We start from the raw sequence: 71,235 nt of genomic DNA on the forward strand, positions 1-71,235 counted from the left end.
CCTCCATCCTAAATAATCCTGGTCATTTGAATCAAATGAATCCTCAAATCACTCTAACATTGAGGTCTTTCCGTATTCTTAGTTATCTTTGTTGCTCTTCTCTGGATATTTCCTATTTCTGTTACCCATGGGCCAGATGTGCTAGAGGCAGGCATATTACAGACTTCTCCATGCTCTCCATTGCACTCCATCCTGACATGTCCTGCCAGCTTTGAGATAAGTTTCTGAGCATGAAACCAATCCTTCCATGGAGTTATCATGACTTTCTTGCTTTCAACCACTTTACTGCTCTCTAATCACACCTGGCATAGTAACTGCCTCCATCCAGGTCAAAGAGTCATTAATATAATCACAGAATCATAGAATGGTTTTAATTGGAAGAGACCTTTCAGGCCACCAAGTGCAACCATTAACCTACTACTATTACTGTTGGGTCACCACTAAACCTCAAGCACATCTATACATCTTTTAAGTGTCTTCAGGGATGGTGACTCCACAGCTTCCCTGGGCAGCCTGTTTCAATGTTTGACAACCCTTTCAGTGAAGAAATTTTTCATGACACCCAGCCTAAACCTCCTCTGGCACAACTTCAGACCATGTCTTCTTGTCCCATCTTAATAATACTGTTATGTCCTAAAACATTACACCTAATTAGACCTCAAGTCTATTAAAAATTTGCTTTATTTGTGGGAGGTTGATGATTTGAATCCTTTTTTGGCTCCTTTCCCTCCAGCCACAGCCTAGTCTAACCCTCCTATACAACTTGCATTGTCACTAATGTGTCCTGCTAATTATGTCCTCTCCCCACACTTCTGTTCAGTCCACTCAAAGCCAAAGATCCCAGGTTATGGAATCATAGAATGGCTTTAATTGGAAGGGACCTTAAAGATCATCTAGTTCCACCCCTCTGGCATGGGCAGGAATACCTTATCTTCTGCTGGACCAGATTGCTCAAAGCCTCATCCTTATTCCATTGTGGCTTCGTGGAAATCAGTCCCTCTGGTCTCTTCTCTTCTGGAAGTATCTGCCATGTGAATATGACCCTTTCTCACTGTTCCTTCACAGCTGCTCTGCAGACCTGTGTCTCTCCCCATCAGTGTGGACTTGCTGTGAGTGTCGCTGGAGAAGTTTTGGAGAAGATGCTTGATTTCACTATCCTGCTTGGCACCCCACATCTTGCTTCCAAAACCTCTCCCTTGACCTTTCTTACTTCACTGGTGCACAGGTGGTGCACAGGTAGACCACAGTCACCTGCTAAGACCCCAATGGTTTTGGGAGTGTCTTTTGTATTCCTGATATCAATGGATCCCTTCCAACCTAAATTATTCTGTGTTTGTATTCTCTTCAGTGCGAGGAAATAATTTTCTAAAACAGAAGGACTCGTCACGCACAAAGGCAAACTCCCCATCCTGTTGCTAGCTTGGTGTCCTCTCCATGTCCAGGGCTGTAACTGCAGAGGGTCCTCAGCACCCAGCACCTGGGGAATACCTCCCTCTCCATATGCCATCCAGCTGGAGAGCAGACCACCACTTAACCGTCTTCCTGTGCCACCCTCTGCACAACACCTTGTGTCCTGACATTCCTCCCACTGCTGATGGCTGTGCATCATGTGTCTGCATACATAGCTATACCACTTGCCTACCTGAATATATGTACCTACATATAGCACACATATGGATGTGTGTGCATGTGACAGATGTGCACTCCGTCACCCCTTATACAACTTTTTATAGTGACTACATTTCATACCACCCTCATTGCCCCTGTGCTTCGGGCCTTTCCTTTATAATCTCTGGGTAAGGCTAGGAATGAGGCAATGCAGCCTCTCCTCAGTCAATGTTACGTACTGCAGTTTGCACTTGGATTAACTGCGTTCTGCAGAATACCCTTGGTCTCTAACCAAACTCCATGACCAATGGCAATTTGCAAAATCTTATGACATCCAAGAGCTCTCTCTTGAAGTAATCCAGCTGCTTGAGAGCTGCAGAGTTCAAAGGACCGGGTCTGAAGCTGTGCTCGTTGTAGGACTGTGACATAGTCCTTCCGAAAAGGCAACGAACAGTCCCAGCAGGGGCATTACGCCAGACCAAGACCACGACTCCCAGCGCAGCAGAAAGGAAAGAGATGCAGGGCTGGTACTGGTGGAGCCGAGCTGCGAGAATTCCCACCAGGTCTCTGGGAAAGCCTGCCCTGAATATGGGCTTGTGCATCCCGAGATACAATCTTCTCACCCTTTGCTGCTCGGAGCCGTCCCGCCTTATTTGGGGTTGTGCGTGGGAGTTGTTTCAGTCGCAAGTCACGCCAGAAATAAAATGTCAGATTTCCGCATGCAAGTCAAACCTTGAATTAAAACCATGTAAAGATGCTGTAGGAGCCGACGGTCCTGTAACAGCTCCCGACAGGACCCTTAGCACCAAAATCAACCTTCACCGAAACGAACTACCCAGTTCCCCGGGAGGAACGGGGAGAGGGGTTCGGGGGAGGAAGGGGCTGACCACGTTACGCGGCTGCCGGTGTCGGGGAGAGAGCTAGCGGCGGGGACAGCGCTGTGCAGCGCCGCGCCGTACCCTGCCGCGCCGTGCCCTGCCGTACCGCGGCGATGACGGGCGCAGCACGCTTCCGCGCCCGCCGCTGCAGCCCTGCCCCCGCCGCCTGCGCGGCCGGCCCGGCCCGGCGGAGAGGCGGGGGGATTTCCAAGCGCCGGCGGCCTCGCCGCTTCCTCTCCTTGTTTTGCTTTCGATCTGGACCTTTCTTCGCCCGGGCGGAGGCAGTGAACTTTTAGTTTTGCTCCCGCGATTATTCAGCGCCTGTTTTAATTTCCATTTCGCGTCCCCTGGCAACAGCGGTAACCTTGAGGAATTGTGTAAGGGCCGCGAAAACGGCCGGCGAGGTAAACATTTATAGATTTTTAATTTTTTTTTTTTTTTTTTTTAATTTTGCTGTTTGATTTTAAATTTTCCTCATCGCCGCCGTTTTTGAGTGCGGGGCGGCAGGGCTGCCGGAAAGATGCGCATCGGCTTAAAAACAAAAGGTCGGGCTGCAACGGCCGGGGCCGAGCCCGGTTCCGCCGCTGCATTTGAGAAGTGGCGGGGGGAGGGGGGGAGAGGCGGGCAGGGGGTGCTGGAGAGAGGGCGGCGGGTTGCGGCGGTGATGCAGTGGGTGCGGGGGTACCGTGGCCTTCTGGGTGGGGAGCTCCGGCACGCAGACAAAGGCGGGGGCGTCGGATCTGGAGGGCCAGGGCGCGGCGCGGGCCGGGCCGGGGGGTCCTCCGCACTTGTTGCGGGCCTGGCGGTTGCCGGTAGCCTCGGTAAGGAAAGGGGGCAGCAGCAGTGGCGCAGCGCGGGCAGCCGCAGAGACTGCGGGCGAGGGTCGCACCGGGTGGGGGTGGGGGGGGCACTGCCCCCGCGAGTGCCCAGGGCAGCGCGAGGCGGGGGAGGGGCGGGCGCGCGGACCCGGAGCCCCGGAGAGGTGGGGCCTGTGCGCCCGCCCCGCGGCCGGTCTGTTACACAAGCGGCGGGGCGGGGCCTTCGCGCCTTGCCCGGCGCGGCCGCCGCCTTACTCTGCCTTCAGCGGGTTAGAGATGTGGGGGTTCCAGTCCTTGCGAGGGGACGGCGCCAGCCGTGCTGAGAGAGGAGCGGTTGGCGCGACAGGATGGAGCGGGGCCTCAGGGGCTGCGAGGCCGCCGCGGGTGGGTTGTGCGGAAGCGGCGGAAGGAGGAAGTCTCGTGAAGTGCTGCACAGGGCAGGCGGTTGATGGGCGGCGGTGTTTGCTCGCTGCTGTTCGCTCGCTGCTGTTCAGCAGGCCCTTCCGCCTCATCCAGATCTTCAGCATGCTTCCAGAGAGCTAGCATTTCTGCTGGTTTCCCCCCTTGATCTATGCTCTCAGTGAATCCAGCGTTAGCAAGTGAGTCATTTGAACACCTAGCAGCCTTGAGCAGCGCTCTGCTTTCCGTTGTTTTCAGGAATAGCTTCGTTTCTAGTGGGGGCAGGCAGCGCTGCCATGTCACGACTCGTTGCGTGGCGCTTTGTAGAGTGCTGTCCTGCTCCACTCCAGCAAGTGGAGGACCAAGTCCTGGACATCTTCCCCTAGACGAAATTTATGAACAGAGGTTTTGTTTGTGTAGCACAGTGGGTCAAACTCCAAGCATCTTGTAGTGTCTGGGGTCAAAGTTGCAAATGCTTGAAGAACTGGATCCTTCAACACCGATTCATAGTAGTACTTAGGTCTTTAATTGCGCTTTGATTACTACAAGTACCTAAACAGCAGAGTGTTTGAGGCTTATTCGGGAGTTTCAGAGTGCAGAACTTTGCTCCTGGGTTAATGTAAAATTGTCATTTGTTGCCCAACTTCCCGTGCTAAGATCTTGCAGACGTCAATCTCTTTAACGTAGGAGCAGTTGTAAACACAGCCTCAGTTCCTGGAGATGAAATACATGTTTTCATTTATAGTTATTTTAATCTTAATGGGTTTGTATATAATAACCTTTGCAGAATGCTTGTGTTAGTATCATGATCGGTGCCACTTGCCCTTTCAGAGGCATAAGCCTGTTTATCGGCCCCTGTTTGTAATGTCTCAGAGGGGAATTACTTCATGTGCCCCTTGTGTGTGGTTCTGTTTCACTGGTAAATAGTGGTAGAAGGTGTGAGAGCACCAACTCCTTTGACATGGTACCTCTTCATTGTGTTCACATGCCACACTGTAGATGTTCAGCTAGGTACAGACAAGATGTGTCGGTCTGCTGACCCCAGTGTTATCTCTGGAAGTCCCAGCTGGTTCACAGAGGTAGATAGAGTGGTTAGCCAATATATTTGACAATTGTCTTTGTAGTGCCACCTGATTACTTGGTGACTACAAAAGTGACATTTCAGAACATGTCAAGTCAATTGCTTGAGAAAAGCTGTTCATCACAGGCCATGGAAAGCAGTAGTAAGAAGTATGAGAAGTAGCATAGAGGTTGTTAGGAAGGGATGGTAAAAAACCCAGCCTCTATTGCTTGGCGGTCTTTGATGTGTGGGACCAGGTGGAGTTAGAGGCAGAATCTTAATAAACAGTTGAAAAAATGATGCAGTAAAGGAGGAGCTTAGATTCAAGAGGAAATGGAAATATCCTTGTAATAGAAAGAGCCTGCATTAGAAGAATGGACTTTATGTAAATACATTTGCAGCCAAGCTATGCCTCAAATGAAACACGTTTTTATATATTTATATACAGGTACTTTTAATATATATTGACACAAGTTTAAAAAGTAAGATGTGGGAAAGAGCTGACAGGTGAAGAATGTAAATTTGCCATGACACATCCGCTCTTGAAGAGGAGCATCATGCCCTTGGTATTAAAACATCTTCGTGATACAATATTTGAGAAGTATCAGAAAGTTGGTGGAAACTCATGTCATAGAGACAGACTACAGATGGCATAGGAAGGACAGAGTCTGCTGTGCATATATGCAGTGGGATACTTTTTGTTAAACTAGGATCCCATGAACTGATGTTCTAGGCCTGTGTAGGACGAGTAGTGACTGGGGGTAGATGACTGATAAAAATGTTGAAGACTGCCCTATATTAAGGGAGAGTAGAAGAGCAACGAAAGTAGGAAACAGGATGATAATGGGAGGTTTCAGTTCCCTTCCTCCTAGATTATGTCATGCTCCAACATGAAATTTGCTCAGGTACTAAGTTTTTTAGATACCAAAAAACCTTTGCTTCCTAAATGTATCTTGTAAGAGTACTTTGTGGGTAGCAACTCTGAGCAAGGGGCTGACTAGCAAGGATTAAGTTAAGAATTTTCTGTTAAGAATGCCAGCCAGCAATGATTGTAACCTACTTGGACTTCAGGAGCAGTAAAGCCAAGGGTTGTTGTGGCAGGGTTTAATGTCCCCACGTAAATCTTCATAAAGCAAGGGGAAAAAAAATGGTAAGAGGCAGCCAAAAGTGTAAAATGCTTGCAAGAGGCATGTAATTCTTTAAAGATATCCTAGTGAAGGCTTGGAGCAGTTGTGTGGCATCTATCAGAAATACCAAAAAAAGGCTGAGCGGGCTGACGAGCAAAGATTCTCAGTAGAAATAAAAAGACATCTTTTAATAGTTGAAACTTTGTCTCTTAATAGGAAAGGTGGAAAAGAACATGAAATCTGTGTTGAGTACAGTAAGGTTAGACCCAAAAGAGTCATGGAACAAGTTGCTAAAGGCATGAAAACAATTAGTAAATCCTCTTTGAAATGCATCAAAAGCAGGAAGCCTGCTGATAAGTTATCCATGCATAGAACGAGTGTGTAAGGAAGATAAAGTCATAGTAGAAGAGTGAAACAAATTCTTTGAGCCTTGCTTTACTGAGGAAGAGTTTTAAGTTGCTCCCTTTGGAGGAGGCTTTATCTTTTTTTTACGGGTGAGTATGTTGGAGAATTTCTTCCAAACTGAAGTGTCTGTTAGCGAAAGTGTTGGAATAAACCATTGAGAAGGGTGAAATAGATGGTAGGAGGTAATACTTATTGAAGAATTTTGAAAGAACTTGAAGTGTGAAATTCTTTATACATTGCCCATGGTGTGTAACTTGTTGTCTAGGCCTGCCTTGGTGCTCCAGCAATAAAAGGTGACAAAGGAGCTGCCAGGTTTTCAAGGTCTCTTGTGAGTCAGAGAACTCCAGGATGGGAATTTTTGTTTACTTGGGCTTTGTTTTCACCAGGGATTAGTGAACACAGGTTAAAATGTGATACATAGCAAAGACTAGGCCTGATTTCTGTGGAGGAGGAGTTGTGCCTCATGAGTCTTCTGAAGTTCTGTAAAGGCAGTGCTGTGATGTGGCTGGAGTCTGGTTGATATATGCCGTCCTTAAAGCGGGACCAATTCTGAAGTGAGATCACATTGCTCTGGGCTGTATACTCATGGTCAGTTTGCTTAATGAAAGGAAATTGCTAGTTGTCAGCCTGAAGAATCTGCCTAGGGTCTATATGGTTCAGTGATTGGAGGAAAGGGTAGGTGGTGATGTGACAAGTTTACTGGTTGTGATAACTCATTTGGCACATGAAAATCCCAAAGGCTGAACCGCAAGGCCTGTAGAAGGATCTTATTATATGGAGCATCCAGATGAAAGCTTTTAACCTTAACTTCATGTACACAAGGATGAGGTTTGAACTGACTTGAAAATATCACACAATGCAAATAATCCTATGAAAAAAATAAGCTCTGTGCCCAGAAATGACTAATGAGAGGGCAGGTTAGGAATTATTAGCAAGGAGTAAAAAATGAAAACACTTTTGCTGTCACTATAAATCCACATTGCCTCCCTCTCTAGAATAGCATTAACAATTTTTGTTCCTTCATCTCAAAAAGGATGTAGTGGAAGTTGATGAACTGCAGAGAAGGGCATCAAAGACAGTCAAAGGTATGAAAGAGCTTTTGTGAATGAAATAGCTTGGAAAAGAAGTGATGGAAGAGAATGTGGGGTTGTTCTTTAAAATCATTTGTGTCATGAAGAAAGCAAGTAGGTGATAGTACAGATAAGATAAACATAACTCAAATAAAAGAATTTGGAGGCAGCTTCACTACAATGGGAGTGTTTGTCCTGTGTCATATAAATTCTGGTGCTTATGGCCGCTGCATGTATGTCAGGAATTTATGTGGGTTCACAAGTGATTAGGCGGTCTGTGGGAGAGAAACTTCATGTGCAACTTAGCAGTCAGAACAGTTCAGTATCAAATTTTGGGCACTGACTGCCCACAAAGAATTACTGCAGATGCTGATCAAGAATTATTGCTGCAATAGAAAGCTGCAAATAGAAACCTCCACTGAGAAGCATAAACTACGGTCCATTTGCAGATAATAGAGAAGCAAGATCATGTGTTGTCCTTTGTTATGTGAGCCCGGTGACATAAGATCTTATGAAACTCCCAGCAAAATAGTATCTCTCTGGTGATCCTGTTTAATCTGTGCTTGTTACCCCTGGACTTGTAAACCTGACACAAGTTACAGTCAGGTTAACTGCATCCTGAATGCATTTAACACTGAATAGGAGTGGTACTCCCAACAAAATTCCTCTGATGTTTGCAGATTTAGAACCTCAACTTTTATTGTGTGGATCTTATATTGAAAGTCACAGTCCATTTGTAGATAAAGAAGTAAAACCAATCACGTGTTACTTACCTCTGTGACTGCTTTGTAAAGAATTCCCTTTTGAAACTCTGTTCTTCAAAGGCCTACAGTGATTGTGATACTGAGGGCATAAACCAAAAGGTAGTGTTTACAGAAGTTTTATTATACCTTATGGTGCCATAAACTGTGATTAGTGTAAAACATTTTCTGGTTTGTCCTTTGAGATCACAAGTGCAAAAGGAAAACGGCAAATAAGCAAGCCAGAAAGATTCTAGGTACAGTGAATGGGAGGAACAGATTTATTGTGTTGCATATGCCTATGTGTAAATAACATTATGGGGGGAAAAAAAAAATCTGTGTAATTAAATAATTTCCCTTTCAAAAATTTATTCTTATGTATTTATTTCCAGAAGTTTTGGTGGAGCTATCTAAAGCTTCTTCCTTATACTGACTATGTGTGAACTCTTGTGTTAAGATTAAAGTTGACTAAAATAGCCAGCAAGAAAAACTATTATCAGCATCTGGCAGTAATGAATGGTTAGTGGAAATGGATGCATGTTAACAGTTAAGAGTTTAATATGTGCATATATATACATACATATCTACATGTGTATAAAGATGTTTTGCATATCACAGAAATAATATGCAGCACACATTTCTTACTGATAGACTGCAGAACAGCTCTAAAACTTGCTCTTCCAGTTAATTATGGATATGTTTCCAATTTCTCAAAGATTGATGAAAAATTACTGGGGTTTTTTTGTATGAGCTTGGGAGAAAAGAAAAAGTGGTAAGCAGTAATGTTTGGCTTTTTAGTATGTAATACACTGCAAGCCAAGCTTTGGGTATTTTAGAATTCTTCTGACCCCTTTGTTTGCTTGGGGGCAGATTGCAACAAATGTGCAGTGGTTGTTAGTACAAGGCAGATGTTTTATCTTGTTGCAGCTTGGACACAGGCATCCAGGGGCAAATCTACCCTCATGTGGCGTGTTGTTTCACCCAAGGTGCAGAACTAAATTCTAGCTCAATTATTCCAACACTCAGCTGTTGCTGTACAGGTTGCTAGCTTTCAAGATGAGCTTGGAAATTAGAATTTCCATATTCTTGGCCTTTTAAAGAGTAAAACAGGTTATGGTTGGATAGTTTTCCAGCTATTCTTTACAGGATTGTTTTGTAGCTCTCAGCATATCTGGGGTTAGGAATGGAGTTAAGGTGTGGCAAAGCAAATGTATTTAAATTTGCCCCTTAGTTTGAACTGCATACAACAGTGGATGTTGTGTAACCTTTTGCTGTAAAATTATTGTAATTACTTTTAAAAGACTTAGATGCTTGACATTGATACAGCACAAAAGAAGGAAGGGTTGCTTACAGGTTTTGTGTTTAAAAATCTGAAGTCAGGTTAAGCCAAAGTCTGTATTGTATTTCTTGGTGCCGTGGGTTAGTTGTTTGGGTGGTGTTGGATTGGTTGATGGGTTGGACGTGATGATCTTGAAGGTCTCTTCCAACCTGGTTTATTCTATGTATTCTATGTAATATTCCTATTGATATTGGACATTGCTTGAGAGCGTTACAGGCAAACCTCTTACAGCTTTATCTAGGCAAGGCAATGCCTTAATTCTTTAATCAATTAAGGTAGTACTAACTTTATGTCCATTTCATGCATATATATAATCTGCATTTGGTGCATGATAATGGACTTTTATGCATTTGGTGCACTGGCTACTCTTTCGAGGGTTTTTAGTTGAATTGCGTAAATGTATTTTATATGCAACTGAGAAATGAATCCAGTGGAAAATACTGAACTACTGAATTGAATTTGATGTGGCATGTAAATTTTGTAAAATCAAAATCAAACACCCTTCACCCCCATAAGCATTCAAAAATTGTGACAGCATCTTAAAAAGTTTATCTGAAATAAAAATAATTCCACAGTAGGGCAAAAGGTAGCATAGAAGGCTAATGCTTTTAAATTATTGGAACCTTTCCAGCAGGATTTGAAATCCCAACAGTGTTACATGAAGAAGATGAAAGCAAAACTTGAGGATAAAATTGAAACCAAATATAAACAAAAGTGAAACCGACTCCATTGGTTTTCATTTCCCAATTGGCAAAAATGAAAGAATAGACACAGAGCAAAGAAGTAGGAGAGCCGAACTTGAAAAATCATTTCAATTTTACTATTTATTTTATTTATCAGTAAATTTGGCTTCTGCATGGCAGCTTTCCTTTAGTAGATGACACAGTAGGGAGCAAGACTTGCTGCTCTCCATGGTTTATCTAGGTACCACTTTTCCCACCTAATGGACAGGGAAATGCCCCTACAATGTGGGAAGTGACATCTTCTTCAGCCACAGAAGTACTGCTTTCAAATGCTGTGACAAGCATGTACAGAAGGCACAATGGAGATGTTGACAGGGAGTCAGCTGGTAGGTGCACTTACATTTTATTCATGTTGAGATTTAAGTTGTTAATATGATCAAGTCTAAAAATACTTGGTGGGCTTTTTTTTGTTCCCCACCTTTGCGATTGTCCATTCAGATCTGAGTCAGATCAACAGTAACCAGATGTTATCAAGTATCAACTTTGCTGATGACATGAAATGACGAAATGATTTCACCCCATTTCCACAGATCAGTCAACAGTTAGAAGGTCCTTTTTGACTTTGAGATCTAGTTGGTGAATTAAGTCAGAAGATGGCCAGACATTGGGGTAGCTGTGGAATCTTGAATGAATATCCTTCTCTTACGTAGAGAGCTCCTAGGCTGTGTTGACCAAAAGGTTACATGTTGAGGAGGAGCTTATACAATTGCTGCTCTGCTGAAGCTGTACTAGGGTGAAATGAAAGATTAATTCCAAAGGGCTAGTTCTCATACACTGCATTCAAGCATTATAAAAACTAAACTAAAATGTGGAGATTTAAGAATGATGAGGGAAACTCATGGAGACTAGCTTTGTTCAATTTAATATTTATCTGGCCTAGATGAGGAATGAAGATGAGTTCAGTGGTCTCACTCTAGCTCAGTAATATTTTAGGAAACTTCCAAGATAGAAATAGCTGCTGCGGATCAGAAATTGAGGCTGTTTCATTGCTGTTGGTCTGTAGTCAATACAAAAACTTCAGAGTGCATTTTGTAGCTGATCTATTAACTATTCATATCTCAATGTGAAAATGACTTAAGGTGTTCCTCTATGTCCTGTGGCAGTGGAAAGGGTAGCATTTGTCATCAATGTCATACATTTCAACAAGCATTAGTCTTAAGCATTTAATACTCCTCACTCTTTAAGTGCAAGCCTCATAAGTATATGTATAAAAGAAAAAATATTTCCCTCTTTCATGCTCCAGTGTCAAGCATATCTCTGTAATAACTAATTCAATTTATTTTTTGTGTTCAACACATCTGCTTCTTTCACCGTGCTATTTTTGTAACTGTAAATAAGTGCATGTGACAGACATGTTTCCAGCTCACAGTGTGGATGATTCAGAGGATCCCAGCCCCCAAGTCTGTGCCGACTGTGGTCTCTCTGTAAAGACATTATCTGAGCAAGCAGGAGAGAGTTTTTAATTAATCTGAAATAATGTATACTTTTCTTTAATATCTTCTCTTGGAAGTAAAGGAGAGCCAGCTTTCTTGAAAGTGCTGGGTTTGGTGCTTGCTGTGAGGTTAAGCAGGGGCCGTTTTTATCTTTTGCTCTCAGTTCTGTGTGCTGCACTAGAGATTAGAAGTTCGGGTAGCAAAAGTGTAGGTGTGGATTAGCTATTAACTTCTGTGGTGGAAACTGCCCTTGCCCAGACAATAAAATGAAAGCTTTGAGCAAATATTAAATCGCACTTTAGTGTAGTGTGCAAATAGTTTTTGCTGTGTGTTGCAGAACAGTATGTTATACAAACAAAGGTAGTTGTGAGAAACAAGCCCAGGTGGATTACATCAGGTGCAGGTCATGGCCAGTGAATATGATAAGTCTTCCTTGAACACATTTCTCAGTGTTAGCTAGCTGGAATAATTCTTCTGCCTTTCTGAATGCCTCTAAAATGTCATTGTCTTCTCTGCAGTCCTGCCTGAGCCTCAGAAGCTGTGAGTGTGGGAACACTAAGATTAAGGACTTTGGTTTTATGGTGGCTGCTTTTCATGTACATAGTATCCTATGAAGCACTGACACTATACTTAGAAGAATGCTAGGCAGGACATGGAGATGGAAGTCTGCTTCAGGCTTAAAAACAGTATGTTTACAATTTAAGATCCTGATCTTGAAGATGCTCACATGTGATTTTTCCACTGCTTTCAGAGGGACACATGTGCTTATTAAAATTTTTGGGGTATCTCCTGTAAACCTAGTCACAGAGCATGTAAGAGTGCTTTGGTCTAACAGGGCCATGGAGAGACTTAGAAATTCTGTTGAGTTGTATCAGTATGATAAAAGAAGTGATTCTTGATAACTGTGCAAGCCTTAATAGCCTTCTAGTTTTTGCCAGGCTGGAAAATCCTTTATGAATCAGGTGTCAAATGCTGAGTTTTCCTGGCAGCTTTCAGGATTTGGCTTGTGTGGATACTGGCTGAAACAGCTAAGCAGCAGCAGCTACTACATGTGGGTATTTGGGAGTGGATTTGTGTGTGAGCACTTAATTCCGGAATAACATTGGTTTATTGGGGGAAAACTGCTCCCCAATGCAGGGAATTAATTATGCCCTGACAACCATGCCAGCAATTTTCTTGCTGTAAACAAGCCCTTCCCAAACTTGTCTTAGTGAAATCTGGCTCTACTATTGAAACTTACCACCTCTCTTCTAGGCAGCTTTCTGAGGAAAAATAGTTAGACATCCCAGATACTGAAGATGAATATTGATCGATCATCAGATGCAAAACAAAGGAAATAAAGAAGGTAAAAGTTATGGCTCCTTTTGAGACTCCTGGAGGAGGTAGAGAGTTTTCTCTTGTCATGCGCTGTTGAGTGTCGCTTGCATAGACGCATTGTCATCCTGATGCCACCAGAATGTGGCATCGTTGTCTTCACTATAGAATCTGGCATCTCTGGCTTCACTCCAGACAACACCTGGGAAACAAATAAAAGAAACCCCGAGGAAACAAAGTCTTCCTTTGAAGCTGAACCTAAAGCAATCATTTTTTATTGCCCCTAGACTGGCAGACATTGATGTGTGTGCTGATCGTTGTGGCAAGGATACTGCTGAGATGATCTTTAACAATGCATTTGTTAGAAGGCTGGGCTAAGCTCGGACGATGTAAGTCACTGAGATGCCAGAGAAGTGAATGAGCTCAACCACAGACATCGTGTTCAAGTGTCATGATAAAATTCAACGTAGGAACCAGCACAAAGGAAATTTTATTGTAGGCATTGAGAGGTTGAAGCATTATTTCATTAAGGCTAAGTCCAGAAGCAAACCCCCCTCCTTCTAGTTCTGTTACATTAGAATAAGATGACTTCAGTGCCTTTCTAGTTTGCAAATCCAAGGACTACCCTTAATGATGCCTGAGATCACTGAAAAATAATAGCTTCTGTCTTTGCTGCTGAGGGAGAATAAGCTTTGCATAGAAACCAAAGGAAAGAGTCTGTTTTGATGTGTAATGTCTGAATCCCAGCCAGGACGTGTTAACACCCTTTGGGTGGAACAGAAATGCTATAGGGCTGATGAAACATGCTCTATATACAGTATGAGCTTCCATTGTACGTTTTCCTGGGCATGTTTATCATGCAGTCTGCAATGCTGATTTCAGTATGTTTGAGGTATTTGCTGCCTTTGTTTTCTTTGGTTTTTGGGGGAGGGTTGTAGGGTTTTTTTGCAGGGAATGTGGGATTGGTTGGTGTTTTTCACTCTCTGTCCCTTGAGGACACAAGGGTTTTTCTTCCTTCTACCTTCATATATCTTTCTTGGGTACAGCAGCGTGACAGGAGGGCATGCAGAATGCTTCCTGCTACTTTACACCTTCCTACAAGGTCAAGGTGAGCACAGCCAGGCCCCTATGAAGCGGGGGCCTGTTCAGTTGCATAGCTGCTGGTGGCTTGACTCATCAGTGCAGCAGCCTGCGTTCCCAGGTGTTTCACCACCCCACACAGCTTTCCCCTTACCAGCCTTGGTTCTGTTGTAGCCCTGACTTTTTTGGTTTGGGGACCTAGGAAAGAAGTTGAAGTGCTGCCTGTACAGGTTCTGCCTTGTGTCTTACACCAGCCTGTCCAGGATCTGCACCCTCCCAATCTGCCTGCTATCCAGTTCTTGGCTTTCTGGCCTGTGTTGACAGAGTTTTCTCCTTGCAGGCACTTGAGGAAATAAGATAACACCTTTCATGCCTGCAGTGAATTATTTTTCCTGGTGATGGACAGGAAAGATATAGTATACTCATGACATCTTTGCTGCTGTCATCAAAGTGTTAAGAAAGAACAGGAAAAATGTTGCCATTACTACAGCATAGATCAAGCATTCCAGTAAACTCAAGAGCTGATCTGTGGAGCAGTGGCCATCAGGTGTGCTTTAAGAGAATGTAAGGCAAGAGATGGTTGGTGATAAGCCTATCTGCCAACAAAGTTGTGCTCTCTCCCCCATCCCCCAGTTGGCCATCACTGACAGAGTATTCTTAGGGAACAAAAGAGGCACCATTACATGCAATTAAGACACCAAGGAGGGTAGCTTTTGCTGCTTGATTATCCATGAATCCAGAACATCTCTTAAAAGGTTTTGTGTGTTTGCTTGCTCTGTATTCGTTTTCGGTGCCAAGAGCTTCAGGATTTTGTTTTGAACCCTTGTACCTCTGAGAACAGCAGTGCCCACTTTTCCTTGTTTACTCATCCTACTTTAATGACATGCTTTACTGTTGGTTCAAGAAAGAAAGGATACTTGTGTAGTTTGGGGTTAGCAGGAAGAAGGCATGTTAATTCTACTTCTGCAGCATTAATGTTGAGATTGTCCTTCTCGTGGCAAATGGGCAATGTACTGGGCAAAGGTCTATCTCCCTGTGGGCTACAAGCAGGGAGATTTCAGTGTCTGAAATTGGAGCAGCTGTATAAAGTGCAGTTCAGTTGTCTGTGTTGCAGTGTCAATCTCACATTTCAGAAGTATTTCTGAGCTGGTTAGGCCAACAGGTTTTCTTACCCAGAAGAAGTCTCTGCCCCTGACAAGTTTGACTTCCAAACAGGGCTTTGCTTAGAGGACATAGGGTTAAACGTGTTTACATTTGATAGGGGGATCCACAGTGGAATTGCTGAAAAAGGTGGTCTGGTATGCAAAATCCTATATGAAGACAGGGTCTGAGCTGTGACCAAGGAACAGAATTTTGCTCCAAATACTATTCCTTAAAATAAGATCATGTTTCCTTGTATCCTGGAACAGTCCTGGCACAGGGACAAACACAGAACCCAGTTCTCTGAATCCTAAAATTAGCGTATGGTCTCATTTCAGTGTATCTGTTTGGTCACACAGGGTGATGGATGCTCTTCTGAACTGCTGCAGCAGTAGCAAACAAAGGGAATGCTTTGAAAGTTTATCAGCAAAGCACAACATAACTTTTTTTTTTTTTTAAATAAAAAAATGCTGTCAGCTCTGTATTTACAGAGAAAAAAGAAATGGATACCATGGAATATTCTGCACATGTCCTCTGGGGAGCAGATGTTTTTTTCACAGCTCTGGGGAAAGGCTGTAACCTCTTCACAAATGCACCTCCAAGTATCTTACCCCATCTGCTCACAACCATTAATAATAGTTCCATAAACTGACATAAGTCTTTTAACCTGGGTACTTTGTGAAGTGAGGAGAAGAATTACTTTTCCAGACTTTTATCCTTCCAGAGAAATACCCACAGGCATAGAGTAGGGTGTCTTTTGGGGATGACCTTTGTGCCTTTTCAGTTACGGAGATGCTGTTAGAGGGAGCAAAACTGAAGGGATGAGAACATCTTGTACTGCTCGGATTTAATGCCTGCCATGCCAGTGCTTTCACTTTCTGTCTACTGCTCTAATTCTAGTGAAGAGCTTCTCATTCTCAAAGGTTACACTTTCTGTATGGCAGGAGTGTTATCTCCAGCAGGGTGACAAGCTAAAGCCAGATTGACTAGAAGGCTTTAGCAGAGAGTAGGGAGTGCTACAAGCTCTTCATTGATCATTATGGAGTGAAAGTATTTATATGTATATGGAGACTGCAACTATCCTGTCTTTTCTAATGTATATTTAAAGACAATTAGCTCATGAAAATAACAGATTTTTTTCTGGTATATCTTGAAAAATGGATGAGTGCTGTGATTTCCTTTCTTAAGAGCTGTCCACAAAGAACCTTAGAAGAATGCATCTTGCAAAGAAGTATGGAACTGAAACCCAGTGTGATTTGTTGTGTCTTAAGGAGGCTGTGGTGACAGCTAACTGCTCAGTGCTCTTTGTGCGATTGCTCATAAAAATGTTGTTGCACCTGTGCTTCCCTTTCATACACTGTTATGACTTGTCTTTCAGCTGTGTCTGTCTTGGAAAACTGGCTTGCATTGTTCACTCCAGGCTGTTGGTGTAATTTCCTTGTAGAAAGCTGCTTTTCAGGTGTAATATGTAATAGTAGGAACAGTGTTCTTGGCTGGCTTCTTCCTGGTCTGTGTATTCCTAACTTTAGGGTTATGCTGGCCCTGGCTGTGTTCTACAGCATTCTTCCTCCAAGTCATCTCTTGGAATAGAACAGTTTATATCTTGTCAGGAGTAGCCTCCACCATGGTTTTTTCAGTATCTAGTTGGAAAAAAAAAAAAAGGTTGAACTGACTGTATGACTAGAATGAAACATCAACATAATCCCTCTGTCAGCTGGCATCAGCTCATCAATGGGCCATGCTCCCAGTGGCCTCCCCCTCAAGAGAAGTGCTGTTGAATCAAAGTTAGTGTCTCACAAGCTCAGCACTTATTTGGGAGTAATTTTATTGATGCCTTAATGTTGTTGATCCCCACCATCAAAAACAGAATGACCTCTGACTACAGACCCCTTTAAGAAGGTGGCAGATGATAAAAAAGGAGTGAGAAAAGGGAAATGATATTCACAGTGCTATCAACCTTAATACACTTGTAGGAGGCATGGTTAAAATTTGTGGTTCTTGAAGATTGATTGTTTTGTTAAGAATGGCAACTGTTCATAAAGTGAATTCCCAGCAGGCAGTCCTACTTCAATGTCTAAATGAGCTCCTCTTTTCGTGTAGGGGAGAAAAATGCTTTCTTACGTCCCATCTGCATTAGCAGTTGACTATGTTTCTTAGTCATTATTCTTCCCTTCCCCCACCCTGTCACAGTGATAAACCACAAGAAAAAAATGAACAGAAGTTATTATAGACGTTATGCCAGAAAGTTTGACTCCAACGCGAGTCTCCAGGAGTGCTAAGCATTTCCCTGAGCTTACCCCATAGAGATGCAGAGGGTCAGTACTGTCCCAAGTTTGAAGCTGTGGTCTAAAAGCACAGAACCTTCATTAGTGGGTTTGGATTAAGGGAGTCCTCTCTGTCCTCCCCTGCTGCTCCTTCCCACTCCCATGATGGAGTGCTTCTCCTCTTGGTTGTGCTGTCCCAAGTGTCTTTGAGCAGGATCAGAGCTGTGACCTGGGTTCAAACAGACAGGAAAAAAAAAAAAGCCTTACAGAAAGAGTCATTGCTTGTGAGCCTGCTGAGTTCCATGGTTGGTCTTCACAAAGCTGCCTAAGCTGCTTATGGATGGGACTAAAGGGTGAAATTGATGGAGTGCCAGGTGCTCCTTTGCCACTGGTGGAGCTGCAGCTTTCCCCTGCAGCCCAAGCAGGTTCTGCTCCTCTCGCCTGGCCACCTCCACCCACCAAGTCTCCAGTATGGAGGAAGGTAGTGCAGGGTGACCCACAGAGGGCATTAGGCCATTTTTCTCCGGGTTAACTCAAGTGTAAATGTTCAGGCTGACAAAGGTAAACAGGCATTTTAAGAGGTTTGGTTAGGCTGGCAGATGGGAACCTATGGCTCAGGAGTTCATAGTCATGGTGAAGTTGATGGTAACTGGATGTCTTGGCAGCTCTGAAAATAACTGTTAGAGGTCCACATGTCCTGATACAAAAAGTATAGACAACTGCACATAGCTTCTTCTATGTGTAAGTGTGCAGAAGACGTGTAATGTTAACATTAACCAGGAAGGGGAGATAGGTGCATAGGTGCTCCTAGTTTTACAGCCTGCTTCAGATTCTGGATGTTGATGCTTTGTTCTCTTTGAAAGGATTGACTGTTTTCTGCATTTTCATTTCTGCTGTGTAAACACTGGAGAGAGGTTGGAATGAAGGAACTTGGCATACCTGGTGTTTTGTGTGGCTCACCTTAGTTTGTGGCTTTGTAGGTTTGTTTCATAATTTATGTATTCTTATGGAAGGTGAAGGTGATGATAGATGGTGGCCCCTGAAACTTTGCTGGCCATTTTGGAGAATTTTAAAAGTCTTTACAAACTTGAATGACTCTTAGCAGAGTCATTCAACAATCACCTGGCAGAAGGTGATTGTCCTGCTGCTCACTGATCGATGGACTGCAAATTCTCCCACCTGAAGCCATCTGAATAAAACTCCGAAGTGCTCCCATTAGCCCCACTTGGGAAGCAACAGAAGCTACTGCAGAAGGTGATGTTTCTTTCTGTTTAAATAAATCATGTATTTGACCTCTCTGGAGGGGACATGTGGCACCTCCATTTCTTGTAAGCAATTGTTCAGTAGAGTTGACTTGGTATTTTCATGACAAGGATGTTGTTGGCATGCAATTGCCAAAAAACCCACTCCATTTTAGAACCATTGTGGTTAGTGCTGTCCTGAGGCAGATATGTCTTTTTCTGAAGACATCAGGCTTTATTTTTGGCAGCATGTGCTCTCAGAAGAGCAAGGTTGTGTTCTGATGAGCAGAAGCATGGTGTGCTTGCCCCTCTGTGAAAGACATTCCCCAGAAGATGCCCATCATTGACTCCAGCTGGACATCATGGCAGGTTATTTTTAGCTGGGTTTGGTTTTACTTTCAGATGAACACATCCTGGGAGGCACTTCTCCCTTCTTGCAAGCCAAAGCTCTTTTCTGATTACCTTGGATTCATTTGCCATAGTGTTGATGATGGATATGAAGGTGTGTGCTGGCAGCTGCAGGTGCTGATCCTGAAGGAATCCCAGGGTGCTGAAAAGGAGATGAGCACTGCAACATCTGTGGAGGGGCAGCTGGAGAAGTCCCTGGGGACATGGGAGGGAAGAGAAGACTGGCTCAACTGTACTGTTTTGCCCAAGCCCAGCTTCTTTGTTGTAGCAATGTTGACAGCTTTATTGGTCTCCTGAAACACGTTGCTTCTGCACAAAGTCAGCTTCTGTTTGCTTGTTCCATGTGGGATTCATTGCTGCTGCCTTCAAGATGACTTTTCTGCCTTCTGTCTGATTTGTTCATTCAGATGGGCTTGAAATTTGTCTTAGGGGCTCATTACCCAGAGGATGAGTCTCACTGCTGAATGGGAGCACTCATATATAGAATTCTGAAGATGATGCACAGAGTTTCCAGGACTTGTCTCGAACTGCATGCATACTTAAAGATATCTTACAAGGAAATGCATCTTAGATGATCATTACATCTACTTGTTTCCTCCTTGGTAGACAGCTGAAAATCTGCTCATGTTTTCGGTACATTGCCATGTGCATTTTTCAGCTTCAACCCAAAATATATTAGGGGAAGATCTCCTGTACCCACACTGTGACCTCATGAGGGTACTTGGTGCCAAGTGGAGGGGGCTGCAGCAGCATGGCCAGCTACTCACCGCCGTTCCCAGGGCTGAAGACACTACACTTACATCAGTCTTTCCCAGAAAAGAGCTGCTCTCTTGCACAGAGAGGGGATTTACACGAGGGCTCAACTGCTGTCAGATTCTGAGGTCGGCTGTTTCTTTGTGTCTAACGTGAACATGAAGGGGAGAAGAGGAGTTGCAACTGTTTTCTGAGCTCTTGTAGACATTTGTCCTCAGTAGGAAAGGCTCTGGCTGAAGCTGGAGTGACCAGCTCGACACGGTATTAGAGAAAACGCCAGTGTGTTTGCTAAGAGATTAGTGTGAGCATGGCTGCTGGTAAATTCTCTGAACACATCAAAGAGCCTTATTGTTGTACTCAGGTTTTAATTCCTTATTAGTTTCAGGAAATACATGTCCTCAGAGCAATGAGAGGAAACTTTGAACATTTTTCTTCCTCTTGTGCTGGGTGTGGGCTTGGTACTGCCTAATTGTTAGTCTGTCTGATGCCTGTACTCCCATAGGAAGCAAGAACAAACCCATTTACATTTGTGTCATTGCTGTGTGCTTTCAAATCTGTGGCCCACTCATTTTGTTTCTCTTTTTTTTTTCTTAAGATCAAAGGTGACAAGAATAGCAGAGAAGTTAAGAATGATGCAGAGAACACAGATGTGAAGAACAAAGACGAGAGGAAGGAGTTGAGCCCAGTGCAGAGGGGAAGAGAAGCAGCAGCCTAAATGCAAGTACTTGAACATGGAAATAAAGGGTTGCAGGAGTTTAATGTGGTGCTTTCATCTTCATCTAGTGCCAGTTGGCATTTTCAGAGCAGTGCCTGAGATAGGTTAATGTTTTAAAAATTATCTGCCTTAAGTTCAAGACTTTGGACTCTTATGTCAATGATTTACAGCTCTAAACAGGGAAGTGGCATCAGGGTCATGTGTGTGAGAGACAAAGAGAGAGAGGGTTAAAAAAAAGAAGTCAGTTTGACTCTTAAGTGAATAATGTGGTGGTGTAGTTGAGGAGACTTTAAAGCTCTCACTTCCTAGCTAGTCAGTATTGAACTGTAAATTAGCAGGTAAAAATCAGTGACCGAGTTGATCAGACAAAGCTGGAGCAGGGGGATCAAACTGCTCAGCCAGAACCAAAGTGGTCTGATAAACTGCTCTCATGTAAAATGTTTTGTTTTCATAAATTTTAGTAAAGTTTATGGGACAGAAGCAGCTGTTCCAAAGTGCTGTCATTGGCATTTTAGCTAGTACAGTGATGCCTCTTGAATGTGAATTCTTCTCGTTGCATCTTTTTTCTTGGAAAAAAAAGGTCTTGTGCAAATGCAGGTATGTAGGCCAAAAAGAGGTCTCTTCAGGAGAGTAACTATTTTAATTTGTGGCCACCTGTGTCAGCAGACAAGCTTTTGCCAACATAATGTGTCTTCTTCAGGTGAAAGTTCTCCTAATCCAGGTGTACCAGAGAGTCTGCCATAGAAAAGGCTTTATCATCTCAATTGCTCTTAGGTGGGGCTTCTGCACAGATCCAAAGTCACTATTGTATTTATAATTAATCAATGCTTGCAGAGCTTTAGTATGTCTGTAGTGTGCTGAGATGGGGGAGCTGCCTGGGAGTTCTGCCTGGAAAATCAGTAATCTTGTCCCTTGTTCCCCGCAGCTTCTTCCCAGGTGGGTGACAATGCCTGTCGAAAGGATGCGGATGCGCCCCTGGCTGGAAGAGCAAATCAACTCTAACAGGATACCAGGGCTGAAATGGCTAAATAAGGTAAGGGGGGGTGTGTGTGTGCATGCACATGTGTGTATGTGTGCTGAAGAGGGACTTCACAGTAGTGCCTGAGGTTTGGATAGGTAAATCAGCTCATTCCTGGTTTTCAAAGGGGTGGCATGAGGAGGAGGGGCAAAGCTGAATGCTTCCTGCTCAACCTGTTCCTCCAGACTTGCCTGCCAGATCTGAGGCACCCTGTTTTAACCTGGTAGATTTGTGACTCCTTTGAAAGCATTTTCCAACTCTTTGTTGTTGGAGCAAGCATTTCTGAAGACTCAGCTAGTACTTTTTTTTAAGCTGGGATCAGGTAGCTCACCAAGTAGCGTCAGAGGGATGTGAACAGAATGCTTTCCTGAGGTGGAAGGCTATATTCTGTGTCAAACTCTGGGTTGAATCAATGATCTCCAGTTTCAGACTTGGTGAATTCTCTGAAACTTCTCAACCTGGGAGAAAACATGGTAATTTTCCTTGTCAGACCCAAACTTAATATTCCTGGAGCTGAGCTCTCACTGGAAGCTCTAGACATCAGTGTGGCCTCCAAAATGTCTGTGCCCAATTGGAAAGATTTTTGATTGGCTCAATAAAACCAAGGAGTGTATTTGAGACTTTGAACAGCAATAAACCCTGGAAATACTATATGCATTCTGCAGTGTGCAGGAAAGTAATTCACCACACTGAAAAGATTGAAGCAGTTTTGGCTACAGAGATTTCTTTATTATCAAAATGGGTAGATAGGCAGCAAATCAGGTGCAGAAACATAGGAGCTGCCACTCTGATTAAGACAGTAACCCAATTAGTCAGGTGTTCTTAGAGTAGTTGCTGTGGTGCTTAGATGTTATTTTCTAGAGCTGAAGAGTGGCATTCAGATTACTACTTTTTCTTTTTCTTTTCTTTAGTTTTCAAAGCTATAAATGCTCATGAGTGTAAAATTATCAGGAGCCCTTTAAATTTCAGCTACAAATTTTGTTTCTCAGGAACTTCCTGCATCAGTGAGTCTCACATGCTGTGGCAGGGTAAATAAATATTACTTTATCCATTCCCTAGTTAGCTGCCTTGTGAATTTGAGTAGATCTTTGTTCTTGCATAATGGGGTCACAGCTGAAGAGGAGAAGGAGACCAGGTTTTTACTGTTGTCTTTGTAATACGAGTCCCATGTTCAGATTCTTCTCATTGAGTATCTCTACTTCGGTGTCAGCTCTTTCCTGCTGACAGTCTATCTCTGCTGCCCTTTGCTAGGAATTCTTGCCCAATCCTGAAACAATTTCCCTGCATTTAGTAGGGCACACTTTCAGATTTAAGCATCAATACAGCGTTGTCATCTGTAGGTTATGTTCATGTAGCATTCTTCGGTACACCTCAGGAATGTGCCTGCCGCCTTTGCTCTGCAGTGTGAGAATGCTGTCACTGTGCTAACAGCTTCATTCTTCCAAGTTCAGCCCACCAGCCCATAAAGGCAGTTTGCAAGGCGTGTCGTGCTGTTTAATGTTTGCAGCCCTCTGATGGTGCCATTAACAGCAGTTTCTGCCTTGTGCATCTGGCGTAAATTGTGTGTAAGAGCTGGTGGGAGACTTTATGCTTAGTTAGCATGTTCTATATTGACCAAGGCTTGTCTCATAAATATTTTGATCTTTCCCCCCCCCCCCCCCCCCAGCCCTGAAACAAAGCTGTGGCTCCTGCCAGAAAGGGGATACCAGGCTATGTGGCCTGCCTTAAAGTTTATTAAACTCTGATTTGGCATCATTCTGTGTTGCCTCTGTTGTGCGCAACAAACTAATTGTACTTTGGAGCATTTTTGTTTAAAAATGTTTAAACATTTATTCCAACAGTGAATCATTGAACCAAAAATATTTCTATTTTTACTGTAAAGCCTGACCATAAACAAAAGCCATGCATGGATGGAATCAATGATACAGTATCATGTGTATCCCAGCCCTTTCTGTACCCACAGACTCAACTCTGGAGGATGGAGGATTTGGGGATTTGTGTATTTTAGTCAGAGTTTGACAAAGAAAAGGCAGTTCACAGGACAGAAAAGAAAGTGGGTTAAAGCAGCAAGAGAAGGTCACTTGTGTACACAGTTTTTAAGGAAGTAAGATTTAAATACTGAAGAAACTATTGCCATTCTGGGTTTGCCATTTACTTTCTCTTCTTAGGGAATTTTTCCTTTCTGAGGAAAGAATAAAACCTCTCTCATGTAAAAATGACAAATCGGGTACAGCTGGCTTATCTAATTCCTTCCCCTACTGTCAGTTGATTGCATTATACCTCCTGCTTTGTGTTCTCTAGAAGAGACTCCTCTCAATAGGGCTTAAAAAATAAATTCCTGTGTACCTCCCTTGTGAAAATGGTTGAATGCTGTGAGGGAGGAAGGGAATTTCTTTATCTTCCCAGAGAGACAAAACTGGGAGGTGTGAAGGCAGTGATGTAGTTCATTAGAGGGCAGAGGTGGTGTGAGGAGGGGAGTAATATGAGGTTAGTGTCCCTCATAGATCTGGAAAAGGAAATCACAATGGAAACATTCAGAGTAGCTGTAACAGGAGTCGAGAGGCACCCTGCTACTTTGATGGGTGCTTGGAGTATTAACCTCCAGATGGATACTGCTATTTAAAATTTGTCCTGTGACTTTCTCGGTAGAATGTGATCTTGTGCTTGTTCACCTGCTTGGAGCATTCTGCAATGCTGTGGCTGCAAGCATCTGATGCTATTTTCCTCTTCCCACCTATTTCTGAGAATGTGTGACACCTTTTCCCTTTTGCTATCCCCATTGGAATTGGCAGCAATTCCTGTTGCATTTTGTGGGTTGTGCTTTTCACTTGAGGTGAGGCTAATTTGTTAATAGAAACACGAGACTGCCCCACAAGCATCCTGTGGTGGAGTGCTGTACCAGACAACACATGTTTCTTCAAGTCTAAGAGAAAGCACTGATGAGCCTTTTCCTGTTAAGGTCATTGTTAGGAGGCATCAGGTGAAGAAGGTAAATGTTTGGTAATGTGTGAAATAAAAAAATCAGTATTTAGATAAAAAGCATCTATGTAAACGAGGGCAGAACACACAACCACATGGTGTTACTGCAATCAGCAGTCTGCAGGATTTCAGAGATTAGGTATTGAATAGAATAGAATAGACCAGGTTAGAAGAGACCTTCAAGATCATCGTGTCCAACCCATCAACCAATCCAACCCACCTAAACAACTAACCCATGGCACCAAGCACCCTATCAAGTCTCCTCCTGAACACCTCCAATGATGGTGACTCCACCACCTCCCCAGGCAGCCCATTCCAATGTCTCTCTCTGTATAGAACTTCTTCCTAACATCCAGCCTAAACCTCCCCTGGTGCAGCCTGAGACTGTGTCCTCTTGTTCTGGTGCTGGCTGCCTGGGAGAAGAGACCAACATCCGCCTGTCTACAACCTCCCTTCAGGTAGTTGTATGGAGCCCTAAGGTCACCCCTGAGTCTCCTCTTCTCCAGGCTAAGCAGCCCCAGCTCCCTCAGCCTTTCCTCGTAGGGCTTGTGTTCCAAACCCCTCACCAACTTCGTTGCCCTTCTCTGGACTCGTTCCAGCAAGTCAACATCCTTCCTAAACTAAGGGGCCCAGAACTGGACACAGTACTCGAGGTGCGGCCTAACCAGTGCAGTGTACAGGGGCAGAATGACCTCTCTGCTCCTGCTGGCCACTTGGATAGTTGCTGAAAGACTCTGTAGTTTCTATATAGTTATGTAAAATGATATATCTATTGTAATATATGTGGATTCTATGATTTTTTTCATGTACATTAAAATTTTCTGTAAGTCTGTGCTTTGAGACATATGGGGTTGGGAAGAGCTTCCTGTAATGGACAGAAAGACTGTAATGAACACTTAGACTGCTTTTGAGTGTCCTGACCTTCCTCTGAAGCAATGAATTGATGATGGCAGGATGCTATATTTTGAGTCTTGTTTGATCTAGTTCCTGTAGAACTAGAATTATCATATGGACTATGAAGTCCACGGTATAACCTCTGTAGCTTTGTGTAGCATTGTTCAAACCTCTCCCCATCACCAAGCATAAGAGGACTTTTAAATCTGATCAGTCATTAGTGTTCTTGTTGATAGAAATTGCCTTCTGTGGAAATATGATTTTTTCTGTATGGCCATTGTAGTCTATGGGAGAGTAAAGGCAAAGAGGCTTTTTCTAACTCTGATGAATACAGTAGCGCTGAGGATCACAAGGTAGCGGAGTAGAAGCTCTCTTTAGACAGCCTCTGCTTTGGGAAAGAGGAGAGCAACTCTGTAGGATGATTTAACTATATAGAGGGGAGAAAAGTAAGGCAAAAGGCATGTGAGAGAAGTAATGGGAATAGATTAAGAGGAAGAATGAGAGTGTGAGGGCTTGAAAGGGGGTGAGGAATGTATTAAATCTGTTCTTTCACCAAATTAAAGAGAAAATTAAGCCAAGCGAGAAGGGAAGAATACAGTTCTGAACAAGTGAATGCAAATGAGAGAAAGGATTGAAGACAAGAGTTAAAGGACAATACAAAAGACAGGCTCAAAAAAGAAAAGATCACGTGGAAAGGAAGGGAAATAAACCTTGACATTAGTGAAATATTAACCAGCAGACAAGGAAGAAAAGTGGTTGTTGGAGGAAGGGGAAAGGGCAGAGGATTCATTTCACCCGACAACAGACATCTACAATGCAGTCCTTGAAATGAGAGCTGCCAGTCTAGAGTTATTTGTAGTCAGTAGAGAGAAATGGGGTCCTTTTGGGTGCAGTTCACTTGGCATAGCTCAGATGGCCTACTGAAGAGTTCATTTTGCCCTGGAAGTGCTTTTCTCTTCGCAGACTGAGAAGTGGATCTAAACCTGTAGTAGTGGATATAGCACAAGATGTCTGCATGTGAAGTCAGATAAGATGTATTTGCCCTAATAAGGGAGAAAAAACAAATGTTGTGGAACAAACTCCTTGTGCATGGCTATGCAGCAATGAATGTAAAGAGTTCTGAAGCAACCCTGTCCATCAGCACAAAGGAGTTTTTTCTCATGTTGTATGACATAAAAGTACATCTTAACCCGGCATCCATCTAGCTTGGTATTCTGTGTGCTTGTGGAAGAAGTATAGGAAACATGCTGTTCAAGCTCTGAAAGTGATTGGGTTCCTAGAATTGGAGCCACATCCCAATAATATCTTCAGTAGTCACCTGTGTGCTATATTCCCCAAGCTTTTCTGATTCCTTTGGAAATCAGTTTATACTTCACTACATAAAGCATGCTATGGTTTAACTACATGTTGTGTGTTTAAAAACTGATTAAGAAGCCTTCCTTTGGATTACTTTAAATGCACTTCTCTTTGTCCTGAAGTTTCTAAACTAAAATACATTCCAAATATCTTTCAGTGTCACCCCCTTCACATGAATGTCTTGTATTTTTAATCCCCACTGGAGAGGCGTCTTCATTTGATACAGTCACATGCCCCTTTGCTTGGCATATGGATTTGGGACATCCCTTTCCTTTGCTGTGCTGTATTTTACAGACTGAATTCTGGATAACTTGAAACGACTCCATTCTTATGGTTGTTTAGTTTTGTGCCTAATTTTTTAATCATAAAAGTGTCTGTGCTGCCCAAACTAGCCTTTGTTTAAATGTTTAGAAATGTGCCACGCTGCATGTTTTCCCCAACAGCTGGAAAGCTGCCAGGCTCATTGTCTCTGAAGGGGCTTCTGATTATTTCTTCTACTTAGGGCTATATTCTGCTCTGGGATGTTAGTGGTTATTTTGTTGTTTTGTTCAGTGATGGCAGTGCTGGCTTAGAAGGAAGCAAAACACTTGTAGATGCTGGAACTGTGCTTTTAAATGAGTGTCTTAAAGTCATCAGCAGATCCTTCAAGTCTATCAGCGTTGGCATTTCCTGTTTGTTTTCCATTCCAGGAGAAGAAGATTTTTCAGATTCCCTGGATGCATGCTGCAAGACATGGTTGGGATGTTGAAAAAGATGCTCCCTTATTTAGAAACTGGGCAATTCACACAGGTATTGGAACTGTCTTCCAACAGGGCAAATTTTCACGTTGTTTTTCCTTTTCAAGTTCTTGTCTGCTTTTACTGACACAGAGGGAATCTTAAGTTTGTAGCTTTGTGAGAAGCTGATTTTTTTTTTCAAGGCCTGAGATACTCTCCAGCTTTACTGTAGCGCCATAGCTCATTTGCATTGAGGAATACAGTACAACTTAATTTAAATGTTAACAAGATTGGGTTCAGAATTGTCAGGAGTAGAGCGTACTCAGCACTTTGTAGACCTGGGCCCTTAGGCTTTTTTTGCTTTTCTATGGATTTGAGCCAGACATAATAAAGGTAAATGCTGTGCAAGCTTTCCCACATTGTTGTGGACTCACACCTGATCTGCAGTGCCCTGGGTCTTTCTTAAGCAGAAACTGTTCATCATGTGTTCTAGAAATGTGCATGGGAATGAGATCACAACACTGTCTTGCAAGCTCAGCTATTGTTTGAATGCTTGATAGGCTGATACCTTGCAGTTAGCCTACACTGTTATTAATTCACCTTAGGTTTTCAGTTGCACATCATCTGTGCCTGACTTTTTTTTTTTCCCCCTTAGGAAAATACCAGTCAGGAGTAGATAAACCTGATCCAAAGACATGGAAGGCAAACTTCCGTTGTGCTATGAACTCCCTGCCTGACATAGAAGAAGTGAAGGACAAAAGTATAAAGAAAGGAAACAATGCCTTCAGGGTGTACCGGATGCTGCCGTTATCTGAAAGACCTTCCAAAAAAGGTAAAAGGGAAGCCTTGTGGAAAACAGTGCTGAGGGCATTTTTATTTTGGGGCCCACAAAATGTGCCAGTTCTGCTTCTGCTGTGCAGCTCCAGTGTTTTATTGAGATGTTCCCTAGAGCTTAGGAGCAGCTATATGAAAAATCGACTATGTTCAGTTAAGAGAACAAGCTGTTTGGAGAGAGGATCAGTGAGGTGTAATACCCCCAAGCTGGTGGCAGGTTAAATTGTGTTAGTTATGTTAAAGAGGCACTGTCAGATGTTAGTCCCAGATCACCTTCAGTCAAGCAGGATTATCAGAGGGATAACAAACCAGTCCATTTAAGTCTATAGGACTCATTCAAAATGAGTCAATGGCAGACATGTTGGTAACCTCTTTTAAGAGCGTGGGTAGGAATAAACTGGTGCTCTCTTGAGCTGAGTGGGAGCAGTACACCTTCTACTTACAACACTGTACCCTGAAACTACTTTTTTAGTAGCTACACTAGGCCTTGAAAAAACAGCCCCCACAGCATGATAATGGTGAAATGGAAAACTGTGTTTGAATCCCCAGATTTAGGGGTTAGGTCTCCCACCTGCCAGGAGAAGACCTAACCACCAGGTAATCTCATGGGTATTTGGTTTCTTACAGAGTAGAAATACTTGCTTTGTTATGGCTCATTTGCTTCCTTATGGCTTCATTACTGGTTTATGAAGTAGAACGATGACTTCCTTAGTCCTTTAGTATCCTCTGGTGTCTAGAATTTTTGGACATAAAGATAACCTGCAAATGAAATGCAATCTACAATCCACTTAGTTCACCTGTAGCTCAGTTTGCTGTTTTCTTAAATTTAGAAGTCAAAGGCACAACTTCAGTTTCAGGTTGTCGTAAGATCCCCACGTCTGCCTGCCTCAGAGTCAAGGACTCTTACTGGAACTGTTTGACCACATTCACTTTCAGTGCCCCAATAAGGACTGGCACTGAAATCATTCCAAAAGTTAAAATAATTAAAAGGTTTAATTTATAAAAGCAACAGATAGAACAGATTCAGGATTGCTGGTGATAAATGTGAGTGATTGAGCTCAAGTTAAAAAATCCCAGGTCACATCCAAGAAAGTCAGGGACACAAATCTTTGCAATAGCTTCAATATATAGTAGTAATGCAGCAAAAGTTAAGCTGTGTGTTGAAGGTGCAATTCTTTGAGAAATGTGTCCCTATCTTGGGTGCAGGAACAGGAGGAACAGCCTGCTGACTGTTCTTGTCTCTGCTAAATCTGCAGTCTTTTTCCTACCAGTTGCCACTGTTGGCACTGGTACTGCTGCCCCAAGAGATGATCCTGCCATGTCTGCACTCAGGCACTCTAGCCTTCAAAATCTGTTTTGGAGTTGGGTGCTTATGTTGTTTAGCCTTGCTTTGTCAGTTTTAGCCAAAATGGGGCTCTCTTACTTTCATGAGACTTCCTCTTTCAACTGCCTGGCAGGCCAGCTCCACAGATCATCATTTAGCATAAACACTCTTGGTTGTAAATTACCTTGGTCCTGAAGCTCACTAACCTAACTTCCATTCCCGTCCCATGGTAAGCTGTGCAGTTATCCCACTAAGGTCAAACGTGCACATTATGAACCTGGGGATTTTTACGGCAGAATCATACTATGAAAGGGAGATCCATCTGCCAAAGGTACAGCATTTGCTTTGAAGCTGTTTTGTCTCTTGTCAGCGATGTATTTTGTGTGTTCAGACATACTTCTCTGTACCATAACCTGTCACATTGTGGTAGATTCCTCTGATAACTGTAAGAGCTAGAAAAGTTCATCACAAAAGCTGAGATTCTGGAGATGGAGGCTGTAGCAAGAGAGGATTCTGCAGCAAATCCAGTTACTATAAAACTGACCTATTTTGAGCCTTGTATATATTCTGACATGCCCTTTCTATGTGGCATGTGGCTGAAGTTTTGTGTGAGTGAGAGCAAAAGATTTTGGCTGCAAGTATTTCTAATTCTCAGTGCTATCTTGTAGTAGAGATGGGAGAAATTCCTGGGACACATCTGTGCAAACAGTGGGTTAGAGCTGAGCTTGCACCAGCAAGTCTGAGCTTCCACATCAAAGTCTTGTCAGGTCAAAACAGAGGTATCCACACTGGGGTCTGCCAAGGCACATGACATTTTCTGAGGGTTATATGCTGTGTGGTTTTTTTGGTATTCTCAAGTTCAGCACGATGGCATAAATCACTGATGCATAAATTGCAATGTGTATTTACCCCCTCTCAAGTTGCAAATATTAACAAAAATACTTGTAGAAGTTTATTGTGATCTCTTTTCACATTAAATCAATGAGTAAGCTCCCTTGTCCTACAGTTGCAGTGAGAGTGTCACAAATCAGACAGTTTGATTTTCTACACCACACCCCCCTGTGAAGAGTACTTTTCTTCCTCCTCTTTAATTTTTAGCAGGCCTCAGTTTGCTTGTCACTTCCATCTTTTTCACTTTGGTGGGTTTGGGTTTTTTTTTTTCGGTCCCATTGTGGTTCTTTTTGCAGCCCTTTAAAAACAAAACACAAAACCAGAGTGTTTGAGGTGAATTTTTAACTGCTCAGGTCTTACTAGGGGTTTGAAAAAAAGTCAGATGTGCTCTCCATTTCCTACGAGGTGCTGCCATTTTGAGGCCCATTTGGGGGCTGTTTGTTGGTGCATATAGAAAGTGTGAACTCATGGCACACAGGATTCTAAGAAATCTTCCTTCTGTTGTTGCAGGAAAAAAAACAAAGCCTGAGAAAGATGACAAATTCAAACAAATTAAGGTAAGAAGTAGCTGTTTATAGGGGGAGAGCTTGTAAAAAGAGTCTGTTGCATGTTTTTTTAATAGCCTCAGTAGAATATTGTGGTGGATATTTGCAGACCTCCCATGGCTGTGGTTTGGTTAAGTAGCAACAGTTACATGGGATGTTTGGGGGGTGGGGGGAGTTATAAATGTGAAGGCTGTTAGAGCCATGACTGATGTCATCAGTTGGCACAGCCCTTGTGTTACAGTGCCTGGAGGATGGAAAACTGGCAGCCTTGGCAATGCATTTGCCATTTGTTTGTCTGTGTAAGTAGAAATACAGTAATTATGGAAGGAATGTTTCTGAACAATAGAGCTACCTTTTGGAACAGTTAATTCTGTGTGTAAGGCATTGGAAATTCACTTTTGTATGGGCAAGAGGGAGAAGTTCTGTCAGAGCTACACCTTCTGCTTATGTTTTGTCAGTTAGAAGGCCTCGCTTGTGGAGCTCCTCAGTCACTGCCTGAGATTCCTGCTCAGACTGATGTTAGCTTTCCCTACTAGGCATGGTATTCCCTAGCTTTCACACCTCTGTTGGGGACCTTGATGAGATGGTCAGTATGATGCACAGGCAGCCTTTGGTCTGCCTGCCATGTTTTTCAAGAACAAACCACAAGGGTTTCAGGCTCTCATGTGACTTGTGGAGTTACATGTCAGAATACTGTGAGTTTTAAATTGTCTTCAAGGAGTCATTTTGTAGCCATTCTACCTGGATCACGCAGGTGTGTGTGCTTATTGTAACATGACTCTGATGGTAGCCTGTGTTCAGAGGAAGGCAGTAAACTTTGGTAAGAGCAGAGCAACATAGGATGCTTGTCAAATGCTCCACTGCTTTGCCATTCCTCTCCTCCATAATCTTTTAAAGTATTAAATGCCTGAAGAGCTGTAGTGGTGCCTGAACAATCTTGTCTGCTCCATTGTAGTAGCTGATTTCACACACTGTCATTGCTGAGGGAGCCCCAGTGATGCCTGGCAGATTAGTACATGTGGCATTAACACCTGGGATTAGGTGCTGGTGAGGCTGTGCTTACAGCTTGAGAGAGAGCTTGCCTCCAGCTTGATTGCCCAGAACTGACACAGGAGCAGTGAGCTGAGCTGGCTGTTCCTCTACCAGTGTTACCCACAATGACCCACCAACTATGGTATGGCCATTTAGCCCCTTGGAGGCTTTGAGCTGGGTCCAGACATTATTCCTATCTGTTTCCCCTTAGTCTGATGAATGTGTTCGTGGGCTGGCCTCCAGATACGGCTGGATTTTAGAACAGATGCTCCTTCTATGCTCAGCTGCTGTTAGACTGACTGTTGAATTGAAGGCTATAGTAGAGGAGAAGGGTGGTGGATGAATGAATGCAAATGCATGTTGCTGAGCACTGAAAGCTGCTTATCACTGCTTTGCTTGGAGATATGAACTCCTGAGATGCAAGCTGCGTGTTCTGCATTGAACACCTTGCAGTTACTCGGAAAGCCTGTCTTCAGTGGAGATGAGTGGGAGTCTGCTGCACAATCTGCCTGGGAACTGCAACAGGGTGATGTCAGCAGGGGGAGAAGCTGAGGATACGAGTGCAGATCTGCAATGAACCTCAGCATAGCAAGAGTCTTGCACTGAGATCTCTGTTGTCACTGCAAGACCCTGTGGGCACCTAGAGCAACCACTGGTTGGGGGAAGAGCCCTGACAGACCTTGCTGAGCTTCAGCAGTGTGCTCTGGGCACTCGCTGCTTGGCCCTGTGGTTGTGAGAGACCTGGGCCTTTCCAAATGCCTGTTCCCATTAGAGGCTCAGGTCTCCAGTGTGCATTGTGGATCCTCAATGGATCAGTAGCAGCTAATTTTATCTTTCCTGATTCTTCATGTCTTTGACCTCTGTGTCAGTGCAAAGACCTAATTGCCATTAACACTACCTTTGCACCCTTCTGAGGGGCCTTGGGACAGGGTGCGTGTTTGCATTCCTTAATGTCTGGGAAGGTGCAGATTTGTGTCAAAATGACAGCTCCTTTTGAGTGGCACAGAATGTGGCATCCAGGAAAGACCTGTCATGCTGTCCCCAGTTTTCTGCCCCCATGATATGGTTAGCACTGTGAAGGGCTGACACCACAAGTCTTGAGGCTCACTTTTGCCCTGCCCTTGCCAAAAAGCTTTAGAGCAGTGAAGATGAGCATGGTGTGGCATCAGATCCATCTGGCAGTTCTGCACTTCTCTGTTATCTTCTGGTAGTGAGGTAGGAACCTCCCTTGAAGTGAGGTAGTACATCCATTGCAGGGCTGGCATGGTCAGCCCAGAGTAAAATGAGAAGACTTTAGACTTTGTAACCTGATAATCCTGTAAGGGAGCCAGTACTAGGGAAGAGTTTGGACCTGGAGGTAATCCTTTAAATGTGTTTATAGCTTCTAAAAGAAATCTTGGAGTTTATGGAATTAAACTTGTTGGTGTCTATTCTGAAGGGAGTTTTTTAGATTCCCATTCAATTTTACCAGACCTACAGAGGTGCCTCTTGTGTGAAGCTCAGTCTATGTAGAACAGGTGGTGTTTTCCCAATGCTGTTGCCCTGTGATAATGTTTATGATGTGAACTAAAAGGCTGTATTTAGTATAAACACCTTTGGTTTGCTTTCAGGCTCACTACAGAAGAAAATTAAGGCTAGCATTTAGTTATTGCTGTACAGAAGCTACAGCTTCCTTTCAGAGTGCTGAGAGGTACAGTGTGCTTGAAAGGGAATGAGAGTGAATATTAAATAGAGTACTGTTTTAGAGCAGTGTTTCTTCCTTGCTACTTCTGAATGTTAATCTCTTGTAGTAAATACCACACTGATTTCTTGCTGTCTGAAGGCTTCCTTTCTCTGAAGGAAAATTAAAAGTAGTTCTCATTTCAAAGAAGAAGATTTGGAAATGGAGTAGACTCTGGCTTCTTCTCTGAGAACCAAAATACTTGTTCTAAGAGTGTGCCTAGCAGACAGCAGGGGGTATATGGCAGGCAGAAGCAGTATGATTTATTACTGTCTCAGAACAAAGAGATGAACTGAGTCCAGTCCTAAAATAAATCAAACCTGACCCAAATGTACTGTTTTCATTCTAGCAAGAGCCAGTTGAATCATCTTTTGGGATTAATGGGCTAAATGATGTCACTTCTGACTATATCCTGTCCTCCAGTATAAAAAACGAAGTTGACAGTACAGTGAACTTTGTAGGTAAGTACTCCTATTCTTTTCTTATATGCAAAGCATACAGTTGACTTAAAAAACCCTTTTGGCTGCTAAACTCAGCTCTTCATCAGCATTTTGCTGCCACAGTTGCAATTAGGTCAACCCATTTTTCACTAGTCCAAGCAAGGTCCTGGTTGCAGGCCAGCCTCACCACCTTGCAGAGTAAGAAATCAACGCTGTGACAACGTGGTAGTTCTCTTGAGAGCAAAACACGTACTGACACTTTCAGATGGCTTTTCCTGACACAAGCTTACTCCACAGGGTAGTTTTCAACGATGAGGAGACTGTAGCTCATGTCACCTGGGAGTTAAACTGCAGTTGGATATAAGTTTCCCATTGCTCAGAGTAGAGGTTTGTGTAGGATACTGTTTTATTTGGGAGTTTAAACTTGCAGATGAAATGGAGGAACTTCTTTATTTTACTGGCACCTCAGTAGCAGAGTTAGTTCTAATGTCACTGAGCTAACAAGGATCAGCAGAGACTGCATTTAGAAACTGGTACATTAGGAACTGGCTGTCATCTCAGCATGTGACTAATTGGTTCTCAGTCGAATAATTGGGCTGGTTTTTGACAGCTGTTTTTTGGCTGAGGTTGTCACTGCAGTGAGGGCTCCTAGAAATGTGACCCATATACCATTTTGTCTAGAATTCTACTTTTATTTTTGATGAAAAGGTGTTTGAAGGATATATTAGTCTTCTGCATGGAGAGATGGCAGAAATTATGTGCAGTGACTATTTTTGATACCTGTTTTAGGTCACAGAGCTTTGTATAATCATTCCCCTCAAGTACTTCTGTGACTGAGGAGTTTGTGAGTAGTCTTCCTCTCTTTGTGGCAATTCATTTTAATCATCTGTTGCTTTGTAAGAGTGTGAGAACATCAGCATTGTTCCTGAGATATAGAAGGTTTTATAACTTGAAGGAGTAGCACAGTAGTACTGCTAATGCTTCCAACTTACTGACTGACTCAAACAAACCTGAAACACCCCAAGGCTAGTATGCAGTCCTGGGGAAGAAGCTTCATACACTTTATTTTACAGCCTTAAAGTCAGTCAGAGGTCAGTTAACCACAGTCTTTGGAACATACCTGGTGTTGCCTCAAATCCTCTGGTATCAGCAAAAGTAATTTTGCTCCATACACCTCAGTTTTCTGCAGTACACTGTATCCTGAACTCTTACTTGATTTTATGGTGACATAAAAGCATGTTGCACCTTAGATCTCAGTAATTTAGAGGATAGGACCTATAGTGGTAACGTCAACATCTCTGAGGAGTCAAAGGTCTGTCATGGAAACCAAGCAAGAGGTTCAGAGGAACAGAACTGAATTTCCATCCTTTAAGCATTTTCTTTTTTTTTCTTTCTGGACTCTGAGTCTGTTTTCAGGGGTAGGACAGCAGGGCTTGGATGGATAAATGTCACCCAGTATTAATGGCTTGTCACCCAGCATTAATGGCTTGTGAAGTGTGTTGCTTATCCAGACTGGAGAGTCCTTATTTAGGACTGCAAGCAGGATTTTAATGTAAAGGGGGAAAAGGTTAAAATAGATCTGTTCTGCAGAAAAGAAGGAAGTCATCTGGAGGGGAGGGAAGACAAACAGCACCTACAGTGTTCCTGCTGTGTGTGCAGCTCATGGGAAAGTTGTGGCATATTGCCCAAGCGAGCAGTAATTTTTGCTGTGCAAGTTATCTCTCAGGGTGGGTAAAAATTTGTCCAGTACAGATAAAACAGTGCCTATGGCCTGCTCATACCCTGACAGAGTTGCACAATATTGATTCTCCCAGATAAAAACTCTGTACATATGCTCTTCTCCCCACACCCCACTCAGTAAAAAGCTGGTTGTTTGAGGAAAGGTGAAACACAATGGACATTGAATACCTGAAATGAACTTACACTCGTTGTAGGGATTTAGCTTTTAAAAAGAGGACTATCCAGTATGTGTGTAATTTCCTTTATGCTGGAATTGTTTGAGGCAAATACATATCTAAGTTTGGGGGGTTTTCCAGTAGTTACCTAGCACTTCCCAAAGCAAAATGACAGGCAGCTTTTCTCTGGGAGAAAAAAATGTCATTTTTTCACGAAGTTATGTTCTGGTCTTGTCTAGAGATAGAAGGCAGGAGTGGATTCTTTGTATATACATGTGCATTCGTATTTATCTTAGTTCACTCAGGATTAGATGCTGTCTTTTGCCTTTTTTGAAATTAGTAATTAGATTACTTAGGGCAGTTGACAGAAGAGTTTCAAGATCTACTGCTTTTTGTTGCCTCCATGGTTTCCCATCATGGGGATATGAAAAACATACTGTCTGAATTTCTAACAACACAGCACCATGTTAGTGCAGAATTTGTGTCTATGAGATTGTTCCTTCTGAAGCTCGTGTTCCAGTGAATATCGATAGTCCTTCCCCTATCTCTTGGGACAACAGTGGATTCAGGTTAGCCATCCACTGCGATGCGTGCTCTTCTGATCTAGCTGGAGGCTTTCAGCTCCGTGCTGGATTAATGCAGTTGTCATGTTGTCATGTCATGAGGCTTTGGCCAGCCTGATCTAGTGTGGGGTATCCCTGCCCATGGCAGGGGGGTTGGAACTAGATGATCCTTGTGGTCCCTTCCAACCCTGACTGATACTATGACACTATGACACTATGATTTCAACTGCCTACTGCTGGGGTCAACTGGAGAGTTGTATGAAACAGAGGGAGCTGTCTCAAGCGCCACCAGAGAAGTGAGATTCTGGCTTTCACCAAACTTTTGCTTTGCTCAATAACGTCTCTTAGTATGTTGGTTTACTCCCCTGTTTCAAAAGGATGTTGTGTAGCACAATTAATGTCTGCAGAATCTTTCAGAACATTTGTGAAGCATCCATGGTGCCTTCACTGTGTGCAAATAAATAATGTTCCTTTGGTATTAAGTATCATGTGGCTGGGGGGATAGGAAAACTCTGTTAGTAACTGACCAGAATGTAGCTTTCTGTCACAGACCGTGGGGATTATGAACTACAGGTACAGCCATGTTTTCCTGTGTACCATTAATGGCATTGCAAGGATCAGTAAGAATGAGCATCTAATTAGAGGAGAAATTTGTCACAGATTCACTTCATGTGTAAATTACAGTCCCACCATGTGTTACATGACCACATGGCCAGCTTTTTGCATGCCAGGTCTGATCTTCTGGTGCATAATTTACATAAGAGCCTGCAGAGGCCAGGGAGTATTGGCAGCTTGCTGGGTGAGGATGCTTTCCCAGGTTGGGAAAGAATTCTGTGGTCCATATGTCCTGGTAAGACCATGTTTCTGGGCAGAGGAGAAGTGTGGCTGTGGTCCTTCCTGGGAAAGCCTCTGGACAGCTGATATGTCAAGGAGGGTTCAAGGATGTTATGTATGAGAAGCCAGGGGAGAATTAAGCATTTTCAATTGCCACAAGTGGGGAAAACTGTTTCTGAAGGTGATGGAAACTAAATAAATCACAGATTTCCTTTATAAGTTCTGTTGAAAGCAGGTGGTGGGCATGGGAGGAAGTGCTAACACAGTGTTCAGAACTCACTTAGGTATCAAGCAGGCTCCAAGGACAAGCTGTTCGAGATCCAGCAGGGTCAAGGTGTTAGGAGTAATTAATTTGTATTTCTAACCCCAAGTTGTAGGACAGTCTCACCTCGATGGCTGCAGCGAGGAGCAAGTGATAGTTGCCAATCCTCCTGATATTTGCCAAGTAGTAGAGGTGACAACAGAAAGCGATGAAAAGCCCCTCAGCCTGAGCCAGCTGTACCCGCTCCAGATCTCCCCTGTCTCATCCTATGCAGGTAAGCATCCTGGCCTTTCTCTACACTCTGTTTTTGGAAATGTTTAGAAGTCACTAGGGGAGAGGGGTGGCTGGCAGAGATCCAGAAATGACTGCTCGGTTGGTTTGTGCATTATTGATGAAACTCAAAAACCCACAGTCCTCTACACATTTCTCTTTGTGAAACAGCTCAGCAGATCTGAGATTGGAAACATAAACTTCAGATTTTAGCCTATGACTAATGGAAAAAGATGCAATGCAGAGAGGTCCTTTCATCTTTCATTAGGGGGACATTTCTGCAAATATTGTGTACCCCTTGCCTCTGACTTACTAAAGATTGAAGGTCTTCTCTGGTGTATTTCCTCAGCACCTACCTAGCACAGGGGGCACAGAGTAGAGGGCTGCACTAATGACACATATAATGCAAACATGGAGCTGCAGGCCCTGGGGGAGTGGATCTGTCTTGTTACAGTCTGCACACTGCAAGAGCCATGTAGCAACAGGTAACAAGGGGTCCTGCAAGCAGCGGAGCTGTGGACCTCTGGTTTCCAACGTCTGCCTGCCATCTGGATTCTCTGATAGCCAGAAAGGGGTGAGATAACAAGCTTTTCCCCAAGTCAGGCTGCTCATGGTTTCTCTTTTTTTTTTGTCTTGCTCCTTATTTTCATAAAACTAGTAGGAAGTTAAGTCTTTGGTACTCATTTATCCCTTATCAAAGTCTGACAGTGTGTCCAGAAGTTCTTAGTGGAGAAACAGCAAATGCACATGTGGGGACACTGTATAGAGCCCCTGCAATCACACAGGCCTTGTTTCCGTAGGAAGCAGAACAAAGCCACATTGGAGAGTGGAAAAAGTTTCAGATCCAACCTGTCCTTCCTTTTTTAAACATGTTGCTAACATGCAGGCTGCAGGAGACTGGCTAGAAACACAAATACTGTCTTTTTAGGCAAACTTCAATATTGTTCCCTGTGTAATTTATTATTTTACACACGGTTTTGCCTTTGATGCATTAGGCTGAAATTAGTTCCAGACACTTCTACAAAATACCTATTTAGTAGTTTCTGTCTTTGGGTCCAGGTGAATAGTGTGATATTCTTTTAAATAGCCTCCAATGTTAGTCTTACACATGTTGATAAACGATTATGCTTCCCAGTGTGTTTAGTCTAGTGGCCAAAGCATTTAGAAGGGCTTTGCAAAGCATGAGGCAGAGGAATGAGAGTACTGTAAGTTATTAGCAGCTGGGAGATGGGGCCTTTGGAAAATTTGTCCTCTTTCCAAATGCTTCTTGCAAAACTTCTTCACTCTAGGTGAACATGACCATGATGCATTCTTTTTATTCAGCTACAGGATCTAAGTTCTTGGAATGCAAACAAAAGTCACTGTCTTGATCTGAAGGTCATGGTGGTTACTTGGGCTGGAATGATGATGAGGGGTGGTCTGATGACAAGAGAACCACCCTGATATGAGCAAGTCACAAGCTCCCTCCCCTAAACTCAAGGCAACAAGACTGCAGAAGGAAAAAGCATAACTGAAGAAATTTTGCTGTATTGTTGTTGTCTTAGTATTCTGGTTGCCTTTAGCTGTCCTAAATTAGACCAGGACCTGCTATCTTGTAACTCAGATGATGATTTCAAGCCACTGCCATGCTTTGGAATGCATTGCAAGGCAGCTCTTGACAGATCTGGTTACTCTAGCTAGAGACTAATGAGAAGTGAAGTACTGCAAGAGTCTGTCCTGGGAAGAGTCCTATTTAATATATCAATGAGCAGAAGAGGTGTTGGAGTACACACTTGCAAAGGTGACAGGTGATATCAAACTGGGGACACCAGTTGAGACCAGGGCCACCATCCAGAGAGACTGCAGGAACAGGCCAGCAGAAACATTATGAAAGTAAGCAAGGGCAGATACCAAGTCCTGTGCTTGAGAAAGAAGAGCCCTTTGTAGTGGTAGAGGTGGGGGCTGCTGGGATGGGGAGCAGCTCTGCAGAAAGGCAGGTGGGCAGTGAGCTGAATGTGAGACAGCAGAGCACTCTGGCCAGAGAGAAGGCCACCAGTTTTCAGGAGTATGGCCATTAGATCATCCCCCTCCTCTAGTTATACAACTTCTAGAGTATTGGGTCCAGTCCTGAGCCCCCCCAGTCCAAGAAAGATAGATACAAATGGGAGCAAGTACAGAGAAGAGCCACCAGGATGATCAAGGGCTAGGATACTGACTCTGTCAGGAGATACTGAGAGATTGGGGCTTGTTCAGTCTGGAGATGGTTTTGAGCAGCCTGCTCTTACCTGCAGGGTTGTCAATGTAGAAAGCAGAGCCAGACTCTTTACAACTGTGTGTGGTGGAAGGATGAAAAACAGCAGGCATAAGCTGGAACAAGAGTCCAGGTGTATACAAGAAAAATTACCGTCTTTTTCACCTCAAAGACAGTCAGGCAGTGGAGCAGGATGGCAAGGAAGATTGTGCTGCTTCCATCCTTGGTTTTGGAGACCTGACTGGATAAGGCCCCAAGCAACCTGATCCAGTCCTGTAGCTGGTCCTGCTGTGAGCAAACGGTTGTCCTATGGACCTCTTGAGGTCTGTTCCAGCACGAATCATTATGTGAATCTCTTTAAAAAAATACTGTGTGTTTGCCTTTGAGGCAGGAGTGAGGACAAGGGTCTGTGGTTTGTTAGAACCCTGAAACTTGTAGGACACTCTTGTGACTATTCCTAGCTTTGTCTTGCTCCAGACAAACTTGTACAGGAGAACCACAGGAGCCCTGGCCTGTGCTCATGTGTAAAGCTGCCTGCTCTGTCAGGTGCAACTGCTGAATGCCATAACAGCTATGCAGGAACAGTTAGTTCAGCTCTTCTGAAACAGGTATCAACTGTCCTGCAAAAATCTGGTTTATTTCAAACCTAGATCCTTTCTGAAGTTACTCAGGCAAATAATATGAGTGGCCCTTGTGAGTTTTATCATGTTTCCATTGACATCTGTGAAATCCCTTTTTTTTTGTCCATGCCCAAGTGGCTAGCTTCCCTGGCTTTCCTAACTGTAGTGCTCTCTCTTCTCTTGCTCAGCATTTTGTTATGTATAAACACCAAGGATGGAGTCCTCCTCAGCCGCATCACTCTTGTCATTGTTGTCACATGTTTCTTCATGTCAAGGAGTATCTGTTTCTCATCTCCATTTGGATTCCTCCTATTGCATTGCACAGTTTAATTTCTGCTTACCCCCCACCCCTCCCCATTATGGCTTAATTAGCCAGATCAGTCATGTTGGCACATCTCTACCTGAGTCAGTGAATGAGAATCTATGCAGAATGCTAACTTCATAGAGCTTTGCAGGTAGATTTAATGTTTCTGACTGTGCCTCTGCTTACTGCTCACTGCAGCAAAGGCTGGTGTCTGGGAGGTGCTGGCTTTGAAAGTAGTGGTCTGGAGTAGCTGAGCTGTCTGCTTGCTTGTTTCAGAAGGATTTCAGGCACAGTTTAGACCCTGGAGTCTGAAAGAGCAATTCATACCATTGGTTAACAGCCCTCTGCCTAAAGCTAGTGCTTAGCCAGACCTCAAGAGGAGGGCACGGTGCTTCCCTTGAAGACAAGCAAGGTTGTGATCCGTGAGGCACAGTCTGTGCACACTTAGGGCTCATGTCCAGGGCAGAGCATGAGGCTGCTCTCTGGGAAGGCAGGATCATGGTTGTTGATTGCAGGGGTGAGGGGGATGTATCAAGCAGTCTGCATTGGCTAAAATGCATAACACAGAGCAGAGAGTGGAAACTGGCCCTTGAGAGCTGCCTTGCCTGCTGCTGTAACTCATTCCTTGGGAAATCTTGTGATTTCTGTGTTCCTGTTGGCTTAGGACATGGACAAGCCCTATCTGCTCATCCTTGGTGGAGGAGCTGAAGAAAGACATCTTCCAAATGCTATTGGTAGCCTGATAGATCCCTAGGGTTATCCTACCAGGAAACAGGACACAGTGGTTCAAAACCCCACTAGCTGAAGGGGCCCTGCAATTCAGGCCTCTGCTTTTTTGGATAGGAGTCTTGGCATCAGGCAGCTGTGCTGAAGGCAGCAGCCATTGCTGCAAACTGGTCCTGAAAAGAGGGGTTTGTTGTGCCCTCTCTCAGGTATATCTGGGGCATGGCACTCTCAACCAGCTCATGTGCCAGGAGCTTGAGCCTCGGACACTGGGAGACCTGTATTCAGACAAATGTGGGCTTGAAAGTAGAGTAAACATTCCAGGATTTGCAGCACTTGGGAGAGGGAAGGATGCAGCTGCAGGAGGATGGCCATCCTGCTGGAGCTGTGCTTCTGTATTTGTATCCTGGTTGAAGGGATGAGAGTGAGAGAGGCTGTGTGTATTGGGGGGAGGTGATGGGGCTGGAGCATTTCTACTTGCTTTTCTACTTGCTTGAGTGGTGGATGAAAGGCTGAGAAATAGGCTTGGGGGTGCTGAGCATGGGTGGGAGAAGTGAAACATGATGCAAAGTACAACAGTAATAAAGCACCAAAAGTGACAGCAAGCCCTTGAGGCAGCAGGCTGAGATAGCAGTTCATGAAACAAAACCACATTTACTCCTCTGGGGTGGAGCTGTTGCTGTGTTTTTTTCAGGAAGATAAAAATAAGGACTCGGATAGAACTTTGCCATTTGCCAGGCCTGGAGCTGCCAAAAGAGGGCAAGGGAGTGTCTGCTACCACAGAAGCTTTTCCTTCTGCCCAGAAATCACAAATCTACTTCTTTCCTCTCCATTGCTGTCTTTTCCAGGGTATAACCATGCTAACTGAGATAACAATGTGAACTTGCCTGAGTTGTTCAGTGCAGCTGTACTGTCTAGCCCTTGGATTGCTACTGGCTGTGACAGGAGGCCCGTGCTTCCCCCTTGTTTTCTGGTAGTTTCTCTTGACCCTGTTTGCTTCTGCTTGTTGGAATTGGATCAGGCTGCTTGAGCTGGATTTTGCTGCTGCAGGCAGAATAACCTGAGTTTCAAGTTTTGTTTTGTTTCTTTTGACAGAAAGTGAAACAACCGACAGCGTTCCAAGCGATGAAGAAAACGTAGAGGTAATTGTTTTCTGGATTTTTAGCACTGTAGAGCAGGTTCTCAAGAGCAGTGTCCTGAAGTGTTCTGCCCCCTTTTCCATTTGCAATTCTGTCTGCCTGTGGAATAGTCATTTTAATAACAGCTGGGGAATTAAAACAAACCAGGAAGGTTGAAGGGTAACAGACATTTGGATTATTGTTGCAGAACGGCTATCTCTGCAAGTTCTTTCCTCATCTTCTGTCCAAACTACAAGGAGGTTAATTAGCACGATAAGATGCCCTGGAGAGCCATCAGCAGTGCCAGCTAGTTTGTTAATATGATGCACTGACATTGCTGGGTAGTGAGTATTTTATTTTGGCTGAAAGCTCACTTTGTTTTCCTTAAATGACACCTGAACTCATACAATTGGAGGAAATGCTTACCACGTAGGATAGAAATGCAACTTGAATGTTTGAGGTTTGTGAGGCAGAAAGCATTCCCAAGCAGTCACTTGGGTATTGCTGGGGGAAAGGAATCCATGGGGAAAATACCCTCCCCACACGTTTCTTGAGTTGCCCCTATGCAAAACCAGTACTGGCCTTTTCTTTTGGGGCTGCCATCAAGTGACCAGACTTACCAGTCTCCATGAGTACTTAGAGCCCAGGGGAAGCTCACTGAGGGCTCTCTCTGGTAAATGAAAAGACACTTCCATTAGGAGCTCTGAGTGGCTGATTGTGTTCATTTTTGCCTCCAACATACTGGGAATAAGGCCTTTATTTTCCATAAGAAGAATGGGATGAGGTTCTTGGGTGTTGGAGAGCCAGCAGGGTTTGGGACACAACTTCAGAAAGAGAGAAGTGGCTGAGAGCCATTAAAGCCCGGGCGGGCAGCACCAGAACAAGAGGACACAGTCTCAAGCTGCACCAGGGGAGGTTTAGGCTGGATGTTAGGAAGAAGTTCTTCATAGAAAGAGTGATTGGCCATTGGAATGGGCTGCCCAGAGAGGTGGTGGAGTCACCATCACTGGAGGTGTTTAGGAAGAGACTGGATGGGCTGCTTGGTGCCATGGTTTAGTTGATTAGATGGTGTTGGATGATAGGTTGGACTCATCTCAAAGGTCTTTTCCAACCTGGTCTGGCCTCATCTATTCTATTCTATTCTATTCTATTCTATTCTATTCTATTCTATTCTATTCTATTCTATTCTATTCACCAATGGATAGAGGCTTAGGCTTTTTAGAGATGGGGTAATTCCTGTGCAATTCTTGGATGTTTCTGTCTTCATGTTGTTACTTGCAGCACTTCTCAAAGCCCCATTTGCTCATACAGTCTTCCTTCCTTTTCCCCCCCACCTTTCTAGGGACGACTTCATTGGCAGAAGAAAAACATTGAAGGCAAACAGTATCTCAGCAATCTGGGTATGAGGAACACTTCTCATATGCTTCCCAGCATGGCAACTTTTGTAGCCAACAAACCTGACCTCCAAGTCACCATCAAAGAAGAAAGCTGCCCACTGCCTTACAACAGCTCCTGGCCCCCTTTCCCAGACATCCCTCTGCCACAAGTGGTGTCTACAGCCTCCACTAGCAGCAGCCGGCCAGACCGCGAGACACGGGCCAGCGTCATCAAGAAAACGTCAGACATCACTCAGTCAAGAGTCAAGAGCTACTAAGCCTTTGATGGTGTGGGTTTTTAGCTTTGTTTTGTTTGGGTTTGTATTTTATGTTTCTCTAGGAGAGGTTCATCCCTTGACGCACACGAGACAAATCTAAGGTAAAGCCTTGGCAATATAAAACATTGCTGTGTCCGCCCCCAGTGCCGCAGTGTTTCTAACTCAGGACTCCAGCTGTCAGTACCTACACCTGAACCCAGGCGGATCTCCACGGTTGCTGTGCAGGCAAACAACCAGAGAACTTTGGCCCACTTGCAGGTTCCAGTGTTTCATGAGAGGACCAACCGACCACAAGGGAAGTGGTGCTGCTGCGCTTCTTGCTGTCAAGGCTGTGATGGAACTGAAAGCCTCAGAATGGAAGAGAAAATGTGAACTAGCTGGAATATTTTTAAATAAAGAAAAATCTATTGTGAATATTGTACATAGTGCAGTACTAGCAACCTTGCAGTCTGCTTCTGCACCTTATTAAGAAAGCACTTACAAAAGGCCTTTTATTACCTTGCTCTACTTAATGGCACATTGAAGGTCCCTCCCCACCTGTATTCTTTTCCAAGGCTATTCTTGCTGGAGTGTCTTTAAAGAATAGAGGAGAGGAGAGGAAAGGAAAGGAAGTTAAAACTCCTATGTGGATTTCATACATTTTAAGACTGCTTTTCTCATGTTTGTTTCTAATCAGCTATGCTTGAATGCTGCGTGGTACAATAGAGACAAAAAAAAACAAAACAAGAAGAAGAAACCTATTACAGAGAGATTATGCAAATTCCCAGATTAAAACACAGAAAAAAGAAGAAGAAGAAGAAGAAAAATACTCTAATTCTAACCAGAGCAAGCTTTTTTATTTTTTATACAGGGGAATATTTTATTCAAAATAAAAGTCTAAAAATGAATATAATTTTTTTTAATCTTTTTCTACAGCAAATTTATAATTTTAAGAGTCAGTCCTTGGTTTATCTATCAGCAGTTATTACATCCTTGTGGCACATTCGTTTTGGTTGTTGGTTGTTTTTTTTTTTTTTTAATTTTGTAAAGGTGAAATAGCTTTTATGAGCTCATGTAGCAATCAGATTATCCTGTGGATTGATAATAAATATGGTATATAGTTAAATTTTTAATAATCCTCTCGGTTGTCTCTTTTTGTTTGTAAAGCTCTTTGATCTGCTGGAGGGTAGGGAGGCTCTGCAGAGGGACCTGGACAGGCTGGGCAGATGGGCAGAGTCCAAGGGCATGAGATTGAACACATCCAAGTGCCAGGTTCTGCACATTGGCCACAGCAACCCCAGGCAGAGCTACAGGCTGGGGTCAGAGTGGCTGAGAGCAGCCAGGCCAAGAGGGACCTGGAGGCACTGATTGATAGCAGGCTGAATATGAACCAGCAGTGTGCCCAGGTGGCCAAGAAGGCCAATGGCATCCTGACCTGCATCAGGAACAGTGTGGCCAGCAGGAGCAGGGAGGTCATTGTGCCCGTGTATACTGCACTGGTTAGGCTGCACCTCGAGTACTGTGTCCAGTTCTGGGCCCCTCAGTTTAGGAAGGAGGTTGACTTGCTGGAATGTGTCCAGAGAAGGGCAACAAAGCTGGTGAGGGGCTTGGAACGCAAGCCCTATGAGGAGAGACTGAGGGAGCTGGGGTTGCTTAGCCTGGAGAAGAGGAGACTCAGGGGTGACCTTATTGCTGTCTACAACTACCTGAAGGGGGGGGGGGACGGGTTTGTAATCAGGCAGAGGTTGGTCTCTTCTCCCAGGCAACCAGTACCAGAACAAGAGGACACAGTCTCAGGCTGCATCAGGGGAGGTTTAGGCTGGCGGTTAGGAGGAAGTTTTACACAGAGAGAGTGATTGCCCACTGGAATGGGCTGCCCGAGGAGGTGGTGGGGTCACTGTTGCTGGGGGTGTTCAGGGCGAGGCTTGGCAGGATGCTTGGTTGCATGGTTTAGTTGATTAGGTGGTGTTGGATGATAGATTGGACACGATGATCTTGAAGGTCTCTTCCAACCTGGTTTGGTCTATTCTATTCTATTCTATTCTATTCTATGCTTTCCGCAGCCCCAGATGGCGTGGGTTTGATAGGTGGATGCGGCCTCTCAGGGTGGGCTCAACAGTGTCATGAAATACTTTGAAAGTAAGCTTTTTATGCACCTTCAAGAACATTTGAAATAAAAGCTCATCCTTCATAAGTAGCTATCTTAAAACTGCAAAGCCTTTCAAAGGTGTTTAGACTTTGGTTTTGTTACTCTTACAGGGATTTATGAGAATTTAGCAGTTAAGAACACCAGACTGGTTTTGATTGTAAAAGACAACCTTTTAACATCCACATGTTAAAACATGTTTAGATTAAAAGGGCAATGAGGCTGGTGAGAGGCCTTGAACACAAGCCCTATAAGGAGAGGCTAAGAGAACTGGGGTTGCTTAGCCTAGAGAAGAGGAAGCTCAGGGGAGACCTCATTGCTGTCTGCAGCTGCCTGAAGGGAGGTTGTAGACAGGCAGAGGTTGGTCTCTTCTCCCAGGCAGCCAGCACCAGAACAAGAGGACATAGTCTAAAACTGCACCAGGGGAAGTTTAGGCTTGAGGTGAGAAGAAAGTTCTTCACAGAGAGAGTTGTTGGCCATTGGGATGTGCTGCCCAGGGAGGTGGTGGAGTCACCGTCCCTGGAGGTGTTCAAGTGGGGATTGGACGTGGCGCTTGGTGCCATGATTTAGTGGTCAGGAGGTCTTGGGTGACAGGTTGGACTTGATGATCTTTGAGGTCTTTTCCAACCTTATTGATTCTGTGATTCAATTAGTAATGGGGCAGGGTTAAAACTTCTGGAGTGCCCATCTCCCAGAATGGGAAGTGCTGTGCTCAAGGCAGACTGAGGTGGAAAGAGGAACTCCAGTTTAAAGGTGGGGTACTCAAGTTTGGCCTCCTGTGCAGAGCCTGGGAGTTAGGGCACCTCTTCTGTTGTTCCATAGTTGGCCTTTGAGTAAGTCACTCATAGAAGGGACCTAGTGAAAGTCCATCCCCTGCACATCACAGGCTAAGCTGTGCTTGCCCCATTCCTCATAGATCTCTGTTTAGCTTGCTGGCAGTTCCTTGCCAGAAAAATCTCTCAGTCCAGAGTTTCAAGCAATCCCACTTATGAGGAACTCTTAATTAATCAGAAGTCAAATGGGAGGGCCACAAAGATGATCAGCGGGCTGGAGGCATGCCCTTTGTAAGGACAGAGAGCTGGGATGGTTCAGAGTGGAGAAGAGAAGGCTCTGGGGAGACTTCACAGTGGCCTTCCAATACTTCTAGGGGGTCTGCAGGAAAGAGTGGGAGGGACTCTTTATCAATACAGGGATAGGATGATGGGTGACAAATTTAAGCTGAAAGAGGGTAGATTCAGATTAGATATTAGGAGTCCCAACTCCCTCCATAGTAAGCAGGGGCATCTTCAGCTTGGTATGTTGCCCAGAGCCCCGTCGAGCCTCACCTTGAATATCTCCAGGAATGGGACCTCAACTACCTCCATGGGCAACCTGTTGCAGTGTTCCACTACCTTCATGGCAAACTACTTGTTCCTAACACCACCCATCTAAATGTTGGGATGTCAAGGTCTTTGGCAAAGCCTCATACCCTTGAAAGGACTGTCCATGGAACTCAGGTAGGAGGAAAGTCATTTGGGGAGTAGCAGAGCTGGAGAAGATGGATTTCCTTGGGATCTGGGTTGCGTACAAAGGAGTGGGGAGCATTGCTGAAGCTCCCCTGTTGTTTAAGGCACTCATAGGTCCTCTCTCCCACCACCTACTCTCCTTAATGAACTTTCTAGTGAAGTGTTAACCTATCCATCAGCCTTTTCTTCAGCAAGGGCCTGGTAAGACCTGTCTTTTATATCCAGGCACCTGCTTTCTCGGACTTGTAGGAGCTTTTTTATTAACAGGACATGTTGTGCTGCAGAGTTACAGAGCAATTTGGGTCTGGCAGGACCTCAGGGGGTTACCTGGCCCAACCCCTGCTCCAAAGCTTCAGAGGTAGGTCAGGTTGTTCAGAACCTTATTTGGTCAAATTTTGAATATACCCACAGATGGAGACTGCTGACTCCTTGGGCCTCTTCTCAGTGGTTTCAGGGCGTGAAGTGTGTTGGGGGGACACAGGCTGATGGAGTTCAGCATGACAACACATCTTGGATTGTTGGGAAATCAGAGGTTTAGTCAGTGGTGCTGAAGGCTCCTCATGGTATCAGCCAAAGACCTGGCTGCATGAGATACTAGCTGCATAGAGAGCTGCTTTGAAGTCTAGAAGTGAGGACTGGTGGTATTCAGTGAAAAAGAGATTAGAGAGCACAGACTTCTGTGTTGGCAGATATACCACAAGGGGAATCACCCAACTTTTACTATGGCTGCCTTTGCCCTTGGCTATCACCGACATCCATCACCCAGGCTTGTGTTTTTGAAAGTCATTGGGAATCAGCCTACTCTCACTTGGAGAAGACACCAAAGTATGAATATTTCTGTAGCCCCTGAGAAAAGAAGTCAAGTTATGGGATATCAGGGATTAAAAAGGTGCAAGTCTGACCCATGCCATGAGGGTCATCATTTTTACATGCTCTTCTGCTCTCATCCCAAACATAAGTTTGCTGAGTAGATGGTGCCTTGAGGTAGATGGCATTTCCATAGGAGAAATACATATATACCTGTGTGTGGGAGATGAACTTACAGACAAAGCTGTTAAGGGAAGCTGGGTTAGAACTGTTTGAAGGGGATCTGTTCCCTTGCCCAGGAAAGGTAACTTGTTTTGTGTCTTGTTTTGCAGAGGAGTTAATACACAAATGTAAATGACTGTTATTTTTTCTTCTTGGGTTTGGAAGGGGCCAAAATTGCTGCTGGAGGGCTTCTGCAAAGGTAGGACCATCCTTTCTGTAACTCAAATGATGGAAAACAATGAGGGAAAATATGGAAAGAGGAAAAAAAAAGAAGGAAATAATGTCTCCAAGCATAAATATATCCAGGTGTGCTTATGAGTCACATAATGTTGCAACCTAGGTTCCCACTGTTGTCTAAGGCTGTTGCTCCTGACATCCTGCTGGAGCCTGGCAATGTCCTCACACACAAAGATATTAAAATGCCATTAAAAATGGCAACAGGTGAGTCACCTCAAAATTCCCCAGGACCAGGCCCACTCTGCTTTTCTCCCCAGCTGGTAGCAATGGCCTCTGTTCGTGTGGGTGTATAGCCACCTTCCAGGCCCCATCCCTCCCTCTCCTGCATGCATTGGCTTGGGGGCAGGTGGTGCAGCTCAGTTTACATCCTGATGCACTGGCACTTCTGCTGGAAGTAGCTGTGAGGCAGTAGTTGTAGGTAACCTGCACACCTCTGCCACAGGACTGCAAAATGCATTAGCTGTGCACTTGGGTAAATGGCTTTCCTCAAGGCTCCTTAGAGTCAGCAGGTTTGCTTCTGCCTGGGCCAGCAGAAACCGGCTTCATCTTTGAATCAGAAGAACACTTCCCTAAGATGTGTCTCTTCTCGACCTCTCCCATCTTGCTTCCATATGGGGACTCCCCCACAGAGGGAGAATGGCACTGACACAGGCTCTTTTCTCTGGTCTCTCCCTTCCAGTTGCTGGCTGGGGTCAGCTGCCTGGCAGGGGAGCCGGGGGGTGACCACAGTGTGAGACTGTGCAGTGGTTGCCTTGGAAGGGTGTGTACAAGAGCCTGGCATCGGGACTACCAACTTGCATCTTCAGGTGCCTGGGAAGTACTCCCTGTCCCCCTTACAGCTTGGTGATGCAGTGACATGGTTAGCTTCAGCCCCATCATTTCATCCCAACTGTCTTTATTTTCTGTCTGCTAATTACCCCTGCTGACTGGCTGTCATGAGAAGAGGCTGGTGCTGTGGACTTGCCAGCATGCATGTGGGCATTTCTCCTGCCAGCGAGGCTGTTCTGCCTTCTGCCAATGCCATGGCAGAAGAAACAGCCTGATGACCTTTTCAGCAAGTGCCTGGAGGGTTCCCTCCCCTGCAGTAAGAGCAGCAGGTGCAGGATTTTTCTGTCAACAATAATGAAAATAATGGTGGGGAGGAAGGAAACCACAGAGGCCAACAGCAACTGCTGGCACATTGTCTAGGACTGTAGCTTTCTGAGGAGGTGAAGGCAGTTGCATTAAGTCTTGGGCTGCACGAAATCCAACTACTGGATTTTACAGCTCTTTGAGCTTTTCTCTGTGTGGCTGCTTTAAATAAATCAGCAAAGGCAGAGGAAACCCCTTCCGAGTTCACTGCATTATTTTCTGATGAGTAGCTGATGATAGGTAACTCCTTTGGGCTGGTTCTGCTCTCAATTACATGCCTGTAGACTAAATAATTCAGCAGTACTACAAGATGTGCTGCCGAGCCTCCCATAGCTGCAGCTCTAAGTACTGCCCAGCCTTCTCCATTAATTTGTGTGCAGAGCTAATTTTGGACTGGTGTCAGAAGCTAAAGCACAAGTGGAAAAGGCTCCTTGTTTTATACAGACTAATGCTGGGTAGAGATGGTGGAGAAGAATCAGAGTTACTTGGTTTATTTTGATTTTGTAAGGACTACCGCTTTCAGCCCCTAGGGCTGTAGCTCCTCTCCAAAGGATACTTAGTGCTGCTTTGTTTCCTCTGCTCATCTGACTTAGGCTTTCTCAGCTGATTTGTGCGCCTTACCGTGCCCTTTAAACTTACTATGTTTGCATATATTTTTCCAGACCGCATCATAGGAGAAGGTGAACTTCTAAGGCGTCCAAACCCAGGTGGCAGCCTGGGGATTTGCCCTGGTGCTGCGTTACTAACTCCTCGCAATTTTTCTGCCGTGAAAGGGAGGGGAGCAGGAGGAAACGGGGCGGGTGCTGAGGACGTTTGCGGTAGTGCCTGCTTTTGCATGTGCCTGTTTAAAGATGTTATCTCTCACAGTCAGTGTTGCACAGTTTCGGTTTTCAGTAGTATTTTTACTCTCAGGCAAATTTGTGTTTTGATTTTTTTTTCCTCTTTTCCTTTTTTCAAAGTGCCACCTGACTCAGTGTGACATTTTAAAGGCCGTTTTTTGTTCCTGTCACATGTAACCATGCACAGATCTGTCAGTTGCACTAGCTGGCTTACCTTTCTCAGTGCACTTCTTTTAAGAGCAAGAAGGTATGGACACATAAATTGAGTTGTATGTTTGTTTCTGGTTCAAGCCCCCAGTTGCTGATGGCTATTGATGCCCATTTAATGCCTGTGGTGGAGGGGTCATTCTCACAGCCCAGGGCAGGCTATGTCCAGCTTGCAGGATCTAACTGCATTCACATCGGGCTGTGCAAATGCCCAGAGCCCAGGCTTCTCCCACATTCATCTGCTTTTTCCATTTTGCTTCCCCACACTGCTTGCTTTCTTTGTCCAGGCTTGACTGTTTCACATATGCATGGTGTGACTCCCGCCTGCTTCGTAGCCGTTTTGGGCTTTCCTTTATCCCTCCTTCCTGATCACCTTCCCTTGCATGCTCCCTTATCAGTTTGCACAGCCCCACTGTCTCCTGCCACTCCAGCTCTCAGTTTTCTCCAGTTACTAGGGAAGTTGTATGCCTTGGTGCTTTTGCTTCCTCAGAAGTAGCCTCCAGCAGTGCTCTGGGCATCAGTACATACATAGAATAAACCAGGTTGGAAGAGACCTTCAAGATCATCGCGTCCAACCCATCAACCAATCCAACACCGCCCAAACAACTAACCCACGGCACCAAGCATCCCATCAAGTCTTCTCCTGAAAACCTCCAGTGATGGCGACTCCACCACCTCCCCAGGCAGCCCATTCCAATGTGCAATCACTCTTTCTGTATAGAACTTTTTTCTAACATCCAGCCTGAACCTCCCCTGGCGCAGCCTGAGACTGTGTCCTCTTGTTCTGGTACTGCTTGCCTGGGAACCACAAATGCTGTTTCACCCCTGGGGCAGAGACCAGCATCACCCGTCATCCTGCCCAGGACTTTTGCCTCCATCAGACAGCCAAGTGATGGAAAAGGATAAACCATTCACACAGTTTATGCAAAACATGGCATAGAGCAGCTCCTAGTCAGCAGTGTGGGGCTTTTCCCTGCCCCAAAACACTGCCTTGCTGCTCCTGGCACAAGGTGGGATATGCAAGCAGGGGTATGCCATGTACCTATGCCCCCACGCAGCCCAGCTGTCCTCATGGAATGCTGCACCTTGTGGAGCGTTCTGCTCTGCACAGGCACCTCACTGCTGCCATGAGGGCAGAGGACTCTGCAGATGCTGCTGTTCAAGGTGCCTTTCCCTAAAAGCTGTTTCCCTGAAGGTTTCCACTGTACTGGCACATGCAATGTGGCTCATCCTTGTGTTTGCACTTTTTGCAGCTTCCTTTGGCATTTGCCACAGTTTGCTGAAGAAAATTAGATGATTCCTGTTTTACTGGAAGGCCTTACAGTGCCATGCCATGGCATATTTTATGACAATATTGCTATGTTTCCAGTGACTAAGGTTTGGAGACATGAGTGTCATGGTACTAAAGAGAAATTTTTATAAGCATTTTTGTTTAGTGGAGGAAATTTTGCAGAGAAAATGTAAGTGATGTGTGTGAGCAAAGCTGAAAGAACTCTCCACGAGCATTTCAAAGAGCTCTTCTAAAATGAATTAAATATCAATGCAAACTTCCTGCAAAAAGCCCCAAAGGTCAGTTTAGGATCAGTTACCAAGAGATCAATGACCCATTCTGCCATGTCCAGTCCCCTGCACCCTCCTGGGGAGGCTGCCGGAGCACCCATACACTCTATGCCAGGCTAAGCAGTCTCCCTTGGGGCCTGGGATGCAGCCAGGCATTCCAGCCAGCTCCTGCCACAGCTGGAGAGTGGCAGCATGCTGCTCTCCACCAACACAGCAGCTGGTAAATGTGAGCTGGGGAATTCACAACCCTGTAACAGCAAGTCTTCCTTCCCACAGCTGTGGAGCAGCCTCTGATGAAGTTACCCTCACCTGAGCCTGTTCGTTTTATGGTTTTACACAGCTTCAGGTTCCAGATGGGATGGAAGAGGATCAAAACCAGAGCAGCATGATAGATAGCAAGGAATTTATGGCAAGTACATGTTTATTCATAGAATTCTGATTAACTGTTCTAAACTCTTTTACTTAAGTCTCTCAAGTTTCCATCTGAATAAGCAGACAGATGATACTAAACCAAGTTCACTGTGGGCTTAGCTGTGGGAACAACTTATCCCATCCCACTGACCCACTGTCTGCATCAAATGCTAATTTGAGGTAACATAGCCCTGATGAAAGGGAAAAAAAATGGAATAAGATAAAGGAATATCCGTCCCAGAGGGTCAGAGGGATGGTAATTTTTAATTTAGATGCTTTAATTAACCAAACACAATCTCCTTGTGTAAGCAGCTTCTCACTCTTCAGGGGAGGAAGAGTGCTCCGGCACAGGACAGCTGTACCCATGGCCGCTTCGTTAGGATCGTTACCCCTCTCACTCTGTGCTCATAAACACCACAGACCTGCCAAGCTAAAACAACGTCCCAGCTGGGTCACTTCAGGTAAAGCCAACAGGATGTGTGCTGTGACTTCCCTTCCCTCGGCAGCAGCACAAACAGCCGCCGTGCCCCGCTGGGAGCCGGTACTCGGGGCCAGATGCAGGCTGTCGGTCAGCAGCGCTGGCTGGCACCTTCTAAACAAGAGCCTTTTTTCCCCCTCCCCCTGCTAAATGACGCGCAGCACCAGGCTGCTCCATTGCCTTACAAAGGAAAGCCCAGGCTCGGCAGGGGTGCAGCTGCCTGGTTTATTTTTGTCGTCCTTTGGATGTTTCTTCGTGTGCTGACTTCAAGGAACTTGTTATGAAGATAGGTTTCAGTTTTAAAGAGCAGCATGAGGAAAAGCAAGCTGCCCACCCCAAGCCAGTTGCCTCTAGTGGAAGGGGGAGAAGGCCACCAGGCACAAGGTCAGGCTTCAAAGTCCAGAAATAGATCTGAACGCTGCTGGATCCCAAGGATGGGGAAAAGTGGGGCTAAGGGTGTCAGAAATAAAAAGAAAGGGCTTCCATAGAATCTGGGGAAGGACTTCCCCCTCCTCAGCAGCTCTCCTGCTTTTTTCTCATGTTTTTGGCTGATCTGGAGAACAGTGTGGCTTATCCCTTAGAGCTACAATAGCTCTCATGTTATATCCTTAAAGCCTGTGCTAAGTAACCCTTAAAGCTCCTTGTTAGGGCAGAGCTAGCTAGCAACAGTATCCTCCAGGACCACTACCCACACCAACTTGGATGCTGTTACCCAGAGTACTTCTGCTTCAGGAGTGCAGGGCTTATATGGCCATGCCTTGACATGTCCTAAGAGCTCAGGCTGGTGGGAACTGCTGTAGTTCCCAAGCTGGTTGCATTTTGTCCAGTTACCCCTCCCTGCAGCAAATCAGCTGTGTTTGGGTCCAAGCCTGGGTCCCCTTTCTGAATGCTATGCCTTGGTTTGGAAAGTGTGGAGCCCCTCTTTCTCAGAAAGGTAAACCATGCTTGTGGGTAAAAAAATTGTACCAGAAATGTATCTGTGTGACAAAATTGATCTGCCTTGGCTGAGGCCAGTTCTTGTAGGCTTTTGGCAGAGACCAATGTGGTGAAGACCTAGAAGTGTCTTCTGGCCTTCAGCTTAATTTGAAGATATTTTATACAGCCCTTATTGTAGCAGCAGCACCTTCATAAAGTCAGGAGTCAGTCAGCCAGCCAGACCTGTGTGTCACCTGACAGTGTGCACACCTCCTTACACATCAGAAAATACCAGTAGTAGCTCTTCCAGCAGCATTGCCCTGGAAACACACACTTGGTGCTTTGTCCACCAGGAACCCCCCCCACACTGTGCATCACCACTGCTCTCCAAACTGCTTTGTTTCCAAGCTGCCCACCTTCATGCTTACAAATAAAACAGTGTAAATAATCTAAAAAGTATTTCAAAAATAAAGCTCACTCCCTGCTGGACTCTCTGCATTTACTACCAGATGGGCAGCACTCCCCAAGACCATTGTGCTTAGATCCATTTTCTTCATGACTCTAGGTAGCAATTTTGGGTAAGCCCAACCATGTTGTGCACAGGCACTGCACTCTCTGTTCTTGTGTATCTCTGACAGGTGTTTCTGCTCTGCTTGGAGCAAAACTCCTTTTCTCATTGCTTCCCCTGTCTGAGTAAATATGTACTTAGTGCTGTGGCATTGTTCTTTGGATTTGGGCTGTTTCCAGCTGATTAATTATTACAGCCACAACTTTACAACAGAAGGACGTGGATGTGCGTCAGATCACTGACCCAACTGGACCAGTATCCTGTCTTGAGGATCTTGGACAAGTATCTTGAGCAAGATTATTGGTGTCAAGGCAATTTTAGAGTGAATTTTTCCTTGATAACCCCTCCCAGCATTTACTAATCAGTATTTTGAAGAGGTTATGAGTTGGAGGTTGTACCTGAATTACTGTAATTAGTAGTCCCAAGTGCACAAATGTGACTGATTTCTTTTTGACCCTGTTCATGCCTCTAGGCACTTCCCAGGCAATAAGCTTCTCCTCCAGCTACGTGTGAAAAAGAAGTGCTCTTCACTTGCTTCAGAGCAACTGCCTGATAATTTAACCATAAAGCAAGCATTCTGATTTCACTAGATGTACAGGCTGGGAAGGTGAAGGCACGCTGGATGGCCTCGGATCTCCATGAAGTGTATGCATGGTTTAGGCACATGTTAGATCTGTTACCTGGACAAAAGCATTAGATAGTCTTCAGCACTGCTGCCTCATCGTATGTACCTGATCCCATCTCTGCAGTAGCCAGCCAGCCAGACCTACAAAATCTAGGTTTACTGGGTCCCCAAGGCATCAAGTGTAGACAACAGCTTCATGAGGGCTGAGTGGCAATTCATTGGCACATGCCGCTGGGCAAAAGGCAGAGGGATGGGTGTGCAGGGGCTCTGCAGTGCCACAGCAGCAGCAATGATGACTTCCCAGGGCACCAACCTGAACTGGGGCCAACCGTTGCTTAAGGGTCCCATTGCATAGGCTGGAGCAGCGTAACCATACCAAGGGGCTAAAATTAGCAGCTAGCTAATCAGCGCTGTGTTAAGTGCGTGGGGGGTTGGTGGGTGGGTTGGAAGAAGTGCTGCTGATGTTGGAAGGGCCTGCTGGCGTAAGCAGTGCTTTCAAGCATCAACCTATGACCATGAGCAAGTGCATCGTGAGTCACCACTGCCACGGAAAGTGCTCTGGGGCTGCCTGCCTGACTACTGTAACCAGTTTTGGGCTCCCCGGTTCAAGAAAGATTGGGATCTACTGGAGAGAGTCCAACAAAGAGCTACAAGAATGATTAAGGGACTTGAATATCTCTCCTATGAAGAAAGACTGAGAGAATTGTGACTGTTTAGTCTGGAGAAGAGAAGGCTGAGAGGGGATCTTATGAATGTATACATAGCTGAGGGGTGGGTGTCAAGAGGAAGGGGACAGTCTCTTTTCAGTGACACCCAGTAACAGGACAAGGAATAACGGATATAAGCTAGAACATAGGAAGTTCCACCTCAACATGAGGAGAAACTTCTTTATTGTGAGGGTGATGGAGCACTGGAACAGGCTGCCCAGAGTGGTTGTGGAGTTTCCTTCTCCAGAGAATTTCAAAGCCAACCTGGATGTGTTCCTGCGTGATCTGCCCTAGGTGATCCTGCTTTGGAAGGCGGGGGGGGGGGGGTGGACTTGATGATCTCTGAAGGTCCCTTCCAACCCCTAACATTCTGTGATTCAGTGATACAGCAATTGCTGAAGAGACAGCACATACAAATGGCTTGCACATCTGTATTTTCAACCATGTAAAGAAAAAAGCCTGTGATGTTCAATGAACAAACTTGGGGGGGGTGGTGGTGGTTTTGTTTTTGTGGGGTTTGTTGCTGTTGTTTCATTTTTAAAGCCTTCACACTGTTGTCTGTTTTTCAGCGAAGTAAATTTCTTTCAAAGAGGAAGCAGGTGCTTAGAAAGGATTTGGGTTTGAGGGGTGGGGGGACAATGGAGTTCAGCCCCAGTTTTCCAGATTCAGAAAGCCCTGCTCTCAGCTGAGCTGCTTGTGCTGCACACCCCTCCAGAGCCCAGGCTGTGAGGTGTGGGGCTGCAGCCAGCCGTAGCCTCCCGGAGTGAGCCAGGCTTCAGATACCCTCATGCCTACCTGTACACACGCACCTGCACAGGCTGTCCTCATACCTCTGCTTCTCCTATCTTATAAAAAGTGGAGATAAAAGAGAGGTTTCAATGTTGACAAATTGGAGCTAAAATCTAGCGTTACGGTCAGGGCTGCACAGAGCACTGTACCTTTTGGGAGTCTTGCAAACTTTAGCTACAAAGCCTAGGAAGGGTAGAGGAAAGGGGGGCAATACCAACTGTTTCTTAACCCTTCTTTCACTCTGCAGGCTTCTTCTACCCTTACTTTCCAACTTGGATGAAAGTAGTCACTGGGCTCAGAAGTTTTTGAGTAAGATTTACTAGTTCACATTGCTGCTTCTCCAGTAACCAAGCTGAAACTACATTTCCCCCCCCCAAACTCACAGCTTTTCAAAGAAATAAACACAAGTAATCAGTTTCATCCATAGATTTATCTATTTTTTTCATCAATATTTTGACTATTTCATGGCAGCTGTGGATGAAATCCTGTTTCAATACACAGGACTTACAAACTTAGGGAGAGGTCCCACTAGACACCCTCATTTCACTACTCTGACAGAAGTTTGCATAGGTACCAAGACTGGGTGGATGTCCCATACACAACTGCAGTGTCTGTGCCCAGATGGATGCTCCATGTGGCCCCCAGGGACCAGCAGCGAGAGGCATCACACTACAGACTGTCCAGGCTGATTTCCAGGCTGTCCAGTGACAACTGACCCTCGGGTCAGAGCCAGATTAGAGTTGAGGAGCTGGGGTAAGCTCCATCCTGGCACCCCACAAGAGAGCACTTGTCCCCTGCATAGAGCTGAACCAGCAGGAAACCATGTCCAGTGTCATGCTGGGGTTGAAATCTTCATACCCTGAACTAGTCCCTTATTTCTGCTTTGCCAGAACTCTCCAGAGTTCATGACCTTGTGCTGAGAGCTGAATAGATTTATTTTTTTTTCTAGCAGTGGTGAGGGAATTTCCAAATGCATCAGAAAATGGTATATGGGGATTTGTTGCAGAATGGATCCAACGGTGAGGAAAGACTGGCAGCAATCAATATGATTGATAAGCAAGCCTCAACTTTATTGTTCAAACGCACGGCTTATAAAGCATCTCAGCTAAATATGTAATTATTCCATTGGCTATTCGTTCAGGGTTACATTATAATATCCAGCCTACTTGCAGTTAGATCTGTGTGCAAGCTCCTCTCTAATTAGTTCTTTGTTTTACTTATACTTTGTTTCACATGCTGTTATCTTTGCTCGCAGCTGCAAGCATAGCTTCAAGGCCACGATGATCTCACTGCATCAGCACACCAGCTCACTGCGAGCAGTAAACAACAAGATGGAGTACGGCCTACACACTTTGTTCAAGCAGCTGTTCCATAGAGCCATGCCTCTGCAATTCAAGCCATTCCCCAACAGGGATACATGATGACATATACGTGGTACATAACAGACATCATCCCCATTTTACCAGCACAGTGCTAAGAGAGGAGTTGGGTACAGAGCAGTCTCTGATCAGTGTTAAGTATGCCATCACCTGTTTTAAGCCTGATTTACCTCCATGAGGAGGAGGCATGAACTTTCTCTGTGCCTCAGGAGTGGGTTACTTGGACCCCATGAGGGTTTATCACTTCCCTTAAGCCTTGTGCAATTCACAGTCATCTAAATTCTTGAGCATCTTACTTGTTCATGCTGGTACGTCTTGCTCTGTTCACAGGCAGGAGAAACTCCAGCACACTGAAACAAGCTTCTCTTTGCTCTGCAAATCCTGTGAATTACCCACACACTGGGGCAGAAAGTAATTAACCTGCAATATTTTGGTGTGTAATCTATGAAGACTTTTCAAAACTGCTGCTGTTCAGTGTTAGCTGTTTGTGGCTTCTGTTCCCTCCCACATGTCTGTTGTTTCTTTAGGTGAGGCTGCCTGGGTAGGAGCAGGGGAGGAGGCAGCACACCTGGCCCCTGTCTCCCTATGTGACACCTTGGACAGGCTCTGGTGAACAGAAGGGAGAGAATAAAAGAATTGGAAACTTAATTTTTTCTTTTTCTTTTTTTTTCTTCTCTTTTTCTTTTGAGTTGTATCATCACAGAACTGAGAGAAGTAGTGAAATTTAAACACAAAGGACTGATTTTAGTAACGAATGGTGAACTTATCAACCTTATAGTGGGCAGTCCCTGTGCTGCAGCCTGTGGAGGGATGGTGAAATTCAGTGCAGTTTTAACTCCCCATTGCCAGCCACTGATCAGTATTTATATTAGCTGGTGTCAAGAGGGCTTGATGAGCTCAAAGGTCTTTTCCAACCCGGTCTATTCTATTCTATTCTATTCTACTCTACTCTACTCTACTCTACTCTACTCTACTCTACTCTATTCTATTCTTCCATTCCATTCCATTCCATTCCATTTGGAAACATTCCCTTGGTATCTTCCAAAGTGCAGGGAAGTCTCAGACTACCTGTGGAGTGAAACTTAGCTGAAGAAACCTGCTTGAGTTTCAATTTCTGAGTTGTTAGTAAAGCACTGCATGAAAAGAAGTGCAGCTTTGTACAGCCACTGTGGTTACTGTGATGTATCACAGACAGATCTCAGGCTAAAAGGATATTTTTTTGGTGTTTGCATTAGACATCAGAAAAATAAACCAATACTGAAAGAAAAAGGAGAAGGGAAAGGAATAAATGCCATACTTACAGCTGTAAAGTCACGTTTTGCTGCTGAATATTCCCTCAGAAACATCTTGGTAATAGAAATGTGTGCCTGATTTTCATATCAACAGCTCATATGATTTTTGCTTACAAAGGCCAATAGCAGCACAGTGGGAACTTGCGCCCAGCAGGGCTTTCAGAAGTGGGTGGCAAGTCTTTTGGCATCAGCTGTAGCATAAATCTGGCCTGAAATCCTTATTAAGCTCTAGGGAAAGAACCTGCTAGCAGGTACCTGTGGCCTCACACAAATTGCTGTGCACTTGCCAGCTCTGCTCCACTGGGAAGTGGGCCCTTAGCCTCTGGTTTCATCACTGCCTCTCCCAGGAATGGTCAAAGCCAGAATGCAAAAGGGAAAAACTGTGATAAACCAAATTCTTGATCCATAGTGTATATGACTAATCCATAAAAGGATGCATTGATTTACAATTTCTTTAGGAAAATAAATGAAACCTATGACATGCTCCCCTACAGGCTGTGTAAGATAAAACCTCAGAGGTCAGAAGGCATCATCTCCTCTCAGAAATGCAGGAAAAGCATTTATTGAAATATAAGCAAAAAGTATTGTACTGGGCATTTGGTAGGCTTCCCATCCTCAGAATGATATTTGCATCCGTTGCTCTGGGAATGAGACCATTTCATATTCCTTGAACAAAACTAGGCTAAGATGGAATTACAGTTTGGAGCAATTTAATAAACTCCATGTAAAACATACTACAGGACTGTAGTAATTATCTATCAAAACCAGCAGGCCAAAATGCTGGAAAAATCAGATTTGCAAGCAAATTAAAACAGAAGTGAGGGAGATATGGGCAGCCAAGTGTAGCAGGGATGACAGTGCCCAGTATTCTGGGGCAACACCTCATGGGACATCCCTGCTATGTCTGCTCTGTGTTCAGGTGATGGCTCTGAGGCCTTGTTTTTCCCACAGTTTTCCCACTCTTTAAATGAAAGTATATGTGAAAAATAGTGCTGACTTATTTTCATCAGGACTAGATGTTATCCTGGAGCTCCTCCATCTTAGCTGGTACAGACACTAGAGTATGTCCATCCAAATCCTCTAATTTATAATTAGTTCTATATTAAACAAAGTCATCTACAGCATCTTTTCCAGCTCATCTTCATTGATGTGATCCAATGTAAAAAACTAACTGGACAAACAGGGCAAAGTCTTAAAATTGGCTACTTACTACCAAGAGAGGTATCAAGATTCAATATATAATTACCAAGCTGTCTGTTTAGGAAGAGTATCTATTAAACTAAAACATTTCCTATCCCTTCCATCAAAATTCATCCCAGTCCACCAAATCATAGAATTGCTTTGGTTGGAAGAGACCTTTCAGTTCAAGTGCAGCTGCTAATCTAATCTAGCACTGCCAAGGCTCTACTAAACCATGTCCCTCCATAGCACATCTATGCTGCTTCTGAATACCTCTGGGGATGGTGAGTCCACCACTTCCCTGTGCAGCTCTTTCCAGTGCCTCACAATCCTTTCACTGAAGAAATTGTTCCTAATGTCCAGCCTAAACCTCCCTTGGTACAATTTGAGGCCATTTTCTCTTGTCTTATCACTTACTACTTGGAGAAGAGACTGATACCTACCTCACTACAACCACCTTTCAGGTAGTTGTAGAGAGCAATAAGGTCTCCTCTGAGACTCCTTTCCTCCAGGCTGAACCACCCCAGCTACCTCAGCCACTCTACACCCCTCACTAGCTTTCTTTGGACACACTCCAATGCCCTTCTTGTAGTGAAGGGCCCAAAACTGAACACAGTATTTGAGGTGAGGCCTCATCAGTGTCAATTACAGGAGGACAACCGCTCCCCTAGTCCTTCTGGTCACACTGTTTCTGATATAGGCCAGGATGCTGTTGGAATCCTTGGCCATGTGGGCACACTGCCACCTCAAATTCAGCTGGGCTGCTGAAGAGCATCCCCAGATTTTCCAACCACTCTTCCACAAGCCTGTAGCGATGCATGGACTTGTGACCCAAGCACTTCCAGGACTGGCAAGTGGCTTGGTGAGCACTTCTGCCAGCTTCTTCAGTACCCTTGGGTGTACTGTTTCTGGTCCCTTATATTTGTGTGCATCTAAGCAGCACAGTAGCTCACTGACCATTTCTTCTTGGAGTATCACTTCAGCATGTCCACGGACTGATGGAAAGTCTCATGTGTGGAGCATTGAATACATGCTTCTGTGCTTCTGTGCTTGTGGGCTTATCAGAACAAGCACCACTACAGCAAGTGGGCCAGTGCTGGTAGCACTGGTGTTAATGAGCAAGCAGCACAGCACTCAGAGGCTGTTGGTTTGGATGAGGACATCACATGCTGTTCTTTCCTGGACAAAGATACAAATTTAATTCCTTACCAGATGTTGTACTTTATCACAGCCTATAAAAGGTTCCTGTATGACTTATTCCAAAAGCCCCTCGTTGCCCCCATATGCTGAAATGAGGATTGCAATACACCTAAGACCCACTAAACCAACTCATTATCTATATTTGCTTTATACTGAGTGTGTAGTAAATGGTGTGTGTGTGTGAATACAAGATTCACCACATAACAGAACTCTGGAATTTTCATAGCTGGGAGAAGTAGTCAACCTTGTCAGAGATAAGATGATTTTCACAGAATCACAGAATCAACCAGGTTGGAAAAGACCTCAGAGACCATTAAGTCCAACCTATTACCTAATGCCTAACACCTCATGACAACTAAACCATGTCCTCCAACATAAATGGCTCCCTCACCAAACTCTTGGCTTCAGTTACCAACAGCAATACCACCTACTTCATACCTAAGAAGCCAGGACCATCATCCATCCCTCTGGCTCTGGTTTTGACTGCTGACTGAGGAAGAATTTCTCCCACATAAGGAGGGATTTCTTTAGATGCAAGCCTGTAAATAAATTTAGTTTGAGGTTGGAGTTTCAAATCATTCAAGACTGAAAAACATTTCTAGTAGCAATAAAAAAGGAACACCCAACCTTTCTTTCATTTCATATTCTGGCTGGCATCCACGTGCAATCAAGCCTTTACCATTTCCCTGGTTAGCACTCCGGGTAACCCCATACTAGTGTACAACCAGACCCTTCAGGCAGTCCCTCCTTCAGGTACCTGCACAGGCATTTTTTGGTCAGGCTGAAAAACATTTCTAGTAGCAATAAAAACCAAACACCCAAACTTCCTTTCATTTCAGCTGAGGTTTAAAAGAGAACTCATCCAAACTGTTCTTGTGAAAAAAACAACTTCTCAGACCCTCCCTTGAGTGGTTTGACAGGGTTTTTACATCTCCTGCTGACCTGCAGGGATTTTTTTTTCTCCTGTGTGTATGTAGTGCCCACTGTGTTCAGGCAGGTACAAATGATGCTGCCTGGCTGTTGGGCTTTGCTTCAGCTCACTTCTTAGAAAGTACAAAGCACACCAAAAAGCCTGCTGAAAAGTCACTGCATGCCTTAGAAAGTGAAAATCCTGTGCTTGGGTAGGTCCTGAAAGTCTGGGTGTTAGTATTGTGCTGTGAAAGCTTGGGGGTAATGGAAGTGCTCCACAGACCTGGGCAGGCAGTAGGTGGATATGGGTGGCAGAGCACCCCAATCCCAGCCTTTGGCCTCCCATGGCTTCACTGTAAGCAATCGGTAAGTAATCACCATGCAGTTTAATCATGTATTAGGTTATGCAGCAGTGACAGTTTACAAATAGGCATCTTGGTGTGAGCCCAAGCTCCTTGTCCCTCTGCCATGTACAGAGGGTTGTGCAAGGCTGTGTGCCTGAGCTTGGCTGTGATAAGCTCATTGGCAAAAGCATTTCCCAGCAGGACAGGAACAGAGCAGAGCAGCTTCTAACTAGTCTCTGCAGGTATTTTGGAGCATGGCCAGTGAAGGCACTGCTGTGGGTTGGTTTCACCCATATTCTGGAACTGAAATTTATCCATTATGAAAGGGTACAGAGAAGAAGAAATATTGGAAATTGTGCTGCTGCAAGCTTCCTGGTAAAGTGGATTTGGATGCAGAGCAGGTGTGCCACACTCTGGACCAGGGGATGCAGAAGTGGTTTGTGTGACAGTGACGAGCAGAGACAGCCCCAGCACTGACAGCCCCCTTCCAACTGTCCATAGATAAGGTTCAAGGAAGAAACTGGTATGTTTATCCTGAGGTGAGGGCATTCCCATCTCCCTTGCACAACAAAATGTTTCTACCATTTCTACGATTTCAGGCTGTGATGATCAGGCTTTTGCAGAAAACCAAGTTGTTGATCCGTAGTCCAAGGACTTCTTACTGTTAGGCTGTGCTTTTAGCATGCAGCCAGCAAGTGTTCAGATCATTCTCACAGTATCACACACAGTATCGCCAAGGTTGGAAGAGACCTTGAGGATCATTGAGTCCAACCTGACACCACAAACCCCATGACTAGACCATGGCACCAAGTGCCACGTCCAATCCCCTCTTGAACACCTCCAGGGATGGTGACTCCACCACCTCCCTGGGCAGCCCATTCCAATGACCAATGAAGTGAAGAACTTCCTCCTCACCTCGAGCCTAAACTTCCCCTGGCACAGCTTGAGACTGTGTCCCCTTGTTCTGGTGCTGGTTACCTCGGAGAAGAGACCAACCCCTTCCTGGCTACAGCCACCTTTCAGGTAGTTGTAGAGGGCAATGAGGTCACCCCTGAGCCTCCTCTTCTCCAGGCTAAGCAATCCCAGCTCCCTCAGCCTCTTTTCATAGGGCTTGTGCTCAAGGCCTCTCACCACGCATGTTTCTAAAGGAGAACTGATCATCAAGTACTTATTTTTGCCATATGCATGTGAGACTAACCAATGACCTGCTGACACACACCAAAACTGGTAATCAGTTGGAAAAAATGCAGTTTACATCAGACAGAGGCCTGAATCATATGGCTTAATAAGCACAACTTGCAGACACAGCCTCTTCTCTGTACCTTCCCTACTCACCCTCACATAAAAGTTTGCAGATGGTGTGTGAGATGCTACAGTCTGCACCCTGACAGCTGCAAGATGTTCAGGTTGTTTATAGAGACTAGAAGAGAACAAGTTCAGCACCATGGTTAGGGTTAGGATTAGATTTAGGGGCTAGGGTCGGGGTTAGAATTAGATTAAAGTTTAGGGTTAGGTGTTAGTTTTAGGGTTAGGAGGAGAGGAGAGGGGAAGGGAAGGGAGGGGAAGTGAGACAAGGGGAGGACAGCCTGAGCAGAAAGATGCAGTCACTAGATTCACAAAGATCAGTGCATTAATCTTGATGTTATTTGAATAGAGAGGCCTGAAACTTCAGATGCACAAGGTTTGTGTTTCTGTGTCATGGTGGATATTGCTATGAACCATGAACACTTAGTTCACTTTGGCATTGAACAGATGGCAAGAAACTGGAAGGGATTCAAACAACAGTAGACATGATTTAAGAGACACTGGCTTGAGAAACAAGCAAGTGAAGGTAAAACTAGGGATAGCGAATGTGCTACAGCTATTTAGAGACTATAAAACTACCAAGGGGAACTGTTTAGTTTCACAGAACAGAATATAAACAAAATGAACATACCACGAGTGACCAAGGGTTCTGGGAAATTAATCCTAGCTGGTCTTGCTGCACTTATTTAAGTTGCCAGCCCTTTTTCTTGCACCTCCACAACAATCAGGACAGCAGCAAGGCAGGTGGCGCAGCCTCCCCTTCACTGACAATTCCCTGCATGGCAGATTTAAATCCTCACTGCTTCCAGGCTAAAAGTGCACAACAAACCATGAACTTGGGTGACAGTATAGGTCTGCTACCATTGCTCCTGCCCTAGTCTCTCCAGTAGTGCAGTGCAGGAACAAAAAGAGAACAGTGGATGGGGACCCCAGCAAGAACTTCTTGTGGTTATGAGTAATCCACGGTAGCAGCTTCTCTGCTGCTACCATAATAAATCCATACACAGGTGAGGTAACACCTCTGTAGGAACAAACACCTTTATGCATGGATGTCCCACAGAGAGAATCCCCTTTTCAGTACAGCTGACTCCAGTATGTACTGTCCATGACTTCAGTTGTTCCTTATGGCTGCCTGGCCAGAAGCTGCTGGGTATCTCTTTCCTCTTTGTTACCTGCAGTGTGCTGACAGACTCTGTGGGCTCCAACAGCTTCAGTTCATCCCTCCAATTCTCTCACAAGTCTTGTGCACAGCAGGAGAGACAGCCAGCAGGAAGGACGGGCTGCCTTTGCAAGGAAACCCCCACCTCCTTCAATTGCTGTGTGCTGGCTTTTGCTCATCACCTTTGTGACTTGCACGTGTACAGGGAGCTGGTGGCACGTGGAGCACCCTTGAAGTCCCACTCCCTCCCTTTTTGACTCTCATCCCCATTTCCAAACCTGACATAGAGTTTCAGCTGCCCACACTGAGCCCATGTGAAATACTTTACTGAGTTCATGCTGGGGCTTTTCTGTGATGCATGCACGACTTAGGGCTGGAGGCAGTTTGTGGTATGCCTGCAAGTGAGCAGAGAGATGCTTGGTCCCCGGTGGGATGCCGTCCCACACAGCCCTGTACCCGTGCACTCCCACACCCATGCACCTGCACCCTCCCGCACCCCTGCACACGGGAGTGCCGCAGCAGCTCCTGCCAGCGCTGCAGCAGCGCTGTTTGCTGCCTCCCCTTTAGTGGCCATGGCAACTGTCGTTGTGTAACGCAGTGTTGCCAGGATCGGGGCCAGGAGCAGAGCTTCCTAACGGAACGGAAAAACCAAAACAAAACCCAAACCGAACAAACCAGGAGAAGGCATGATGTCAGGCCATCAAAATCCAAGAACCCCTCCTGCCTGCCATCACACGCGCTTTTCAACACTGACCCTGGCAATCCAACCTCATCAGGGCAGACCTAGGTGCCAGCAGCTGAAGAGTTACCGTTTGGAGCTGCTCGTTCGTGCCGCCGTTCTCCTTGTCTCCCGCGGTAAACAAGAGCAAACTGCATCCGCTGCTCATCGAGCTGTTGTTTAAGGAAGTGCCTCGGACAATGAAATTCGCATCATTCAGCGGCTAAGCCGACAGCACAGGCATTGCAGGATACCTGGCTGGAGCAGTTTAAAGACTTGTTATTTTGATCCATGATCGTTTGCATTTTTTTGTCGGAAATCTCTTCTCTGAAAGACAGAGGCATTTTTGAAAGTGATAGATCTTGAAGGCGTCCGTGGGCTTGTCTCCACAAGGGGCCAATTCACTGAGGAGGCAGGAGGGCTGGATGCGGGAAAGCCTGAGCCCTTTCTGAGACAGCCAGCTCACTACCAGTAACCATGTCTCTGGCACAAGGAGTCCTTGCTGGGCCAGCGGTGTCCCAGGCAAGCACACTGGAGCTGTGGCTCGACTGGGTTTTGGCTGGCTGATCTCTGCCCACCTCGTATGCAGGGCAGGCGCAGGGTCAGCACAAGGAAAGGCAGGGACTAGACCCAGAAACAAATACATTCCTGTTGTAAAATCAGAAGGTAGGAATGAATGAATGGAGGTGAGGGAGGAATTGTTCACTGCTAACCTTTAATCATTAATCCCCAATTCTCGTGAGGGCATCACACCTCAGCAGCCTGAAGCTCTTGCCAGGCTGGCTTGCTACAGTGGGAGTTGAGGAGAATGAGGGGAAGATGAGGAAGGAAGGCTGTTTTCTAAACAAGAAAAGGGGAAACTCCCTCTGTACCCAGCCAGAGTGGAAATAAGAGGAAATGCTACATTTCCCTGAGCAGTTTCTGTTGTCTTTGCAGGGCTTTCAGTCAGCATGGGTTTTGGTTACCAGTGTTTATGAGCTAAATGCTCTGAGGCAACAGTGATGCAAGGAGACAGCATGCTAATGGAGCTCTTAACTAATTGCAAAAGGTACCCTGGTCAGTCCTGTTTCCCTGCTACCAATCCTGTTTCCATGTTTTACTTCACCATAAAACCAGAAGTGCCTGCTCTGAGCTCAGGACAGCCCACAGCTTGTAGATGCTTGGAGGTAATGTTCACAGCTGTTTTCTGTTTTGTTACCAAGAGAAACCCCTGAGACATATGATTGTCCCCAGCAGGGTTCACTGAGATGGCATCAGCCTGCCCAAAGAGCCATGCACAGAGAACAGGGAGACCGCTACTAATGGCCCTCCTTCCACCACTTCCAAGACAAGGACAGGAACTTCAGTTTTCACCTGATAAAATGTGGTTCCCTTCAGCTTGTTTAAAAACCATGTTTATTACTTAAGGGATTTTGTGCAAAGATGAAGGAGCCTGCCTTTCATTTCCCCCCTTGCCATTGCAATGCAGCAAATCAGCTTCAGAGATGCAGACTATCAGCATTGGTTTGTATTTTCAGAACAGAAGCACTCGTGGGTTTGGGCTGACATCTAGTGTCGGCGTGGATGAGGCCAGAGAAAACAGCTGACTCATTTTTCCCAGCACGTCAGTGGTGAATTGCAAGGAAGAAGGATGTGAACATTTCTTTGGCTTAGTGCTTCTAATTTGTTTTGAGGCTCATGAGTATCTTTGTTCCATTAACTAACAAATAAAATAATAATAATAATAGCATATTTAAAAAAAAAAAAAGACTTTTTTTTTTTGGCCTAGAAATCAGAAAACCAGCTCACATTGCTGAGGAATGCTGTTGCCTCCTTGTTTTGAAGCATTATTAAGATGATTATTAAGATGCTGTGAGAAGCAAAAGTTGTTTACAGGAAGGAAGATGTGATAACACCCTTGAATGGTTGGGTACGATTTAAAGGGACTTATTCCACCAGAAGTACTTGGCATGACAAGTTTCAGGAAACCACACTGCTGCTGCCTTGATGTGTCATTATTCATTTGCCAGCCACATCTCACCTGGCCTCACCTTTTTCATCCTCCACCAACCACTGCAAGGTCTTTCCACAAAAGCAAGCACACAAGTTCAAGTCAGTTCACCATTAGACTGACTCACTCCTGAGACACTTTCCTGCAGTGCTGGTCAGAAGCCATTTATGGACTGAGGCTCCACAGATGTGTATCACACTATCACAGTATCAATAAGGTTGGAAGAGACCTCAAAGATCATCCAACCTGTCACCACAGACCTCATGACTAGCCCATGGCACCAAGTGCCACATCCAATCTCCTCTTGAACACCTCCAGGGACGGTGACTCCACCACCTCCCTGGGCAGCCCATTCCAATGACTAATGACTCTCTCAGTGAAGAACTTTCTCCTCACCTCGAGCCTAAACTTCCCCTGGCACAGCTTGAGACTGTGTCCCCTTGTTCTGGTGCTGGTTGCCTGGGAGAAGAGACCAACCCCCTCCTGGCTACAACCACCTTTCAGGTGGTTGTAGAGAGCAATAAGGTCTCCCCTGAGCTTTCTCTTCTCCAGGCTAAACAATCCCAGCTCCCTCAGCCTCTCTTCATAGGGCTGTGCTCAAGGCCTCTCACCAGCCTTGTTGCCCTTCTCTGGACACGTTCAAGTGTCTCGATGTCCTTCTTAAACTGAGGGTAAAGCGTGACAGGGATGGGCACTGCTTATCCTGTACAAGGAGAAAGATAAAAGCTGCTGATTTGGGTATTCAATATCTCTTAAAATTGTCTATCCAAGGATGAACTGGAAAAAAAACATGCAGCTCAGCTGTGAAAGTATTTCCTGAAAGATGCTTTGGGTTCACCCAAAAACTCAAGCTGACAAGGCTAGAGGAATGACTGAACCATATGGAGGAAGAGACACTAAACAAGAATAAGCCAGTGTAGAAAGGGGCTCAGACAATCCTTAAATTACTACAGGCTGAGAAAGTATCTGGGAGAAATGTAATCAAGTTCTTGTTTTGATACTGCCCTGTAGGCATTTGGCTTTGTCCCCTATCTGAGGGAAGATGCTGTGTTGTAGATGACCCTTTGGTTGGGTCCAGAAGGGCTGCACTGGCATCACTCTCTATCACTGTTTACTGGTGGGGTTTTTAATTTGGGTCTGCTTCCACATGGCACAGACAAGGGGAAAAAAAAAAGTATTTTTGCAAAACAAAAGCAGTTTGGGCTCTCTCCTTCCCCACATTCCTACACTGAAAGCTGGATAGGATCTTTGGGACTGTAGAAATTGTCAAAAGGAGAAAAAGTGGTGAGAGGAGGGACATAGAATAAACCTGCTTGCAGTACACTTGGGAAGTCCATTTTTGGTTTTGCCTGGGTGTTGTTAGCAGGATTATTACCATTTCATGCAGAAGGCCAAACCCTGTCCCCATGCTCTGAGAACCAGCAGAAGACCTGGCTTCAGTTTTGCCTGACTTCCTGTGTGCCATTTCAAGGGTGACATCAACCTTGTGAACCTCATTGCTCCATGATGGTTGCAAAAGTACACCTTGACTGTCCTCATTATCTCTCTAGGAGATGAAGGTCATCAACTTTCCTAACAGTTAGGAAAGTGGACAGTGGGGTGAAGGTCCCAGTGGCAGCTTCAGAGGAATGATAACCACATCCCACCTGGAGGTTTCCAGAATCTGGACCCTATCTTTGCTCCTCACTCTCCTTTTTCCTGGGCAGCTTTCCTTCCAGTTGCAACACCATTTTATCCAAAGATAAATGGGCTGTAGAAACAGGCTTCAGGCTTACAAATATGTGAAAGGAAGAGGAAAACATGTTTGTGCTCTACTTTCCCAATATAACCAGGAGGCAGCCTGGTGCAAGAGGGCTCCCTAAGTGCTATTGATCAAA

General features: G+C 44.8%; 1 protein-coding gene across 2 annotated transcripts; it reads left to right on the plus strand.

Moving 5' to 3' along the window:
* The first annotated feature begins 2,592 nt into the window (after positions 1-2,592).
* On the plus strand, positions 2,593-45,485 carry IRF2 (interferon regulatory factor 2). Of its 2 annotated transcripts, none has more exons than XM_054161983.1 (10): positions 2,593-2,890; positions 20,416-20,537; positions 21,461-21,568; positions 27,472-27,571; positions 28,154-28,330; positions 31,058-31,104; positions 34,194-34,305; positions 37,948-38,112; positions 43,081-43,127; positions 44,446-45,485. In XM_054161983.1, exons 3-10 carry the CDS (start codon positions 21,482-21,484, stop codon positions 44,755-44,757), a joined length of 1,047 nt encoding a protein of 348 aa, XP_054017958.1. In that variant the 5' UTR covers positions 2,593-2,890; positions 20,416-20,537; positions 21,461-21,481; the 3' UTR covers positions 44,758-45,485. The 2 variants fall into 2 exon arrangements, with proteins under 2 accessions (XP_054017958.1, XP_054017966.1); XM_054161991.1 differs by lacking the exon at positions 2,593-2,890 and adding an exon at positions 3,220-3,307.
* The last annotated feature ends 25,750 nt before the right edge of the window (positions 45,486-71,235 follow it).

The sequence above is a fragment of the Dryobates pubescens genome, chromosome 1 (assembly GCF_014839835.1).
Source record: "Dryobates pubescens isolate bDryPub1 chromosome 1, bDryPub1.pri, whole genome shotgun sequence".
Classification (NCBI taxonomy): Eukaryota; Metazoa; Chordata; class Aves; order Piciformes; family Picidae; genus Dryobates; species Dryobates pubescens.

Excerpts from the sequence above, each read along its gene's own strand:
- IRF2 (XM_054161983.1), top strand. The coding sequence starts at position 21,482 with ATGCCTGTCGAAAGGATGCGGATGCGCCCCTGGCTGGAAGAGCAAATC. Across the intron at positions 28,331-31,057 it reads TGAAAGACCTTCCAAAAAAG|GAAAAAAAACAAAGCCTGAG; the intron begins GTAAAAGGGAAG and ends CTGTTGTTGCAG. Across the intron at positions 31,105-34,193 it reads ACAAATTCAAACAAATTAAG|CAAGAGCCAGTTGAATCATC; the intron begins GTAAGAAGTAGC and ends TTTTCATTCTAG.